Source organism: Simochromis diagramma, unplaced genomic scaffold (genome assembly GCF_900408965.1).
Source record: "Simochromis diagramma unplaced genomic scaffold, fSimDia1.1 OVJJ01000079.1, whole genome shotgun sequence".
NCBI lineage: Eukaryota > Metazoa > Chordata > Actinopteri > Cichliformes > Cichlidae > Simochromis > Simochromis diagramma.
In genome coordinates, this window is record NW_024387075.1 from 2,006,045 (window position 1) to 2,077,182 (window position 71,138).

Consider the following 71,138-nt stretch of genomic DNA (forward strand, 5'->3'; position numbering starts at 1 on the left):
AAATGTGAGGAAAAAGTGGGTTGGAACAGCTTGCTGCCACACACTCATGCATGCTCTTTCTTCCCCCCCTTGCTCTCTCGCTCTCACTCACACAGACACACACATTCTCCAGTCAGTAGGAAGTCCTGAAACTGTCTGCTGCTAGCCCATGAAATAAGCTGCTCCCACACTGTTCCACCATGTGCTTTAATTTTGGGCTTCAGTGGTCAGAACTTCATTCGGTGAGCTGGTTTCTCTCAACTGAACATCAGAGGTGTGGCTTTCCCCTAACTGACTTTCAAGTTAAAAAGAAATCTGTTAGGGTTACTTTGCAATTAATGGTATACTTTTTTGACTGTCTTTTTTTTCTCTGTTTCCTGTTTGCTACACCTCTTACTCTTTAATGAGTATGAACCTTGTATTGTGCCATGGCTGAGCTGCAGCTGAATTGTTTTTTTTCGATGAACTGCATTGTGTCACAAGCTGGCTCATTGCCTGTGACAAAGAGGGGAGACAGATAATGATGAGCATGAGGTGAGTGGAGGTATGGTATCAATAAATGACAACGGCACATAGATGAGTGTAATACATGTTTGATGGTGCTGTAACACACAAGACATGAAATATACCAAAACCCAGAGTTTTCAATCCTAGAATCAAAAGAACTAAAATGATTAGTGAAGGCCTACTTAAGCCCTACACAGGTGTACCCAAATCAGCCTAATAACCCTCTCTGCCTTCTGGGACAATTTATGAGGGAGAGAGAGAAGGCCATAGATGGGTAGATAAAAGCAAAGGAACAAGTGACAGCAAGAAATATGGCTCTAGTCTACTGGCCCATAATCTATAGGTGGTTATGGTCTATATAAAGAATCAGTGGGATCACTCTAGAGCCAACATGTCAAAATAATGAACTAAATTCAGTGCTGCTTTTTTAACAATAGAATAATTCAGTTTGTTTTATTAAACTTCTTCGAAAATTATCTCACAAAGAATAATCTACCCTGTCCTCAATGTCCTTTTAGGGAACAACCCCAGCATGTAGCTCATATTTGGACCACACATAGTCCAGATATACCGCACACCCTGTCAAGCCTGGCCACCTGGTTCCTCGGCAGAAACATTTCTTAAACCAAAAACACATAACTGTGTATAACTGCTGACCTGAAGGGGGGATGAATGTTGAAATCTTAAATGCCCTTTTGGTAAGTGGCAATTGCCAGTGACCAAGATATACATTTTAAATAAATAAAAAATGGCCTGTATTTGTATAGCGCTTTACTAGTCCCTAAGGACCCCAAAGCGCTTTACACATGCAGTCATCCACCCATTCACACACACATTCACACACTGGTGATGGCAAGCTACATTGAAGCCACAGCCACCCTGGGGCGCACTGACAGAGGCGAGGCTGCCGGACACTGGCACCACCGGGCCCTCTGACCACCACCAGTAGGCAACGGGTGAAGTGTCTTACCCAAGGACACAACGACCGAGACTGGTACATTAAACGAAACCTACATGATCAATATTCCATTCTAGAAGAGTACAGAACTTAGCTTTTATGAGAATATTTACCTTGCAGTAATCTGTACTAGATGTCTTTTTAACCAGAAAATAAGGGAGCTCCCAGTTTGAAGGACATGGCTCTGCAATGCTATTGTCAAAGATGTACTTCAGCCTTCAGATGGTTTTTCTTCTCCTCAGACATGTTTCTGCTGTACCAGGACCAGCATCTTCTACATCTATGACACGCTCTAGGATGTATGTTAGAGACATGATTTCTGATAAGTTTAACAATCTCCTTACTTTTAGTCACATCTAAATGTCTTAGTGTGTAAGTGTTTCAGAGTTTTCACCAGGCTCTGTATCAATTCAGACACCCCCCACTGCCCCACACAAAAATAAAAAAATAAGCGAAAGCCTTTACCACTCCCCTACTAATGACAGTACACAGAGGATAAGCAGACAGATACCTGGTTAGTTGACAGATCACAGTCAACGAAAAACAGCATCTTGATTTAGACTGACACAGTCACTAATAAAAAGGCTGTCCTTTTGAACACCTTGTTACACTGCAAAGTCAAGGACTTGTGACAGCACAAGCTGGGAAACTGTCATCAGGGCACTATCCATCAGAGTCTGGGGATTTTGGAAATTCCTCTCTAGAAGGCGCTGATGGCTGCTTTATGATAATAGGATAACTATCCGCCTGCACATGGTTTCCTGTCAAGTCATTTCCCAATAGCATTGGCACTCCCACAGCAGGCAGCCACAATGCCTTCAACAAGACCACAAGTTGGTGTCATTTGGTATTAAGGAACATAGAAGGGGACAGTGCAATGATATGAATAATGACACAGCAATCAGTATCAGCCAAAAAAAATGGATTCCATATTTAAAAGAATCCGTCACCATTTCATGATACTATTGAGAACATTGCTACTTATCAGTTATACAAAGCTATCAAATACAAAAGCAGAATAGTCGCAGTGAGGAGACACCAGGCCAAAACGGGTCTGTAGCTTAGTGTATTCAGGTGATTTCATAGGAACAACCATAACATCCACTTTAGTTGAATCAAATGACTCTTTTTTTCTTTTGATCTTTTGAACACTCTTTCTTCTAATGCAGTTTTCCCTGAGAGTATCAACAAGTGTTGGAATTATCTTTTCATCCGACACACTGTTATCAGATTTTGATACAACTGCCTCACCTGCTGGCCTTATTGGCCTAAGGTAATTGTCATCTCCCCAAAACTCCTTGTTCAACATATATCCTTGACTTTTGTTTATTAATAAATATATACAGAGTCCTTAAACCTCAGATGCAGTCTACATCCATTTTTTTAGTTGTGGCTTCTCCAGCACCAGTTCTAATTTCAATTTCATACACTTTACTATTTGCAAGGATGAATAGGCCTCTTGAGCCTTCCTAGTCAAAAACATTGTAGCAACATAGTCCTGTCAGTATCTGGCTAATCCCCAGCTTTAGCAAAGAGAAAAGAAAGCATCTTTGTCTGACTCACTGAATTTAGGAAGCAAGCAGAGATTTTTTTTCACCAAATCAAACCATTAGTCCTTGTTCTCGACCTGCTGACAATCTTTTGCGAGAGTCCCCTCAAACTACTTTTTCTCTTTAAATCTCTTACCAATATTGCTACACTTCTGGCTTTGCCTGTTCATTTCTGTGCTTTATTTTAGGCTCTACCTTTCATTCATATTAGAGGTACCCTGTATCAAACAACTGTTTTAAATGTACCTCTAGTATTTTTTTTTTTTTTTATTCAAATATGAAATGACCAGTGCTAGGTAATATATTGTCTCTTGCACTGCTGGCAGGCTGCTCACAAAGAACTCCAGCCTCAATAATATTCAGCAGGTTTCAGATGCTGCTCTTTGGTGCACTGCTCCAGTGCTCATCTGGACAAAATGTAAACTAGTAATAGAGCTGCTTTTACATTAAAGTTTTTCTAACTCATACAAATCATCCTTTTGTCCTGCAGAATCAACACAGGACATCAGGTACACAATTCCAAGAGTGGGGAAAAGATTTGTAGTCTGTTACTTTAATGTAATGGTAGCCATCCTGTTCAAGGCATTTTAAAGTGATACGAATGGTGTTAAATGCCACCATTCATATCAATGAATATGCTCAATTTAGAATGTGAAATCTTCAATGAATGTGAGCAGAATAAAAGTTACCTTGGCTTTTTAATATTGTTGACTTTGACTACATGTCCATGTTCTGTTGTCTCTGTTTTTGCTGTCCTTATTCATCTTTCAAACCCTCTCTATGCACCCTACCCTCTCAAATTGTGTGCTGTCACCAAAAGGTAAATGTAACAGTGGAACAGGAATTACAACCCAATAAAAGGCTGATTTATAATCACTTTATAACAATATTCAAACTGAAAAGGCTGCTGTTGGCCACTGACTGGTAGCATCCCTCTGATTTGCTCTCTGGAGCTCTGCTGTACTTTAAATAAACAATGAAGCCCAATTTGACTAGAATGGGAAACTAATCAAGTACATCAGGTCGATTTTTATGCTATTTACAGAAAACCCATAAATAAATAACTGACTCTTTTTAAGTCATATAGTTATGACACTGCAATTTGCGCCTTTCCTTGCTAATGTTTAGGTGCTTTGAAAACACAAAGCAGAATTGTGCCATGAAATGACCTCTTCGTCTTCTTTCTGGAAAATATAACATTAGAGGACAATGTCATTTTTAGGGCGGTGACAGTAAAATTTAGGGGTGCTTGAGCACCCCTGAAAGGGATGACAATGAATTTAGCATAGTGCAGTATCAAATGCATCTCACTTCTAGCACCTATGTCCAGCATATTCAATCCTAATAATTAAATGGCTGGAAACATGATGAGCTGGAAAACAAACCATATCTACATCTACCAGGACAGGGCATTTGCCACTAGTCCCATGACAGGTAGTGGACATATGAGTCAAATCATATACAGGCCAAGTCAAGCATGATGCTAGATTTATTTCCTACCACATGACTGAATCTCAGACAACCCCCACTTGTCACAAGCTGGTTCACAGCAATTTTTTGTCAGTGACTTGTTCCAACATGCTCTGTGCCTCGTCTCCTTGTGTCACAAAGCTTGTTTGCATACTGCATGCTGAATATTGTGATAAAACACCACTTTAAGAATGTGAGGGGGTAATCAAGAGGAGCACCCCAGGCCAGCATGCTAATATCTTGCTTTGATCTCAGAAGCTACTTAACTAACAGCTAACATTTATTGAGTCAATTACAGCACAGGTTGCAAAATAAAAGCAGTAGCCATCACACTTCAGCTCATCAGCAGTCATACAAGCAGCATGAAAAAGGAGTATGCTAACAAATTAAGTTTTAGCAAAACATGAGGCAGAGTACTATATTTTCTTTTCAGATTTTGACTGTACACAACAGTACAACGTATGTCCTTGCATAACTTTTAAAAAAGCAATCCTTCTTTATAGCAGCATTTCCATGAAATGTGTAATTAGAACACCAACATTGCCTTTTATGCCCTTTAAAAAATCTTTTATGAGGCTCTACAAATGACTATTCAACTCTCCATGTGTGCTTCTGATGAAAAATCTCATGCGGTTTGTTATGATCTTGGAGTCTGTTGTAAAATGAAAAAATAAAATGTATCTGTTTTTAACCTTACACCAAAACCCTGAGACAAATCCTTCATTTATCTCAGTCTGTATTCGACTTATGACCACTTCAATCAGACTGGAAAAAGAACAGCTTTGTATACCATATTGTGAATGATGTCAGAAAATTTGCTGTTCACAGCTGTGCTGACGCACAAAATCCAATACAATCTATAACAAAGTGGATTGTGGATCTGTAATGATGTTCAGAGCTGCTGGCTCTGGTTAAAATTAAATTAGTCTTGCAGTCCAGAATCCCCACCCTCTCCGCTTTCAGTCAAGAGCCCATTAGTAAACCAGTGACAGACTCCATTCTGTTCCAGAAATATATGGCCCCTCACTGGCCTTGTTTGATTACATCGCTGCTCACCATTTCTCTTTTGTGTGTCCATGAAAGGACCTCTTAAGTCAAGTTACTTACCCAAGTATCAGTTCTTGGATTGATTTCTGGGTTGCTTTGCTCATCATTAGCGTTGAGCGTAACAGAAAACCAATGAAAATAGATGACTTCTTTGCATTTTTTTATTTCAGCAGACAATAAAGATGAATTTTAGTTCCCCAAGGCGCAGAATAAGCAGAAAACACCTAAAAGGAGTTGATCAATTCTATAACCTCTATGGTGACATTTGAAAGCTGTCTTTGGCCATTTGGGGTTAATTATGTAGCATAATGTGAGAAAGATTAAATGAACATTTTATGCAATCCTCAAGGGAGACTGTGTTGCCATATAAGAATCTAACACACGGAAGCTTATTCATTTGCTTGGCTGTATTTCAAATGATGTCTTTACTTCAGCTCTCTTTTTTAAACTACACATACATACATACATATTTATCTTCTTGTCTGCATCCAACAACTGAGCATCCAGTGACTTCAGTGTGACATGGTGGAGAGACCAGAGGGGTGTGTGCTGACCTCTTCTCTGACACTTTCTGTGTTGGGGATTTGTGGAGAAAAAAAATCAAGATAAAAGATGAGGCTGTGATATCGCTCTCCTTGTTCATTCATCGGTGTCCCATTTCACCTGGCAACAAAAGAGATTCGCGGACATTCACTTGAGCCCACACCCCGGCTCTTTGTGCTCATGGACGATAAGAAAGAGCAGAATAAACTGGTCATTTTATCTGAACCAGGTGGCTGAGTGACATGTTTGATTTTTGTAATGCATAGCTTTGTATTCTCCTTGATGCTGTAAGATGGAGACTCTGTTTACATCAGCGTTAGATAGAACAGTTATAGTGTTGGGATGCCAAATACCCAAACTGCATTTTTATGTGACATATCAAAGCAAGTCTCAGTGTCAACATTTCAACTGTTGTGACTCCAACATAATGATGTGGAAAGCATTATCTAAGCTGTTTGTGTAGATTCCAATCTTTCCTGGAGGTTGTGAGGAGTAAATCCAAATGTTTATATCATATTAAATACAGTCTGTGAGACCTTTATTTTTTTCTCCTTTAGGCCTTCCTTAAAATATAATTTTCAGACTGACAGTCTCAATCTGAAAGTTAATCTTGCCCAGCTAATGAATCAGTGCAAACATTTTCTCTGCTACACAACATAAAAGTGTACCCATACAAATATGCAACTTTCAAAAATGTATGATTTACATGAATACTGACTCTGCTGTTGGCTTATGAATATTTAAAGAGGAAAAAACAGGCTCTCTAATCATACTTACTGAACAGCAAACAAAGATAATTATGGTATATGTTAGCCGCTAAAGCCAATATTCTCCCATCACCCTCATTCTATTATATGAAAACATAAAAATGTTTGACTTTTTTTTATGAACATGAGCAAACTGGGGCAATTTTGACATGGAATAAACACGCACAGACATGGAAACTTTATAAAAAGGACATCCACGTACATTTTTGAACTCCAGAGGTAATGACCTACCAAAGCAAACAGACAGATCCCACTGACAAACAAACACTGCCATGTTTGCCATGCAAGCTGAGCAGCTGTGATAATCCTCATCTCTCTGCTTGTTATCTAAACAGGTAGCAGCGTATGCATACATTACCAGTTTGCATCTCTGAAGTGAAGTGCGGTTGCTCGCAATGTGATAATAGTGGCATGATAGACTATTTATCCTGCTAGTGTAAATGTTCTACTTTTTGTCTAGGCCCAGTGAAGGCAGAGTTCGGCCGCAGGAGGCTGAACGGCCAATATGCAAATGCTTGTTATCCATATACAGTATACGATTTTGTTTTAAAACATTCAGGGCTAAACTTGGATACTTTATATGCTAGCTGAAGTTGGACAGCATGACATTTTGACAGCAAAGACAACTAAAGTAGATGGCTGAGTTTTCAGAATAGCTGTAAATCTATATTTACACTTATATGAGCAATACATGAAGAGCATAGCCTCCCCATTTCAACGAAACCCCAACCTAAGTAAGAGCAATGTCAAGAGAGAATAGTACCAACCAAACACACACACAACAAAAGAAAAGAGTAAGGTTATGCTTACCTTACTGTCAGATGAAATATAACCTTGCTCAGCTTTTACTGTAACACAATATGGTATCATCTAGCAATGCACTTTGTTTGCAATCAGTTGAGTGTATACATCACTGCTAATGGCACATGGGATAGAATGATAGCCCCTGTGATAAATTATTAGAAACCAATGTGCAGGGTATGACAAGTTTTGAAATGTATTAATATATTAATGAAACTGACCTTGCTGGAACATACATCACCATCATTTTGCCAGCGCCTGAAACAGCATGCTCCCACCAAGGTATTCCCTCAAGATTTTGGTAGGAATGCAGGTAAATATATCCTTGTCTTAAATTCACATGCTAATGTTAGCATTTATTTTACCACAGCAGGGAGGTCTGGGTGTAGAGAAAAACACAGCAAGCCATTTATCTTCAATATACCTGATCAAAGAATATAAATGGAACCAGCCCAAATTGCACTTACCAGCAGTCGCAGACACTATTTCTTCCCATAAGAATGTCGACTATCTGTTGACCGAGAGCTGCTTTTTGCCACTTCTTTATCATTTCTAACATTACAATGTTGTGTGGCGCTCATGTTTTTCCATAGAGATCAGGATGACATTTTTATTCTTTAGTTTTTCATTATATGTTGAAAATAGTTTTAAAAAAAGAAACAAAATAGTGCACAAGTGCATCTTAATTTAAGTATGTGAGAATGTGTCGTTTGAGCCAGGATTTCTTTATTATCATAATGCATTGTTGAAATAAATAAATAAATAAATGTTCCACTCATCTGGTAGTGGCTTTCACTTACAACAATCTTCTTCCTGTTCATTATTTGCCAATAAATCATTGCTAAATGAAATTCAGTTAGTACAATTGAATCCAATTTTATTTATACAGTTGCCCCAAGGTGCTTTATATTTTAAGGTAGGCCCTACAATAATACATTCAGAGAAAAACCCAACAATCATATGATCCCCTATCAGCAAGCACTTTGGCGACAGTGGGAAGGAAAAACTACCTTTTAACAGGAAGAAACCTCCAGCAGAACCAGGCTCAGGCAGGGGCGGCCATTTGTCACAACCGGTTGGGGTAAGAATAAAATGATGGTCTTTCTTCAATAGGTACCATATTCTGTAAATGTGTTAAAGTGAAAGTAATTGAACAGCTAGCTAAAACAGACTAGGCGACAATCATTTACAGCTCAGCAGATATATCTGTTAGAAAAATAGTTCCGTGTCAGTGAAACTCTATGAGATATATCCTATTATATACTCTATATTGTGCCAACTGCAGTCTATTGAAAAATGTACCAGTGATGTCTGAGATATCACACTCTATGGTAAAATGAAGGACTGATAATAATATCAGCTTTGCAAGCAGATAAGTTTATTGTACTACTACTTTTATTGTAGAGGGAAATATGTATTTCCCATATTTTCTGATATGTGTGACAGTCATCAGTATGCATTCACACCTTAAACAGTCCCAACTCGTAAATCACACCACTGCCTGTCATATTTATTTCCATCATCCCACTTATAGCTGATGGACTGATGACAGTAAAGAAGATTATGTTTTTTGACTTTCTCATCAATCAAATTTAATGTCTGCTGATACTTTATGAGTTCGAACATTAAAGGGAACACACCTTTGGATAATCCTAATGTGCAGTGCGATTCAGTCATTATCTAAGGTTATTCTTTGATGTTCTTATTTCTGTGATGTACTGCACCAGTTTGTAGAAGTTCATTTTTATCCCATTCCATCTTGTGATGAGCAGGTCTGTTTGATGTCTGTTTATTTTTTTATGAAAAGTCATGTACATTAGACTGTACATATGTTTTACTGTAAAGTGTACAATAAAGATTCAGCTACATGTTTCCTCATTTATTGATTTTGCCTTCTGATCATACAGAAGTTCTTCTTATGTATGTTTATGTCTTTCTAAAATGTGTGCAGTAAAACATATTTCATGCTTGGTGTGTAGAATATAACAGGTTTTATACTCAGAAAAACAACCTCTCTTGGACTACTTACAGATTAATTTACTCAGACACAAATGTGTAGTTTCATGTTCTTTTCCTAGAGTGTAGTGGAGTCACACAGAACATACTCTGACATTGTTATTATGTTTGCATGAGGACTGAAGAATTCACTAAATGTTGACATGCACAGATAAAGGATATAATGGCTTAGCATACTGTATGTGTTTTCTATATTTTTGTTATTTTTACTTAAGCAGATGCATTTTTGACTCTGGTGATGTTACAAACCTGTAGTTTCTATTCTGAAATAACCATTATGTGTGGTGAGGATAACTAAGAGAGGATGGAGGAGACAAAGCCACCTGAGCAATCCTCTGGCAGGAATATTATGAACTTTAAATAATATATTGCAGACTGATGAGGCTGACAGAGTTTTTTACTGAAAAGACGGATATATTTTCACAAGGAATCAGTTAATCACTTTGCCAGGGGGAGTGGAGCACTCAAGGATAAAAATAAGTCATTAATAACCACAGGAAGTTAGCAATGCCAATAAGATTTTTCACATCTACTTTTTTTGTCTGAGTGCATATTAAGAGTGTGTTAACTAAGGTGCCTATTGCATCCCAACAGTATGGCACTCCACTGAAGAGTGGGGAATAAATGAAAAACAGAACACCGAGTAACCTAGTTCTGTTTTACAAAATGGCAATCAAAAGATAGCTTTATCTAAAAAGAAGGAATTAAAAAAAACAACAACACAAGAATACAAAGAGCAAAGGAAGTGTGAGATAAACACCTGCTGCTGATTTACTTCAGTGTTGGGAACCAGCTCAAAACTCAAATGTTCACACATGATTTAGTCAGAAAAAAGATAAATAAAAAAGATAAAGAAGGCCACAGATGTTTAACATACAGTTCAGTACTCATACATTCTTCTAAACTATGATAATATTCCCTAACACATTAGCTCATATAGATAATAATTAAGATATCTCAAATGTTAGATGGATAGCCATAACATCCATCCATTCGCTTCCGCTTATCCTTTTCAGGGTCGCGGGAGCCTATCCCAGCTGTCATAGGGCGAGAGGCGGGTTACACCCTGGACAGGTTCACCAGTCTGTCGCAGGGCTAACACACAGGGACAGACAATCATTTGCATTCACACCTATGGGCAATTTGGATGAACCAATTAACCTATCCCCACTAACTGCATGTCTTTGGACGGTGGGAGGAAGCCAGAGTAACCGGAGGGATATTATTTTTTCTCTAAGAACTCTAAAAACATCATACTCTGAATCTATTTTCATCTAGGGTGGTTTAGCTCTCCAAACCTAACCGGGCCTATGTGAAACAGTAATTGCCCCCTAAAACTAATAATTTGCCGTGCCACCCTTTGCAGCAAGAACTGCAATTAAGCATTTGAGGTAACTGGCAGTGAGTCTTTCACATTGCTGTGGAGGAAATGTGGCCCACTTCCATGCAGAATTGTTTCAAAATGCATTATGTGTTTCATGTTGTTGCCTGTCTAAGGTCATGCTATAGCACAGACTTTCACTAGGCCACTACAAAACTTTTTTTTTTTCTTTTTGCCACTCAGAGGTCCACTTGATGTTGTGTTTCTGATCATTGCCCAGCATAAAAACATATTCAGGACAACTTGTGATTAATCTTCAGGATTTTCTTGAAGACAGTAAAATTCTTGGTTCCATCAATTACAGCAAGTAGTCCTGAAGCAGCATAGCAGCTCCAGATCGTCGTGGTACTACCATCGTGCTTGACTGTTGGTGTGATATTCTTTGTCGCAGCACTCAAAGCTTCCAAAAAGCTCAAGTTTTCTGTCATTAATGTGTCTTGGGCTAATTTTGTTTAGCCAGCCACTCCTTGGAAGATTCACCACTATTTCAGATTTTCGTGGATTTTGTGGAATGACGGCTCTTATCAAGTCCATAAACTTTAGAAATTGCTTTATAAGTCTTTCCAGACTGATCATTGCCAATGACTTTGTTTATCACCTATTTCCGAAGTTAATGACATGATGTTGCTTTTTGAAATATTTTAACCTACTTCATTTTGTCAGGCAGGTTCTATTAGGCCAGTAATTAGGAGTTGGTGCAGCTAGTGAAATTGAACTTCGCTTTCCAAAAACATGTGGCTAATCACACTTAATTTATCATTTAACAAGGGGTGGCAATTACTAGGGCCAGGCATTTCTTCTAGTTTTTTCCCCTTAGTAAATGTAATAGTTTAAAAACTGCATTTTGTATTTACTCTGGTTATCTTCATCTAATATCATTTTTTTTAAATATTCAAAATACAATAAATGCAACAAAGCTAAGGAATTTGGAAAGGGGCAAATATTTTTTCTTGGTACTCTAACTTCTAACATCAGCATGCAGGCAGATTTTCCTGGCTTGGTTACCACTGAGGGTGAGAAGTGTGCACATTAACACACTTATCTTCCTGACAGTTACACAGATGTGCAAATATGTACATAACTGACCAAACAAACATACATAAATAAATGAAAATAAAACAAACAATGCTGGTTCAAAAATTAGTATGCACATGGTATTATTTTGGCTCTGGCTTATTATTCTTTGGCCAAAAATTCCTCTATGTAGGAAAAACCCTGGAAGGTAGTTTCACGGTGGGTAATATAGAAGGCAACACTGTTACTATGTGAGTACATCCTCAAGCAGTTGTTAGTGTGGCTTTTAACTCTTACATTTTGATAAATAGCAAGTAAACAAATCTAAAATTAAAGCCTGTATTAAATTGCTGTTTATGTAAATTCCTCAAAAGTTAATATCAAATATGACATCTGTGTATTTTTTTTATAAATTTAAATGAGCAGTGCAAGAGGTGGCAGTGCATTAATTTTCCACAATTCATGTCAGTTTTCGGAGCAACAAAACAGATATACCATTTAAACAGCCATTACAATTATCCCATTATACCTGTGTTTATTACACAGTTTACCCTGTGTCACCACAAAACTCATTTTCATTGAAGCTTCTAACAAAAGTAGTTCATATTTATAAGCCTATGAACCACAGCACATCAGAGGGAGAAGCCATATGGCTTAGATCAAAACCTCCCCTCAACTGAAACGAAAACTCTGCTAATTAAACGCTTCCCGATTAATTCAGCCACTCTAATTAGATGGGAATTTATTCCACATCAATATTTCACTATGTCAGCAGAAACACCGGCTGGGCCACAAGAGAGTGGAAAATATGGCTTTTTTTAAAAAAACCAGTCTGCCCTACCTCCCTATCGCACCCCACTGCTACACACACAGGCACACACACAGTAATTGTGTGTACACGCATATGCACAGCCGCCCCACTTATTTAATCTTTTTTTTTTTTTTACGCTGATGAGTCATTTTCCTCACTGACTGATTTTGAGGGATGGAAGGATGCAAGAAAATACACTTACAAAGTTGATCAAGTATTTACAGCTTAACGTACTGAATAGCCTCCAATATTAGACGTACCATGATTTCCATCATGGACTTAATTGTGTCTTGATTTAAATCGAGTTCCACCTAAAATCCTCCCAAAATAACAACTGCTGATCAAGTCATTGCATTTTTTTTACACTTGACTTCACTTTATTATCTTATTCTGTTGTTCTTGAACAAAGCCCAATGAACCCAATGTATTTATATCTATATTATTATTATATAGATATAAATACATTATTATTATCTTGAATCTTACAATTTTGACATTTTAAATAACATATGAAAGCATATGACAAAGTGGTAACAGTGTTTATGTGGCTAACAAAATAAAATCTTGATAAGAAAAACTAATAAGTAAAAATGAGTCAAAGATGAGCCAGTCCACTTAAGACCTCTTTTGACTGAATTAAATAAAGCATTTATTTTGTGTGGCACTGCATTTGACCTGTGTTACAGTAGAAATCTTTTCCTTTTACTGTTGGTGCCTAATTTACTTCAGATTTTACTACATACTGCATGTGTAAAGCGTCCTGCTGTGTCCACCGCTGTTTCACTGCCCGCTGTTCTACAGCAGCTGCATTTGTAATATAGAGGGTGGGCCATTTATATGGATACACCGTGATAACATGGGTAATAACATTGGTGATATTAAAGTCCTGTTTGTGGCACATTAGCATATGTGAGGGGGCAAACTCCTCAAGATGGGTGGTGACCATGGTGGGCATTTAGAAGTCGGCCATCTTGGATACAAATTTTGTTTTTTTCAATTCCCATTTTATTACGGTGTATCCATATAAATGGCCCACCCTGTATTTTAGATTTGTGTATTTATTTTTCCTTCTTCCTTTATAGCATACTGAATAAACAATAATAGCTTGTTTGTGTAATAAGAAAGAAAGGTCATAAAAGTGAAGTTTTGTGATGAAAGAAAATGCTGGCAGAAATCCATTTTATTCTATAGATGAGTCATTGTGTTTGTTTCTGTTTGATGCTTGATGCTTTCACTTCACTATGGGGATGTTTTTTGTTGTTTTCTTTGCCACATTTCAAGTTGATTTTTATGGTGTGATGACTTGTCAACTTGTTTAGATTTCTTGCAAGAACTAAAAGCACATTTTGAGTTCAAGATATAGGTTTGTATATTTTTAATGAGAATTGGTAGCTTTATAGTTAAGAAACAAAAAAAAAAACAGAAATATGATGTAATTGATTTATTTATACGACTATTTTTTTCATGCAGTTGCAATAATTCTGCAGTCATCACAAATGGCTTAGTTTCTGCCACCCTGTGTGGTTGGGAATTGATGTGATTAAAGTACTATTGCAAAACAGCCATTCATAAAACTGAAAAAATAATTAAATAAATAAGAATAGAAGATTAACATTATTGCAATAAAAAATAAAGAATGTTGACAAACTAATTAAGCAATGAAAACAAAACAACAGAAAAAATATAGCCAAAGAAAAGAAAGGTTTGATGATGAACAAATCCAACAGAGAGCAAACCGGTGGTTTACTACACAGGAGTCCTTTTATTGATCTAGCACAAATCGCTCATTCTCACCACTAAGAGCACATTTTAGGCTTGTATGAGAATAATTCTAAACAAGCGAGATAAGTAACCAAGCGCTTGGACTGCCATACAAGTGAGTGGAAATCCAAGTCTAAAGTACAAAAACCACTTTAGCTTCATGTAACCTTGACTTGACTAACCTTGTAACTTTGACTGTGCTATACTAATAATTAGCTGAGCCAGAAAGATGTCATGAAAACTGGACATAATTTTATAAAATGCATATAATCTTTGCTTTCTTTGTTATATGACTCCAAATGAACATGTGCCTTACATGTAAGACAATTTGGGCAGTAAAATATATAAATTACCTTTGGCAAATGAGGAGCGTAAAAAGTCAGGAACTGTAAAAAAAAAGTAAAGTAAAGTGTAAAGTGTGCATGTAAGTAAGTCAAAGTAAGTCAAAATAAAGATGACACAGAGGGATTAGCTGGCAGACTGCAGATCAACATGAAAAAAACTGAAAGGGAGTTCAAGTTCAGGTTTGTTTGTATTGCATCATTTCATACATACAAATGCAAGTTAAATGTTTAACAGGTTTATGAAATTTAAAAAAACACACAGAACAGCACTGAACAGAGGAGCATGGCGATAAAAGGTTTAGCTAAAATAAGAAAGTCTGTGTGAATTTTGTTGCTTTCCGCGTGGTTTTGCTTCACTTTTTTCCTCATCCTTGGAAAGGAAAAGTGAAACTGCAAGTTGCCTATAATTACGAGTTGATTTGTTTGTGCTGTCTGAGCTTTTGTTATGTTGTTTGACATGTGGCCTGCCTGAAGGGGGTTAGTGTCACCCAAAGTACACTGGGATATGATTCTCCTATCCTCCACCTGAATGAATAGGAGAAAACAGATGGAGCAGGAGGTGTTTCTGAACAAAATGGCAGCACCATTGTCATCATGCTTCTTCACATTATGTTTTCCAGGAAGGGATGAGTCATCACACTCGCCTTGGTCTCTGACGACAGCAGTTTGGAGCCTGACAGCCTACTGAGAAAACCCAAACATGTCACAGTGATAAATAGGACATATGCATGTATTTCATTTTATCAAGCTGAGAGGACGATGGACAGGTTGCTGTATACTGAATAGTTAAAAGGATCCTTAATAGCTCTATGGTGCTATTTAATTCTGAGAGGATAGCTCATTCATGTTTTATGGTCTTAGCTCTCGAGGTGGATGTCCTCCATTCTGGGCTCTAAAAGTCTTGCAAGGTTGGGATGGTTTATGTGCTTTGATGACCAAAGTAGTGCCCCTCCAAGCAAATGCCTCTCACGTCACTTGTCACATCTGAGACTGGCTTTAGACCCACTCGGCAGACAATGTCCTCACGAAGAACTCCTGGCAAGCTTCAGCAACATAAATTCAAACATTTATCCATCTGTTTTCTTAACCAGCTATCCAATTCTGGATCACAGGAGGGTTGGAAACTAATCCAACTGAAATAAGAGGAAAGGTGGGATGAGTCACCAGTCTATTGCCGGGGCTTATAGATGAGCAAATGGTAAAAGGTGTTTATTGGCATCCATTGGACTGACGGGAAATAACTATTTGACTGCTTAGCGTTAATATTGCGTGTGGAAATGCATCCTACCTGGAGCCAGTATACGGAGGCACAAGCTGTACTTTTTCAGAGTTTACGTATTGTAAATAAAGCAAAAATTCATGAGAGTTTCTGAGAAACTAACTTTGGTCCAAAAGGGAGGATTATATGTGTTTGAAATTAAGCTTCCCTGTGGACTGTACCACACACCTCACTCCCACCAGTCTAGTATCCATTAAGCTTACTTGTGTGAAGATTCATTAGGAAGACAGAAACATTGTCACTTGGTCCGACGTTTCATTTAGCCAGACAGTACGGCTATCCTGTATTACAGAATCTTATGGATATGGTGTCTTTGTTTTTTTAATTATTTATCACTTTTAAAAGAATTCAAAATTGTTGCAGTTCTGAAGTTTTAGATTGTTCTACAGATTGGTGATCTGTTTAAAGGTCTGTTGTTGCTCTTTGCTTTAATAGCACATCAATTGTTTAATTCAGTTATAGCAGAAACACGTATATGCAGTACGTATATTGCCTGTTTTTCCTCAATATTCACATTTTTATCACATTTTTTGGTCATCATGCCTTCATTTTCCCCCCGTGCTATTATACATTGAGCATTTTCCCTTATATGAGCGTTCCAGTGACCTAGAGCAAAATGTAACTGAGGGGCATTTAGATGGTGGGAGTTTATGTCTTTCTTGAGTGGCCATCGTCCATCACAGATGTTTGTTGAATGACACTCTTAACATTTAATGGAAAGAATGAGGGAAAAAACCATCCATAAATTATGACCTTGATGCTTGCATGTAGGAGTCAGGATGTGGTATGACTGATGGTATTTTACTTGCTGCTAAGTAACCATATCCCAGTGGCATTATTCATGTAACCCAGCATAACCTGTAACCCATGCAAGCTAATTTTTGAATCACAACAGACTAAGAGATTTACAGAAAGAGCTTTAAACTTTATACAAGAAAAAGAAGTCTAATATTGTCCTTCTAATTGCAATATACAAAATTAACTCAATATAAATCACGTATATCTTTAAGCTGTTGGATATTGTATAGCCACAGTTTGCTTCCTGTGGTAAAAGGGCCCATCTAAAGGGTATGCACAATGTCATATCTTCGAGATGGCACCTTGTAATACTTGGTATAATACAGACAAGTTCATGGTTCTCTGGAAAAAACTATACTCTCGGGTTCCTCTGTGAATTTTGTGTGAGCTGGAGTATGTAATGGCAGTTTTAAAACTGAGGTATCTAGGAGTTTTGATGACTGGAAAGGTTTGGAATGTTTCTTCAGTTTATTAGACATTGCAACATCTTGATTCTGTTCTGTTGTAGATTTTCTGCTGTGATTCATTGTCCTGTTGCATGACCTAGATACCCTCATATTTGAGTCACTCTGTATGATACCAAAGTATCATACAGAGGTGTTGAACACATATTAAACAAATACATATGTAGAACTGCTTTCTTCCATTTGCACAATTTGTTTTATTTTTGTAATTTGTTATTATCCAGATGTCCTAAAACCTCCATAAAAATCCAAAAGAGCATATTTCTCCTATACTGGCTTCCCTTCATTGGCTCCCTGTTAAATCCAGAATTGAATTCAAAATCCTGCTCCTCACATGCATGGTCTTGTATAATCAGTCCCCATCTTATCTTAATGACCTTGTAGTACCATATCACCCCATTCGAGCACTTGCACTGCAGGCCTACTTGTTGTTCCTAGAGTATTTAAAAGTAGAATGGGAGGCAGAGCCTTCAGTTTTCAGGCCCCTCTTCTGTGGAACCAGCTTCCAGTTTGGATTCGGGAGACAGACACTATCTGCACTCTTAAGATTAGACTTAAAACTTTCCTTTTTGCTAAAGCATATAGTTAGGGCTGGTGACCTTGAATCCTCCCTTAGTTATGCTGCAATAGGTGTAGGCTGCTGGGGGATTCCCATAATGCATTGGATATTTCTTCTTCAGTCACCTTTCTCACTCACTGTGTATTAAGAGAACTCTCTGCGTTGAATAATACTTGTTATTAATCTTTGTCTGTCTTGCGCAACGTGTTTTATCCTGTCTTCCTTCTCTCACCCCAACCAGTTGCAGCAGATGGCCTCCCTGAGCCTGGTTCTGCCGGAGGTTTCTTCCTGTTAAAAGGGAGTTTTTCCTCCCCACTGTCGCCAAAGTACTTTCTCATAGCGGCTCATATGATTGTTGGGTTTTTCTCTGCATGTATTATTGTAGGGTCTACCTTACAATATAAAGCACCTTGAGGCAACTGTTGTTGTGATTTGGCCCTATATAAATAAATGGAAATGGCCTCACCTGACTCCTACTTCCCCTCTTAATCCCTTTGAAAGTAAGTAATGCAGTAATACTTAAATTTTTGCAGGAATTGTGTCGTTCTGGGAAAATGTTCTTTTGCATATGATTTTAGCTGAGCTTAACTGAACATATAACAGTTTGACCATTTTTTTAAATGTCTTTCATTCAGGTCATGAGAAAAACTTTCATAACTTAGCAAGCTGGATCTTAATTTTCTTAAAACTCCTTTATTTCTTTTTTGTGTACCAATCTTTATTTGTATGAAAAATCAGCTCCCGATGGTCCACAAGTGAACTTGATTGGATTATAAATGTTTGCAGACTCTCAGAAATTTCATCTCAGTTAAAATCAAAGTCTTAACTCTGTGTGTTTTATATTATGGTTTCCCTGTATTTTTCCTGTTATTGTCAAGCTGGATAGGATAATTTGTCCTAGGCTGACTAGATTGATTTCTTCTTTAGATCTCTGCACCGGCTAATAAATAGTGGAAATCTCCCCAGCTGGCAGGGCTCTGGGAAGCAAGCTATTTCGTGAATATTAAATCTTCTACAACAAGAAATTTCTCTCCCTCCAAACCCTGAGAAAAAACAAGCACAATGTGAGATCGGACACCCACTGACGGATGTGCTGTAAAGGCTGAATCAGGCTACACAATAACTACCTGTGTGTTCACGGAGGAGGATTTAGTCCGTGGGCATAGCTTAACAACTCAGTGGCTAACAGTCGTGCACCAGCAAAGTGGCTTGCTGTGCACTGTAGCAGAAAATATAACACCAACAAAAAAACACAGTCACTTACAGCAATTTTCCAGCGACTGAGCAAGCTCGCAACTGTAGAACAGGAGAACAATGACAGCAGGAAGACACTGGGTTTGACACAAAGTCTGGTAGTGAAGTATGCTTTAAACTCCCTCAGCATTGTCGTACTAATACTGCAAACCGGGGCTTACGTTAGAAAAACACCTGCACTCGGACAGTGTGCTAGCAGTGAACATGTGGGTGGAGAAAGAAAAATGTGGATGAGGAGGAAGCGCTGCCTAATTAGGCGGTGATGTAAAAGCCCAAAAATGTGATACAGTGCCTTAGAATTGTTACACTGTTACACAACTACTCTATTTAGATCTCTATTTGTAAGTCACTTGTCTGAATCAGCTTGTGACCTTTCAGCGCTTGGTATCTCCGTCATATCCGTCACAGCCTAATCAAACCAAATAAAGCACTGATGCATATAATACAGTTCAACGACTCTCAAGACATCTAAGGAACGGTATTATTGACTCAAGACTAGACTTAACAGACCAGCTGAGCATCCTGTAGTTGAGCGAAGACTGCTGTTATGAGACAGAGAAAGAGAGCATAGTCTGAGAAAAGCATGCTGTGTGAGATATTTACACACCTGTATGACATGCAGATATAACCACTGGTGGTGTTTGGGTTGTTATCCTGTGATTTTTGTTGTAGCCTATTCCTACTGTATGTGAGTTCATTGAAATGATAAAAAATCAGTGAATTATGATAATCGTTACCATCATTTAGCCCAAGGACGTGTGTCCACAAGCTACGTGACAGCACGAGTTTACACTGCTGCTGCTGCCAGCCACTGAACCAATATCCATGATTATTTGCTGCCACCTACTGTTCTCAACGATAAATGCCACGTTGTGTGCATTATATGTGAAAATTAACAGTGGGTTTTAAGAGAAGCTTTAATACTGCCGATTGTAACTACGCTGCTTTCAAGCAGCGGCCTTAGTGATTTCATTTTGGACATTGTGTTAAAACACCTCATTCTTGTTTCTTCTGCTGTTCAATGCTGTTGTCTATTCTTACCTACTTATATACAGTCTATGGTTCAAATATTAATATTCACAGATTTTTCTTGTCCTGTTTAGAGCAAAACAAGATCTAGTATATGTGCCTATCTATACTGATATGGAATGCAGTGAAATATCCTGTAGATTTAAAACGTAAAAGCAACAGAAGTAGTATTTCAAAACTAACACCTGAGCATTTGACTCCTAAAATGGGGCAGAGCGGTGGTTCCACCAACCTTCAGATTGACAGACAGCACACTCTTTCTCCTAAGCCAGAGCTGCCCTTGTTATCCAGGAGTGTGTGCATTTTTAAATTTCACATTTTGACCCAGATGTTTCAGCATGTAGTAGTCTACAATTACTTCACGGTTAAGTGATTTTTGCTTCGAGTATCAAGCTTAAGAGTGCATTATTTGCTTCATTTTGTTGAAGTATTTATGATTCCCATGGTATAAAAAAAAGCCTAAAAATGAAATTTTAGCTTTGTATCACTTTTCTAACACACTCTGCCTTCGCCTCTTCCTTCCCATCAGCCTCAGGGCAGTCTTCATTTTCACATCTCTCTTCACTTCATCACGCTGTATTACATCTTTTTGCTCACTATCTGCTACACTGATCATCAGGCACCCTATAATAATGGTAAATAACGCAATTGCATTTATAATTGTGAAAGTTTTAAGTAAGTGGCCACATGTATTTGTGTGTATGAAACTGTAACACTGTAATTACAGCACCTTGGTTGAATAGGACTAATAGCAGCATATTAAAATGTATTAGATTACAAGTGATTTATGATACTGTATGTGCAATGACATAAAATGTAATAGCCATTTTCTGTTAGTATTTCTTTGATGTTCTGAAATATTATACAGCAGTCTAACGGTCTTGTAGGATATACTGGGTGGTTTTGTAATCCGTGAAAACATTCATGACAGTATACACAGGTATGCTGGTGTGCTGGCTAATGATGTATCCTCAATAGCAAAAGCTAAATAAATGCATCGTTTATTTTTTAAATTGAGAAGCAGTGTTATTGAAGCATTTTAAAATGATATGTCATCAGCCTGAAGTGCACTGGCTTCCTCAAAATGCTTACTTCAAGGCATCCTGGTTGAAGACTTCTGGTCCAAAATTGGCTGAAGTGAAGCCTAACACTACTTAACGTTAGTGTTGCTCAGTTTTCAGATGAAACTGTCATTGGTCTAAATGATTGCTTGGAAAAACCTTTGGTTGCCATTATATGAGCTCACATCTTGCAGCTCATTTGCAGAAGGACCTGCTGCTGCTTCATGCTCTCTGGCTGTTTCTAAAATTAAGGGCCACACGTGTCCAGGAGCATTGGTGTGTCACAGTGTTGTGCTAGGTCATCTAGATATACTGTTACTGATCTGACACTGGCTCAGTGCCTTTTACAGCTGCTCAAAGCTAAATCATTCTTAATCTCTCGTCTTCTGCTTGCTTGCTTACCTTTCTTCAAAAAAACCAAACACTTTCCCTGATTTTGTTTCCTTGGGGAATGACACAGAGTATTCACAGAATAATATAAAGTTGTGTCTTCTGTAATTGCATATTGAGTCAAAATATTAGTCAAAGTAACTCCACTTACTAGATTGGAACAAGTTTTTCATCAGGCTCAATTGTTGTTCTTGTGACATTACCAATAAGTTTGATGTGTCACATGGCCCTCTTCCAATCCGGTTGTTAAGTGATGACGTGACGAATCCTACTTCCGGGCCTAAAGTAGTCTGCTTTTAATATGGCTTTTGTGTTGTTAACATGTTTAATGTTATGTATTTTCTTCTATTTAATCTCAAAAAGCTCCTAAAACAGTCTAAACTGTTGACCTCCCTCGGCTTTTATTACCGCTAATCATTTATTTAAGCTCAGTTTTTAAAACCTTAGGATGTAACTACAGCCCAGCCCATGCAGCAGTATATGAATGACTAACCTCGTATTGTGGATGGATTATCTCAGTTGTTCTCCTGGCTGAAGTTTGGTCCTTTTACAGCATCCTGCCATGCGATTACATTTGTTCCTGACCACCGAGAACACTCACGTTAACTTTTATCGAGTGGAAAAAAAGTTAGCTTGTTTATGTTATGCTAACATAGCTGAGTCACTAGCTGTCACGTAGCACATCATTATATACAAGCTAGCCAAACTTCAGTAACCCTGCAAACGTCACTGCTGTTTAGTTTTCTGTCTTTATTTATGTTGGAAGTGATAACAGAGCTGTACGTTTTAATTTGTTTCCAAAACCCTGCAGTCAGGACATGCTATATTGTATTTAGATAGAAGCTAGCGAACTAACTTCCTGCTAACTTCTAACTCCGTTAAATGTCATAAATTCCGTTTTCATGGATGCCTGGATGTTAAACTCAATTGTTACACCTGGTAGAGCAGAACGCTGATCATTTTATTAAAGATGAAAGACTTTAGACAGTTTTTCAACTCTCAGCAATGCCATAGTGATTGTTTGATATATGGACCTGTAGCGGAGTTTAGGCCCAGACACGGCTAGTGACGTCAGACTTAACGACCGGATTGAAAAAACAAAAGTTGTATCCAAGATGGCCGACTTCTAAATGGCCATCATGGTCACCACCAATGTTCCCTCTAATTTTTCATGTGTCTGAGCGAACACACAAACTCCCTGAGTGATCCCTTGGACCACTGTGAGCGACATCAGACGTGTGCACTGTGGTGATGCCAGCATCGAATCCAGCCAAGGTTTTTTGTATGAAAAGTGCTTTATAAATAAAGATTGAAGTTACATGGTTTATTAAAATCAAATCAAATTACAGGAGTTACATTTATGTTAGACTACCTTTAATTAACTACTTTAGCCCACTTACAATGAAAATGTAAAAAAAATCTAGTCATTGACATGTTAAAACTATTGGAAGTAAAAATAACTTGAACTCCAATTTCGAAAACAAACCTTTCTTTCTTTTTTCTTTTTATAAAGCTCTGACTTGTATTATGAGTATGAGTCTGTGGTCTGGGAGAGAGACCTGGAGCTCTCTGTCTGCAAAATACAGTTGTTAGGTGAGGCTGTGTGCAGGCAGGAATAGGACCCAAGGTGCAGACTCCGGAAACAGATGTGAACTCAAAACAACTTTAATGTTAAACTCAAATATAACATAACTGGAAAAATCAAAATACACTTACACAGGCGGAATGACAGAACACACAGCTAAGAAAACGGTAGATCGCAACACGGACACAGAGAAACACAGGGCTTAAATACACAGAGGGAGCAATCAGGGAATGAGTAACAGGAGGGAAACACAGCTGGGGCAAATCAAGCCTAACGAGACAAGGGGAAGCAAAACCAGACACATTAACATCAGACATGGACTTTCAAAGTAAAACAGGAAACACATAACACAAACTGAACAACGACACAGACTCGCACGCACTGCAACAGAGGGAACAGAGACGTGGGACCAGGGCAGACACAGACACTGACTGGACACGGGGATATAGCCGACAGGGGAGACAGCAACTAAGGATTACACAGAGACATAAACCAAAAGACAGAACTCTAACAAAGAAACCAAAGACTAGAAATTATAAATAATATAATAAACTCAAAAACCCTGGGTCAACGACCCAGGCATCCTAACAAAAACTAAGAATCCAAATAACTTACACTGGCAGACAGAACACACAGCATATATGATGGTAGATCACAACACAGAGACAGAGAAGCTTCAGTTCATCACAGTGTCAGACGTGATGTCCTTCAGCCTGACGTACTGTGGTCTGTTGGTGAGGTAGTTTGAGATCCAAGCGACCAGGCAGGGGTCCACCTGCCCTGTGCAGGTGGAGTGCAGGAGAGAGTGCGACCATGCAGCATTTAAAGCTTGGAAGTACTGACATTACTTTGAGCTTGATTCTGTAAAAAGTGACAAAGACATTAGTGTCCGCTGTACAATCTGCGTGGGAAGAAAACCTCTTTCTACAGTGAAAAATTAAACTTCAAATATGAGCAAACACCTAGCTCGCTGCCACAGCTTTGTGAAATTCACAGAGAAACCCCCCAGATCCCCCCACTGACATGACCACTGTGATACCGAGCAAACCTGGGCTGAAAGGTCTATTGCTTTATTACGTATTCAGGTTGTGTATCATGTTTTTAAATAGTAACTAAGTAATAAAGTCACTAATTACTTTTGAAAATAAGTAATGAGTGAAGTAACAGGATTACTTTCTTGGAGAAGCAATCAGTAATTAGTAACTAATTACTATTTTCAAGTAACTTGACCAACACTAGTACTATCACCTAATGGAAAACCCTAAAAAACCATGTCAAGCCATGCCGAGCTGAGTAGGGAGTAGGGAGAGTAGGTACTAAAGGAAAAAAACTGACCACTGCCCAGTAGATGTACATGCTTGAGAAGGCAGTTCTTTGGCGTTGTCTTTCATTGTTTTTTTGTTTTGCCCCAGTGATCACTGGAGTGCTTTCAGCACTTGATACAATATTGCTCTGTTTGTCCCTAAGGGACCTGATCCTTGGGTGGACCAACGTTTGGTTTAGCATGTTTTGGAGTAACAGAGAAAAACTGTGTCCCTGCTGTTCCTATAATCATTACACATTAAGGATCACCAGTGTTTTTCATTTAGGCAGCGACTGTCCTTCTTCTCTCACCTGGAGAATTCTTCAGGCATCTTCCCGCCTTTGATAAATGCCTATCTGGGATAACCACATTTATTCAGGGTTTCTTTAATATAATGTTCTTCACCTTCTCTGCCTGCTGTCTATGTGTTCACTCTTTGTTGCAGTGACCTGATGCCACCTAATTTGCGCTCCAATGGATGATTAGAGTTAAATGTTTAAGAGTTAACCTTAAAAACATTGGTTTATAGTCAATGTTCCCTCTAAGCTTCGAACGTGCGCAATTGCGCACTGCTGGCATGGTCTCTGCGCACAGAAAATCTGCGTTGTGCACAAAATAAAATCTAACCTGAATTGAAATTAAAATTAATACTTTCTGGTTGGTTGATTCAGAAATACATTTCTGTTTTGCAGTGTTAGTCAGTGACTGGCTGCTCCCGTGTGGGATTAGAACGATGCCACCTTATCCCATAGTCCAGCCAATAATGCGATTCACAGTCGTATATACCCAGCCAGTCAACGTTGTTGACAGGCTATGACAGCGTCCTTATGTGCCGACACCGGTGTTTTAGCTGGCAAAGCGGCGTGGCTGATGTGGAGTGAAGCCACATTAATGACAACGTGTACAACCACTGGAGATGTGAGCAGGACAGACGGAACAATTGAGGGGAAAAGTGTGGACTTTATAACAGCTTTTAAATTGTGTTAATAGGCCACGTAAAACCAGAGGGTCCGAGGGGCCCGTCCAGCCGCCTGTCTCCGCTGGAGGGTCCGAGGAGCCCGTCCAGCCGCCTGTCTCCGCTGGAGGGCCCGAGGAGCCCGTCCAGCCGCCTCTTCCTGCTGGAGGGTCCGAGGGGCCCGTTCAGCCACCTGTCTCCGCTGGAGGGTCCGAGGGGCCCGTTCAGCCACCTGTCTCCGCTGGAGGGTCTGAGGGGCCCGTTCAGCCTCTTGCCTCGTCAGCTGGGGGTCCGGGAGGACCCAGCCAGCACGTCCCAGTGTCTGCTGATGGTTCTGGCGAGGCCGTTCAGCCACCACCGGCTCCACCACCTGGTCCGGCCTCAGCCTCTACAGTTCCGTCTGGTCCGGCCTCTGCAGTTCCGTCTGGTCCGGCCTCTGCAGCTCCGCCTGGTCCGGCCTCAGCCTCTGCAGCTCCGCCTGGTCCGGCCCCCGAGTCTGCAGCTCCGCCTGGTCCGGCCTCAGCCTCTGCAGCTCCGCCTGGTCCAGCCTCCGAGTGTTCAGCTTCGTCTGCTCCTGAGGTCTCCATGCTGTCTGTTCCTGCTCGTCCTGCTCGTCCTGCACGTCCTGTCCGGCCGATGACTGGACGTCGTTGCCGTCATGGACAGCCCTCTGAACTACGCCGCCGTCATGGACGGCCCCCGGAACTACGCCGCCACCAGTGCCTCCCGCCCGGCCGGCCTCCTGATCTGCTCGGTCGCCGTCGGTGCCTCCCGCCCGGCCGGCCTCCTGACCTGTTTTCTGGGCTATTGGACCATCAGCCTCCGAGCCGCCCCCCTGACCTGCCTGGGTTTGGACTGTTGTGCTGTTAGCCTCCGGGCCGGCCCCCCTGAACTTTTTTGAGACTATTGCCTGGGCCTCTGCGCCTTTCGTGAGCTCTTTTGTTTGTTTGCTTTTGGACTATGCCTGGGCTTTGGTGCTGTTGTTTTGGACTTTGTTCCTGTGTTTTGTTCTGTTGCTTTCCAGGCTCCGTTGTTTGTTCTTTTTTTTTTTGTTTCTGGCTCCTTGTTTGGTTTGTTTCGAGCCCTCCGTCCTGTTTCCCCCGCCGCCCACCCTGGTTGGGTTGTTTTTTTTTTTTTTTTGTTTTGATGTTTTGGTTTGGGCTGTCTGGAAGCCAGCCCTTAAGGGGAGGGGGGTACTGTTAGGATGCCTGGGTCGTTGACCCAGGGGTTTTGAGTTTATTATATTATTTATACTTTCTAGTCTTTGGTTTCTTTGAGTTCTGTCTTATAGTTTATGTCTCTATCTTCTCTAGCTGCTCTGTCTCCCCTGTCAGCTGTATCCCCTTGTCTAGTTCGCGTCTCTGTGTGTCCTTAGTGGCTTTATCCCCGTGTCCAGTCAGTGTCTGTGTCTGCCCTGGTCCCACGTCTCTGTTCCCTCTGTTGCAGTGCATGCGAGTCTGTGTCGTTGTTCAGTTTGTGTTATGTGTTTCCTGTTTTACTTTGAAAGTCCATGTCTGATGTTAATGTGTCTGGTTTTGCTTCCCCTTGTCTCGTTAGGCCTGATTTGCCCCAGCTGTGTTTCCCTCCTGTTACTCATTCCCTGATTGCTCCCTCTGTGTATTTAAGCCCTGTGTTTCTCTGTGTCCGTGTTGCGATCTACCGTTTTCTTAGCTGTGTGTTCTGTCATTCCGCTGGTGTAAGTTTATTTTGATTTTTCCAGTTATGTTATATTTGAGTTTAACATTAAAGTTGTTTTGAGTTCACATCTGTTTCCGGAGTCTGCACCTTGGGTCCTATTCCTGCCTGCACACAGCCTCACCTAACAACTGTATTTTGCAGACAGAGAGCTCCAGGTCTCTCTCCCAGACCACAGACTCATACTCATAATACAAGTCAGAGCTTTATAAAAAGAAAGAAAGGTTTGTTTTCGAAATTGGAGTTCAAGTTATTTTTACTTCCAATAGTTTTAACATGTCAATGACTAGATTTTTTTTACATTTTCATTGTAAGTGGGCTAAAGTAGTCTGTGTTCAGTCTGTGTTATGTTTCCTGTTTTACTTTGAAAGTCCGTGTCTCATGTAAATGCGTCTTGTTGTGCTTCCTTTGTCTCGTTAGGCCTGATTTGCCCCAGCTGTGTTTCCCTCCTGTTACTCATTCCCTGATTGCGCCCTCTGTGTATTTAAGCCTTGTGTTTCTCTGTGTCCGTGTCGTGTTGTCCCTCATGCTGTGTGGATCTCCCTGTGTCTCACTGTGAGTGTTGTTTATGAGTTTCCAGTTTAGTTTAGTTTGCTTTTTTTTTTTTTTTTTTTTTTTTTTAATAACTTTCCCCTGCCAGCAAATAAAGCTGAGTTTTTTTGTGTTTAAACCTCATGCCTGAGTGCCACAAAGTGACTCATGACAGTTTTGTTCTGTTTGAGTTCAGCATTAAAGCTGTTTGAGTTCACGTTTGTCTCCGGAGTCTGCACTTTGGGTCCTCTATTTCACCACCCCTGCCTGCACACATCCTTCACACGACAACAAGTGCACCACACTGCTAAGTGTGGTTTGTGTTTAGAGTTTTGGTAAATGGGAGACTGAGATTTGCAAATGGTGTCCTAACCAGATGAATAGTGTTTAAGATTTTGGCAACTGTGGGATTGATTGACTGAAAGAGTTTTCATAGTTGACAGTTTCGTTTTTACAATGGGGTTTAGTGTTTTAACAGTTCAGAAAAACTGTAATACACCTGTGCTTTTCCCAGCAACTGAGGCCTTTACTCTGCACAAAGCTATGATAAAGCACTGACCTTATAAATCCTGTCTACCAGATGGCACAAAATCCATATTTTAGCTGGGAGCTGGACACTCACAGGGGAAAGGCCCCATTCAACAACAATAATAATAAAATATTATTAGTCAGGCAAATATATCATATATCAAACATGCTTCCAAACTAATGAAATTTTTTGCATTCTTCACATCAGGTCAAAATGTACTGTAAAATGTAACTTTTTTTTTTTAAAGTCACTGGCACTGCGGAAATGGATCTACACCACCACTTTAGAAACTTTAGTAGAACTTCTAACAGCTTATTTACAGCTTGAAATACGTGTATGACATTTATTACACACAGATTCAGTGAACCCAATCCAAAGAGGAAGTCTGGAAGTCTGTCATTTTGAATGTAAAATGGCATTTTGGCACAGTTTTAGTGTTTTCCAGGCATTGCTGGTTTACACATTCACCTGCAAAGTGATAGGTCACTGGTTAAATTCCATTTGGTTACTTCAGGAACTTGTTGGGGTTACTTCAGAAAGGGACATCTTGGTCAAAGCCATGTTTGTGGTGGAATTTTGATCATTTACCACTGGCCATAAGATTTTCATCTCTAAAAGTGTACTTTGTCCAGTCTGTCCCAAACTTCACATTTGATGACAGTCTGGCGATGACTACATGCCAATATCTGGTCACACATGGTGCCACAGTTCTCATATAACATTTTAATCAAGACTACCCCACTGTGATCGAAGTATTTCTTGCAAAACAATCATAACCAAACAAAACCTTTCCTGTTCTGTAAATGAACAGTAGGACAAAAAGATTACTAGTCATTGTAGAAAGCACAATGAATGTTTTTGTTTACATCGTTGGAACGAGGAAAAATTCCCCCACCACAAAAACAGAAATACTCATGAAAGCAACCTGTAGTGCAAACACGAGGGCTGAATTTATTACTTCCTGCACTAGAAACCTGCCGATGTTACTGATATGAATAGATCACCAGTCTTCCTGGTCTTTATCTTATTATTTCCTGTTGAGATGTTGCAGCAGAAAATACAGCCTGCCCACAGCACAGAGGCCTCCACGCAGCACACGTGAGAGTCATTTTCAGAAGCATTCAGAAGTTTTTTTCTGAATGCTTAAACCCTAACTGTGATTCTTATAGCACAATTTCTAAAACTATTAATACTTATAGCAAAACCACTCACTGAGTTTGCAAAACTAAAAGCACAAACACTGCTTTGCGCTCAGTTTGCCATTTTGTAACACACACTTTGCAAACCTGTAGCTACAATCCTCTGCACAGCACTCTTTTTGCAGAACTGTAAACACAACTCACTGCTTTACACTCAATTCCCAAATGATCAACGCACTCCTAGCAAAACTATACACATTTATGGCTATTATTTACACTATTTTGCCAACTGTCTGGCACACTGCCACATGTGAAAACTTTTTTAGATAATTAGTTCACTTTGCAATCAGCCAAAGCACTATAATACAGGTAAGCTCTGTGTGTGGAGTACAATGGAGGGAGCAGGAAGAGTGAGAAGTAGAGGAGGCCGAGGAAGAGGACGTGGAGGTGAAGAAGTAGGACGAAGAGGACGACAAGGAGGAGCAAGAGGAGGACGAGGGGGGGAGGAAGGGTAAGAAGAGTAAGAAATAGAATTGCTGATGACATCAGAGCTACAATAGTGGACCATGTAATCAACCGTGGAGTGACCCTGAGGGAAGCTGGCCAACGGGTCCAGCCTAACTCGAGCCGCTACACTGTAGCAAGCATCATAAGGACATTTTGAAATGAGAATCGGTTAGTACAGTCACTTTGCACTAAGATCTGTAGCACTGCCATATTCTAATGAGAAACACTACAGTACCATAGATGTAAAATTCCAGAAGATATTTTCCCCAGTGCCTTTGACTAGAGGACATTGCATGTGATGTAGACAAAATTTTGTGGCCAGATCCAGAGAGACAACTCGATGTAGACTGATTTCTTTTTTTTCCTCAATGAAATTATTATTTCGTTTTGACTTGCAAATAAACACTTGTGTTTGTTTTGATGTGTGTAAATAAACACCAGTACTTGAAGTTTGGATCCGTCTATGTTTATGGACCTAAGTGTGACCTCAAATTGACATCTGTACACAGAGAAAGCAAAAGCCAGATGTGTTTTGTATTCATGCCATCAGTGTGCAGTTGGCGCATTGTGTGCTTAGTAGATGATGGCTTGTGTGTACTGTTTGATACGAAAACACCATTTTTACGAAGGTGTGAAGAGTTAATCTAGCTGTGTTCACTTTTGCAAGAGAACTAGCCAATAGTTACAAAAAATGTGCTTAAGCAATCAGAAAAAACTGTAAAAAAAAAAAAAAAAAAAAAAAAAGAACTGCAGTAAAAAAAAAAAGTTATATGTACATTAAAAAATTATACATTTTTACAGCATATTCAGATAATTTATCCTGTCTCAGCATTACGCCTCTGTGCTGGGTCAGGCCACAGGACTTCATCCACATTACATGCTATGGGCTCCCTTGCAAGGCAACGAGGAAAGAATCCTTTAGCATGCCGAATCCAGCTCTGGCAAGATTCCATTCCTGTCTCACCACAACCCAGTGTTTTTTGTTTTTGGTTCTTTGATTTTATGTATTTCATTATATTCTAGCTTTGCCTTATAGGTCATAGGATTATTCTTAGTTTAGGTTCTCTGTGTGGGTTTTGTTAGAGTTTTTGTGTTCTGGTTTTCTGTCTGTGATCCATAGTTGCTGTCTCCCCTGTCTGCTGTATCCCTGTATCAAGTCTGCATCTCTTTGTTTCCTGTTTTACTTTGAAGGTCCATATCTTATATTAATGTGTCTGGTTTTGCTTCTCCTGTCTCGTTAGGCCTGATTTCCCCCAGCTGTGTTTCCCTCCTGTTTCCCATTCCCTGATTGCTCCTCTGTGTATTTAAGCCCCGTGTTTCTCTTTGTCTGTGTTGTGATCTGCCATTGTATATGCTGTGTGTTCTGTCTGCCTATGTAAGTTATTTGGGTTCTTAGGCTGCATTTGCACTCCAGGCAGAAGCGCATCAAATCTGACTTTTTGATCAAATCTGATTTTTTTGTCTGCTTGTTCACACTACAAATAAAATGTGACAGCGAACGCGCTCTCGTGTGAACCCTCAAAGTGGCCCGCATGCGCAAAAGAAGACGTCACACACAATGCGCTCTGTTTAGACCCAGACCAAACAGTATTGTTTGACTGATGGCCTTAATATAAAGATTTTTGGACTTTGTTTCCCAATTATGCTTTAAGTTTTAAAGTTATTGTGTTATTTACATATGGCCTAATAAATATCCTTATTGCTGTTTTAGAGAAGAGCGGTGCTTCAAAGGATAGTTGCAGATTTCTGACAGAATCTGCAGATTATGAAGTACAAATAAAATGTTCATGTTTCAACATTGTCTTCCCAACAGTTTCACTAACATCTACACTGGATGCCCAGGAAGCGTTCTTGATGTCTTCTCGGGCGCTGATAATTGGCGTCTGTCTTGTGTCAGTGATGTAAAAGACAGCTTTAATGCAACATGATCATTCAAACAACAGTTGCTTTCTAAAACATCAGATTTGTATTGGATTCAGTACCACATACGAAAGTGACTCAGGTCGGATTTGAAAATATCGGATTTGTGCTGTTCACGCTGTCATACCATGATCGGATATGGGTCGCATAGGGTCAAAAATGTCGGATTTGATGGGCTTTTGCCTGCAGTGTGAACGTAGTCTTAGTTTTGTTCTGTTTGAGTTCAGCATTAAAGCTGTTTCAGTTCACGTTTGTCTCCGGAGTCTGCACTTTGGGTGCTCCATTTCACCACTCCTGCCTGCACACTAGTGATGTTGAGATGAAGCCTTGTGATGAACTGAAGCTTTCCATCCAACTGGTCGACTCATGGTTCGAAGCATTGTGATGATTCATTGGCTCTACTGCGCCATCAAGTGGACGATTAAAGTCAAATAGGCTCAATGATTATAATGATGTGATGTGAAAACCTCTAAACTTAATAAATAAATCGTTTTCATGGTTATTTATCCCGAATATTTTCTCAGTATGTCTGATATAAAAGAGAAAGTGGAAACTATCAGGACAGAGTTTTGGTATGATTGTGTAACTGTGTAATCATGCTTATGTACATCTGGATAATGACACAAAATGAGATCTAAATCTTGCCAGACTTGGTGAAAATCTTCTCTTTCTTGCTGGTTCCATCGAAGAAGAAATGCTCAAGTAAGTATGTAACTGGGACGTAATCCAATTCCACAACACAATGTGATGGGGGAATCAGCTGTGTTTGGCTGCCCAATTTATTTAGAATCTGGCGAATTCGAATGTCACTCCATACTTAACCAAAGCAAGCCTCAATAGGCGCTTCACAAAACTACCCCGAGATTACCCGATACACAGGACACTAGCTTTCCCCTCTTCTCTTCACCCTGCACACCCCTGACTTCTGCTACAACTCTGAATCATGCCATATTGGTGTTTGCTCTCTCTGCTGTGTTTTTGGTGGTGTTTTTGAGTAGCTTATCTGCTTAGCAATTTAATTAAAAACTTTTAAATACATTCTTTTTTCATAGCATAATCTTCATGTGTTTCATACGAAGCACACTTTCTGTGTACTCACTACCAAAGTATTCACTCACTGTGTATGTACTATTTCGCTAACTTAGCTTAGCTCGTAGCTAACTCACTATCACCATGGCTACTTCACCTGTCCGTCCTGCACTGTCCTACTTATTGTGTCAGATGTTTAGTTACTCCTCGGCCTCCTTTAGCAGTAATGATACTTGTTCATGTGTCTAACCGTTTTTCCCCACTTGGCGACACACCCGGGTCAAACTCTGGTAATTGGTGATTCTGTTCTCAGACATGTGAAGCTAGAGACACCGGCAACCATAGTCACTGTTTTCATTCAATGTTTAATAATCAAAGTGAGCTGCAGGTGACCCTCGATGCAAAGTGAGTTTGACATCCCTGATCTATAGGCTTGGATTTCACCAACAACTAGTGATGGGCAGATGAAGCTTCATGAAGCACTGAAGCTTTTCATCCAATTGGTTCACCCCAGCGCAAAGCTTCTTGAAGCGTCATTTGCTCTAGTAGGACACCTACTGGACGTAAAAATATTAGTTGGCATAAATTTGAAGAGTGTGGCCTTTTGCACACAGCCTGTAAATGTCAACAACAAAAGGAGTGTGTAAAACATCTATATTGTAGTGATGGCAGTATACTTTGTATATTTATACTGGCAGTATGGAAAATGATCATTTGGAAATGCTTAAAATGGAAATGATCATTTACTGTGAGGTGAGGTGTGGTTGGGGTGTGGACAGTGGTTGTGCTTTTGTAACGTTGAGGTATGGACAGCTCCTGCCTGTTCACATTTTACTCTGTAAAAACTAAATTTTCACTGCTTTTATGACCTTTTTAGTGGGGAGAACATAGCTAGGATTTAATGATTTAACAAATCTTTTAAATCCTTTGTCCTCCACAATGCTAAATGGCTGGGAGTCCTCAATCACCATGCTAACCAGGTCTTCATCTATTGGAGATTGTTCTCCTGAGGAAAGACAATAAAGACAAAGCACAAATATAAATATCACACACGTAACTTATTACAGTTGTATAATATTGTTATATCATTTAGTAACATTACTGCATGCTATATTATCATGACATTCGATGGCTCACCTGGTCTTGCTCCACAATCGGTGTTCCCCTTATTCTCATGCAAAGCTCTGTAGTGTCTAAGCATGAATGAGGTGTTGTTGTTATATCCCAGCTCCCTGGCACATAGCAAACACTTCACCTTGTACAAAAGTAAAGCCGCTTAACATAAATTGTATTGCACCATCAGTATTATGAAAATACATCTTCTGTAGAAATTTACATACCTTGTTGGGAGGAATAAAATCAAAATGTTCCCACACAGGGGAGGACATCCTCCTCTTCTTAGCTGGCTCTATTCTCTCCTGACTTTCTCTCCTCACTCTCATAAACCTCCAAACTGTCTCCAAACTCTCACTAACCGCAACTCTCCATCAAACACCTACATTTTGAATGAAGTCTGAGGGGTTTATATCTGTCATAGCTCGCGGCAAAGTTCGAACCACTTCATGAACCAGTCACGTGGTACAGCCGGGCAGCGAGGCTTCGGACGTCATCATTTTCAGCTCCTCCCATAAATGAAGCAAGCCTCGATACGCGCATCGCGGAAACGCCCCCTCCATTACTCGACACAAGCTTCGAAGCCTCGATACAGAACATCACATCACTACCAACAACCACATGTGGACACATCTTTACTCACTGCCCCTTATGTGATTACTCCTCTGTTTTAATCCTATTAGTTGTGCAGCACAGGTCCACCCTTGTTACTTTTAAAAGTGTTTATAAATGGTAAATGGCCTGTATTTATATAGCGCTTTATAAATAAATTGGCTTCACTTATGAATACTAGGTGATGGTGACTTCATTCATTTGTATTAAGAAATAACATTTTTTTGTCTCTGTGCTTGGACTTCCAGCAAGCCTATAGAGGATATGCTTGGATATATGCACCTCTACCAAGATGATAGTTCAGGTGTTGTTGTACCTTAGACCCTAGTTAATTGGCAAACAACATAGTATGACGTTTTGTTATTTACAGGTTTAATATTTTAATTAAAAAATGAGAAAGCAGGCTACTATGGGGAACATGGCTGCCACTGCTGTGGAAGACCAGCTCCACAGCTGAAGTCAGGTAGTTCACATCCCCCCGGTGTTCAGCCAGAGCCACCTGGAGAGCCTGAGGAGTAGCAGAGCGGCAGATAGACAGTATGTGGGAAAGGAAAGAACAATTAATAGTCATCAGCTAGCAGGCCACAACCAGCCAAAAGTCAGGCTCCACTATCACCTAGCAGGCCACAACCAAGCTCTACCATCAGCTAGCAGGTCCAGCCAGCAGGCCATAACCTGGCTCTACCATCAGCTAGCAGGCCACAACCAGGCTCCACTATCACCTAGCAGGCCACACGGCCAGGCTCTACCATCAGCCAACAGGCCACAACCAGGCTCCACCATCAGCTAGCTGGTCCAGCCAGCAGGCCACAACCAGGCTCTACCATCAGCCCACAGCCAGGCTCCACTATCACCTAGCAGGCCACAACCAGGCTCTACCACAGGTCTACCGGGTCTATCTGTCAGTCAGCATGTTATCCTCAGTAGCCTTTTTTCCTTTATTGCTTTTATTGACAGCTTTTTGTCTACATGAGGTGCAGGAACAGTCTGTGGAGCAAGAGACACTATACTTCTTACTCCTCTCAAAGGGAACAAGGTGGGATTTTACATCTTTTAGAAGCTTCTCAAATGTGATCATCAGCAGAGATCTCATTTCAACTGATTTAACTGATTTATTCATTCCACATCACTGGTTTATTTCCCAATCCTCTCACCCCCCAAAGAGATTGGGCACTAAGAGAAATCATTCTGTAATCCTACAAAAAAAATCTGTGAAAAGAAAATGTTTTATTGTTCTTCTGCTTCTTTTATCTGGAAATGTGCAACCTAATCCCGGTCCAGATTGCAAATGCTTAAGTACTCCTTGTGATTTTAAAACTCAGAAGTCTTCTTCCCAAACTTGATTTTGTGAAAATTTGGATGAAAGAGTTAGATACTGATATTCTTATATTGTCAGAAACCTGGCTTACTAAATCAATGACTGACAAAGACATTGCAATAACGGGCTATAATCTTTTCCGTTGCGACTGCCCCACAAAGGGTGGCGGTGTTGCAATTCATGTAAAAAGCAAATTCCATGTTACTGTCGATTCATCGGTATCTGTTTGTAAACAGTTTGAACTTCTTGCCCTCAAGCTCCAACTTTTCAAGGGCTATTTTATTACCATTGTGGGCTCTTATAGACCCCCCTCAGCTAGTAGTGAAGCTTTAGTTTCACTTAGTGAAAAACTATCTATTTTAGATTTTAATGAAATTGTGCTGGCCAGAGATTTCAACTGGGACTAGTTGTCCTCTGCCTCAGACAGTTTTAAATCCATGTGTGATTCATATAATCTCACACAACTAATCTACAGCACAACTCGTCCAAATCTTAAATGCCCAGAAAAGTCATCACTTATTGATTTATTTTTAACTAATATGCCGTATAAATATTCTCACACTGGGGTTTTCGCAAATGATATCAGTGACCACTGTGTGGTAGCTGTAGTCAGACAATCGAAGCTCCCAAAATCAAGGCCACAAATAGCTTTTAAACGAGATTTTAAGCATTTCTGTGAGCAAGCTTTCTTTCATGGTTTATGGGACTATAACTTCAGTAGAATCTACCTGATAACTGATCTTGAGCTGGCATGGAATTATTTTTATGATACTTTTATCAAAATTATAAATAAACATGCCCCCATCCGCAAATTTAGAGTAAAATGCAGAAACAACCCTTCGTTTTCTCCTCAGCTCTCCAGTCTACTCAAAAAAAGGGATGCTGCCTGGGCTAAGGCCAGAAAAACTAAATCCGAAGCGGATTGGCTGATTTTTAGACAGCTCAGAAACCGTTCTACTTCCTTAATTAAAAAGGCCAAATCAGAATTCTATCTTTCAAATACTACTAAACATTTGAACGATCCTAAAAAATTCTGGAAAATAATAAAATCTTCTTATGGGGACATAACTACAAATGAGATGCCAACTTTTGTTGTAAAAGACTCCTGCACTTTAACAGAGAAATGTGACATTCTAAACTGCTTTAATGAGCATTTTGTTTCTTCAGGATCTCAATTTGAATCTTTATATCCAGATTTAAAACAGCTTAATCAACAAGAGGCTCTCTCTGCAACTGTTCAAACTGAATCTGAATCTGTGGTCCAACCCTTCAATTTTTCTCCACTAAATGTTTTTGAGCTCCACAGGGCTTTAAATCTGTTGGATCTAAATAAATCTGCAGGACCAGATCAACTTGATCCGTATTTTCTTAAGTTGGCTGCAGATTTTATAGCAGAACCAATAACTTACATTTTTAATCTTAGCCTCTCGAACAGTGAGATCCCTGTAATATGGAAATCTGCCTATGTTCTCCCTTTGCTGAAAGGAGGTGATCCTTCAGATGTTAATAACTACAGGCCCATATCTAAATTGTGTGTTCTAGCAAAAGTTCTAGAAAAGTTCATTAGTGAACAACTGAAAGACTTTTTGGACAAAAATTCAGTTCTTTCCCAACATCAGTCAGGATTCAGAAAACAACACAGCACAATAACTGCTGCTATTAAAGTGGTTAATGACATCGTTTATTCAATGGACTGCAAAAAATACTGTGCTGCTCTTTTTCTTGACTTGTCAAAGGCTTTTGATACAGTTGACCATGCTATTTTATTAAAAAGACTAAACAATATTGGTCTATCTGTAAATGCTGTAAGTTGGTTTTCAAATTACTTGTCAGCAAGAAAACAATGTGTCCATGCTGCTGGGTTCTTCTTCCTCTTTTCTCCCAGTATCCAAGGGAGTTCCGCAGGGCTCCATATTAGGGCCATTGCTATTTTCTCTTTACATAAACAACCTTTGTGATAATTTGTCAAATGCAGCATTTCATCTTTATGCAGACGATACAATTATTTATTGTTCATCCCCTTCAGTAGCACAAACCCTGCAATTTCTGCAGTCTGCCTTTGATGTCGTTCAGTCCCATTTAACTCAACTTAAGTTGGTGTTAAATCCAGAGAAATCCAAGTTCATGTTATTCTCAAATGGCAAAGAGTTGCTACGTCTCCTAAGATTAAAACAATTCAAGGAATTGAAATGGTCACATCTTACAAGTATCTAGGGATCATTATAGATCAGAATTTGTCATTTAAAACTCACATTCAAAGGGTTGTGTCGAAGTTAAAACTAAAACTAGGTTACTTTTTAGAAACCAATCCTGTTTCTCCCTCTAAGTGAGAAAGCATTTGATTCGTGCAACCTTTTTACCTTTATTGGATTATGGTGACCTGCTTTTTATGAATGCACCTGCCCACTACCTAAAGAGGTTGGATGCTGTGTACCATTGTGCTTTACGTTTTATTACTGGCTATGGAAATTGTGTACATCATTGTTCTTTGTATGCTGCTGCTAAATGTCCATCTTTGCATATTCGCAGACTCTCCCATTGGTTGATCTTTATCTATAAATATCTCCTTGGGCTGGTTCCATCTTATTTATGTGTTTATATGTGTAAAAACCACAACCAATACAGCCTTCGTTCGCATAATATCATACAATTGATTGTCCCAAAAATCAGAACAGAATTGGGGAAAAAGGCTTTTAAATACACTGCCCCTGCCTCCTGGAATAATCTGCTGAAGGAACTGAAGTTATCAGAATTGGTTACCTTAGGAGAGTTTAAGTCTGTCTTAAAGGAACGAGAGAACAGCTCTTTTACTCAGTGTGATTGTTTTTAATGTACTCTTAATTTGATCTGTTAATGTATATTTTACACATGTTGGTATGGGATATTGTATTTGTTTTAAATGTTAGATACCTATGTGGTATGTGACTTTTGTTGCCATGATGCCAGGTCTCTCTTGGAAATGAGATTTTTAATCTCAATGAGATTTTTTTTACCTGGATAAATAAAGGACTAATACTTTCTGGGAGCGTTCACCCTAAAGTTTAGGCATACAGCTGATCCCATGAAAAACTCCAAGATGAGCATTAGGATGCAGAGTTTGCGGGCATCCGTTGTGCTTTACATATGTTCTTTAATCATAAAACACGAACCACTTCCTGAACCGGATTTCAGGTTTTCAGTGACGTCACTGAGTGGTAAAGAAGCAAGGCACTTCATTTAAAAACGTCCTGGATGTATCGACAGACGTGTCAAAACCTCTGTACAGGTTAATTTCCTAATCCCTACCTGTCCCGAGAATGGCTTTGAGCGGTTCTGAAATGATGGACCGGGACGAATCCAGAGAGACTTTCGTATTTCGAGCAGTGAGAATAGCAGCTGTGGTTACGCTATACTGGTTTATCTCGATAACGATGGTGTTCCTCAATAATCACCTGCTGGACAACAAAGACTTGGACGCGCCGTTGTTCGTCACTTTTTATCAGTGTGTGGTCACTGTTGCACTTTGCTGGCTCATGCAGCTGCTATCAAAAATGTGCCCCGCAAATCATCGACTTCCCCTCGGTCAGGTTTGACGTGAAGCTGTCCCGGGAGGTCCTGCCGCTGTCCATCGTGTTCATCGGCATGATCACCTTCAACAACTTGTGCCTGAAACATCTCGGGGTGGCTTTCTACACGATCGGCCGCTCTCTGAGCACAGTTTTCAATGTGCTGTTATCGTACATTATCTTGAAACAAACCACGTCTTTCAGGGCTCTGGCGTGCTGTGGGATCATATTAGGTGCGTTTACCCTGACATGTTCCTTATAATGATTTGCATGTGATAATACTATTGTAACCCGTTCTTACTCCCGACGCATAAAATACTGACGATTTGTCACGTCCCTTAACTTCTCATGCTGACGCTAAAGGTACCCTTCCACGTTTTTATGCAACGCTGTGGGTTGTCAATTCATTCCAATATGAACCCGCTGGCGGCGATCAGAGGCGCTTCGAGCAGAGGCTCCAGCCATCCATTTACTCCAATAATTACCCCGTCACGGCAAAACATGACGCTGTGAAGCACAATCTAACTGGAGAACCGGGGACCCTCTCTGCGAACGTGTTTTTCTCCCTAATTTAATGCTTTCTTTTAATGACATCGTTAACATTTCTCAACAAAATCACATGAAAGTATCACTGATAATTCAACAATAAAATCGCTTCATGTTGTGGCCATCACACAGTGTTTTCCAAAGTGATTCACAATCTGAAAGTGCGCATTATTTAACGTACATAATCCTTTGTTAGGTTTATTATTTTCATTTCACACGTAAAACACATTTATAGATTCATTCACCACTCCTGTTGGTTTTGGATGCTCTCGGCTCCAACCAATCAGACGCAACCTGTGTAAGCAAAGGATGATGGGAGAACGGAGAGACACATTTATAAGAATAAGAAAATGAGGCGGAACTGATTGATTCTAATGCAGGTATGTAAAAAAATACATATATTTAAAGTAATACCTTGATGTGTGTTTCAAAGTTTGTTTTTCATAAAAGCTTCAAACAAACAGATGTGACTGATCTCAGAAACGTTTTAATGCATTTAAAAATGGCTACAGCTACCGTCAGCATGCTTGCTAGGTAACGACTACACGTGGCTACTGCAGCATTAGCCATTTAATCCAACGGTGATGGATTAAATCTATTACAAACGTTAAAGGACTTGTGTGTTGCAAAATACCCTCACATGGTGCGTAAAGCAGTTTTTGCGCTAAGAGTTCTGCTAGCTCTTTATAAACTGATGATGCTAATGTTAACCGGAGCGCCAAGACTGAAAATCATTTGAATTGCGTTAGTTATGTGTTTATGTCACTGAGTTCTGCAAAAATCTCTTTCCTCTTTAGCTTGAAAATGAGTGATTCAGAGGATCCCGAGCTGGAGGAAGAGGTTCAGGCTGCTGACGAACTCCTTCAAGATATGCAGGTAACATTTTTAGTGGAAACAGTTGTTAAAGAGGGAACACGCTTGTCTAATATTTTGTACGGAGTAAACCTTATATTATTTGAATTTTTTTTTAAATTTTTTATATATGTGTGTATATGTAAGTTTATGTCAAATTAAGTTGGTTAACTTAAGAAGTTTGATAATCTTTGCTTTAATCATGGACTGTATTTTAGGTGTTCCCTTTTTTCCTTGTTACAGTTTCTTCTGAATGCTTAAACCCTAACTGTGATTCCTGTAACACAATCTCTAAAACTATTCAGACTTATAGCAAAACCACTCACTGAGTTTGCAAAACTAAAAGCACAAAAACTGCTTTGCACTCAGTTTGCAATTTTGTAACACACACTTTGCAAAACTGTAGGCACAATTCACTGCACAACACTCAATTACCAAATTTCCAACACACTCCTAGCAAAAGTATACACATGTATGGCTATCATTAACACTAATTTGCCAACTGTCTGGCACACTTTCACATGTGAAAACTTTTTTAGATAATTAGTTCACTTTGCAATCAGCCTAAGCACTATAATACAGGTAAGCTGTGTGTGCGGAGTACAATGGAGGGAGCAGAAAGAGTGAGAAGTAGAGGAGGCCGAGGAAGAGGACGTGGAGGTGAAGAAGTAGGATGAAGAGGACGACAAGGACAAGGAGGAGCAAGAGGAAGACGAGGAGGGGGGAGAGGAAGATGAGGAGGGGGGAGAGGAAGGGTAGGAAGAGTAAGAAATAGAATTGCTGATGACATCAGAGCTACAATAGTGGACCATGTAATCAACTGTGGAATGACCCTGAGGGTAGCTGGCCAACGGGTCCAGCCTAACTCGAGCCGCTACACTGTAGCAAGTACCATAAGGACATCTTGAAATGAGAATCGGTTAGTACAGTCACTTCGCACAAAGATTTGTAGCACTGCCATATGCCAATGAGAAACACACCAATACCATTGATGTGAAAATACTGAAATTGTTACTTTACAGAATTGCTAGATGACCAGATGCTGGGGGCAGAGGAAGCGTGTTCACTGCAGACCAAGTAACCCATATAGTCATTATGGCGATTGCAAATAATCCTATACTTGGAAATAAACACTTGTGTTTGTTTTGATGTGTTTGAATAAACACCAGTACTTGAAGTTTGGATCCCTCTATGCTTATGGATCTATGACAGAAGTATGAGCTCAAACTGACATAGCCTACCTTGTGCACAGAGAAAGCAAAAGCCAGATGTGTTTTGTTTTCATACCATCAGTGTGCAGTTGGCGCATTGTGTACTGTTTGATACGGAAACACCATTTTTACGAAGGTGTGAAGAGTTAATCTAGCTGTGTTTGCTTTTGCAAGAGAACTACAATGTTTTGATTATTGGGTGACAGGTTTTCTTATTTGTGTGAAGAGTTTTGCAAAATTAGCCAATAGTTACAAAAAATGTGCTTAAGCAATCAGAAAAAACTGTAATTGCGTAGAATGATGCACAGAGTGAACCTCAGCCAAGACCAGTGCGCTGGAAAACACGTGACAGACAGGGAGATTTTATTCCTCAAAGACCATCAACCAGTCAAAGTACTAGTTGCATGCCACGTGGTCAGTGTTCACACAACCATTGATTTTATCTCAGAACTTGTTTTCACCAAAGAATTTCAGTAAGTAAATATTCTTCAATCTCTTTTTTCCCCCCCAGTGTCCAGAGATCAGCATCAATGTCCACGTGAAGAACCTAGTTATGTTGCCAGTGTCAACCCAACAAAAGGTACTGTAGCGTCCCTCGACAGAAGACACAGACAATCAGCGTTCCGGTTACCGGTGTTTATTCAGAATAGTAACACGGGCTACTGTGGGCCGTAGCCAACGCCAAAACAACAGGGAAAAAAGTGCGCTCTACAGGAACAGCACAACCCCCGACACTCTCCTCTCTTCCGCCCCACACACACACACACTCTCTCTAACCCCCTCCCCCCGAACACTCTCAGCCAACCACACACCTGCTCTCCTCCAGACTCTCTGTCATTGGTAGCTGATCTGATTGACAGGCCAACCGGCCTCTAGACTACTGCACATTCAAGGACACTCAGTAAATCACCATGCTGCGGGTGTGGTCCAACTATGCCATAAGTAACTGGCAATTCTAAACACAAAACACTGATAACACCACAGTCAACTAACTTGTAACCCAGTCCGTTACATTACCCCGACCCCTCAAAGTCCCTCGCCCACGAGGGCGGATAAAGTCTCTCAGATGGCCTGGTGGTCTATGGTGCCTCCTTGGGCGAAGGCGCTCGGAGGGAGGTGGGGGAGGGGCCACGTCCAAAGTGGCTGTGGGCCCAGGGCTCACAGCGCTCACAGTAAGGGCTGTCACAATGGTGGTGGCAGAGTCTGTATGGGTGGAGTCCAGGTCTGTCTGCGGCCCACCCTGTTGTGCCAGTGAGGTGGCCGCACCCCGATAGGGAGCCACACTGTCCCGGTGCAGGGCGACTCTCTGTCCCCTTGGGGGCAGTTGTACCCTATACACCACTTCCCCCAGACGTTCCAGAACCCTAGAGGGTCCAACCCAGTCACTGTTCAGCTTAGGGCATCTGCCCTTTTTCCTCTGGGGGTTGTACACCCAGACCAGTTCCCCCACCTTGAAATGTCGGCCTCTGGAATGGACGCCGTAGTTCCTCTTCTGCCGCGCCCCCGCACTTACAGTGGGGCAAAAAAGTATTTAGTCAGCCACCGATTGTGCAAGTTCCCCCACCTAAAATGATGACAGAGGTCAGTAATTTGCACCAGAGGTACACTTCAACTGTGAGAGACAGAATGTGAAAAAAAAATCCATGAATCCACATGGTAGGATTTGTAAAGAATTTATTCGTAAATCAGGGTGGAAAATAAGTATTTGGTCAATAACAAAAATACAACTCAATACTTTGTAACATAACCTTTGTTGGCAATAACAGAGGTCAAACGTTTACTATAGGTCTTTACCAGGTTTGCACACACAGTAGCTGGTATTTTGGCCCATTCCTCCGTGCAGATCTTCTCGAGAGCAGTGATGTTTTGGGGCTGTCGCCGAGCAACACGGACTTTCAACTCCCGCCACAGATTTTCTATGGGGTTGAGGTCTGGAGACTGGCTAGGCCACTCCAGGACTTTCAAATGCTTCTTACAGAGCCACTCCTTTGTTGCCCGGGCGGTGTGTTTTGGATCATTGTCATGTTGGAAGACCCAGCCTCGTTTCATCTTCAAAGTTCTCACTGATGGAAGGAGGTTTTGGCTCAAAATCTCACGATACATGGCCCCATTCATTCTGTCCTTAACACGGATCAGTCGTCCTGTCCCCTTGGCAGAAAAACAGCCCCATAGCATGATGTTTCCACCCCCATGCTTCACAGTAGGTATGGTGTTCTTGGGATGCAACTCAGTATTCTTCTTCCTCCAAACACGACGAGTTGAGTTTATACCAAAAAGTTCTACTTTGGTTTCATCTGACCACATGACATTCTCCCAATCCTCTGCTGTATCATCCATGTGCTCTCTGGCAAACTTCAGATGGGCCTGGACATGCACTGGCTTCAGCAGCGGAACACGTCTGGCACTGCGGGATTTGATTCCCTGCCGTTGTAGTGTGTTACTGATGGTGACCTTTGTTACTTTGGTCCCAGCTCTCTGCAGGTCATTCACCAGGTCCCCCCGTGTGGTTCTGGGATCTTTGCTCACCGTTCTCATGATCATTTTGACCCCACGGGATGAGATCTTGCGTGGAGCCCCAGATCGAGGGAGATTATCAGTGGTCTTGTATGTCTTCCATTTTCTGATGATTGCTCCCACAGTTGATTTTTTCACACCAAGCTGCTTGCCTATTGTAGATTCACTCTTCCCAGTCTGGTGCAGGTCTACAATACTTTTCCTGGTGTCCTTCGAAAGCTCTTTGGTCTTGGCCATGGCGGAGTTTGGAGTCTGACTGTTTGAGGCTGTGGACAGGTGTCTTTTATACAGATGATGAGTTCAAACAGGTGCCATTCATACAGGTAACGAGTGGGGGACAGAAAAGCTTCTTACAGAAGACGTTACAGGTCTGTGAGAGCCAGAGATTTTCCTTGTTTGAGGTGACCAAATACTTATTTTCCACCCTAATTTACGTATAAATTCTTTACAAATCCTACCATGTGAATTCATGGATTTTTTTTTCACATTCTGTCTCTCACAGTTGAAGTGTACCTCTGGTGCAAATTACTGACCTCTGTCATCATTTTAAGTGGGGGAACTTGCACAATCGGTGGCTGACTAAATACTTTTTTGCCCCACTGTATTAGTTTCCTCCTAGCAAAGTCATGAGCAGACTCCATGCGATCCTGGAGCTTCCTCGCATAGTCAGGACCTGGTTGGTCCCCATCAGCATCGGGGGGTCGGCCCATCATTATCTCCGCTGGAGTCCTGATCTCCCTGGCCAACATCAAAAGGGCAGGGGAGCACGAAGTGGAGTCTTGGACTGCCGAACGATATGCCATGAGGACCAGGGGAACATGACTGTCCCAGTCACGTTGGTGTTTAGCCGTCACTAGCGCCAGTTGCTCTGCCAGTGTACGGTTAAATCTCTCAACGAGTCCATCACTCTGTGGATGGAGGGGTGTTGTACGGGTCTTATGGGAGCCTAGTTTCTCGCACATGGCCGCGAACACACGGGACTCAAAGTTCCTGCCCTGGTCCGTGTGGATTACTTCAGGCACCCCAAATCTGCTGAACATCCCCTCCACCAGAGCATCCACAATTGTCTCGGCCTCTTGGTCAGGTAAACTGTATGCCTCTGGCCACTTTGTGAAATAGTCCATAGCTGTGAGGATATAGCGGTTTCCCCTTTCTGTGCGGGGAAAAGGACCCAGGATGTCCATCCCCACCCTCTCCATAGGGTACCCTGAAGGAAACTGTTGCAGTTGGGCATGGGATTTGGCTGTGGGTCCCTTCGTGCTGTATAGCTGTCACAGCGGCGGCAAAAGTCCTCTACATCCCGTCTATGTCGGGCCCAATAGAACCCCTGCCGGAGGTGGCGGAGTGTGTTGGTGACACCAAAGTGGCCAGACCCTGGGGCCCCATGCACTGCGTGAAGCACCATCTCCTGCAGGGCCCGCGGGACAACCAACTGCCACCTCGTCTCGCCCGTAGCCGGTTCCTTCCAGCCCCTTTGTAGCACTCCATCGTGCCGCCGCAAGGCATTAAACATGGACCAGAGTCCCTTTGTGGCCCGTGACAACATGGCGATTTCCTCCCATTGGGGTTGTCGCTGTTCCTCAATCCACCCAAGCACTGGCTTGATGTCAGCATCCTCCTCCTGTTGACGTCTCCACTCCGTTGCATCCACAGCAACCAGCCTCTGACTGGATGGCCGTTCCTCCACCCCCGTCACAGCACACTTTACATCGGGCACCAATTGGTCCTCCTCCTGAGCTTCCTTCCTCTCACAGTAGTGGCATCCATCCTGGGCACAGGGTCTGCGGGAAAGCGCATCTGCGTTTCTGTGCTGGGCCCCAGGTCTGTGCACGACCTCAAAATCATAAGCCTGCAGCTCCTCAATCCAGCGTGCTAGCTGCCCCTCTGGCTCCTTAAAAGACATGAGCCACTGCAAGGCAGCATGGTCAGTTCTGACCGTAAAGTGGAGGCCCCCGAGGTAGTACTTAAAGTGGCGTATGGCACATACCACTGCCAGCAGCTCCCGCCATGTGAAGGCCCGACTATGGTATGCCACCACTTTCTCCCCGCCGGGTGTCACCTGGGCTAGCACTGCACCAGATCCGACACTGCTGGCATCTGTGTCAAGGACAAAGGGCAGAGTGGGGTCAGGCGGAGAGAGCACTGGGGCCTCCACTAGGGCTTCCTGCAGTGAGGTGAAAGCTACCTGGCAGCCTGCTTTCCACTGGAAGGTCACACCCTTTTGGAGCAGGTGGAACAGTGGCGCGGCTATGCAGGAGAAACCCCTTACAAACCGTCTGTAGTACGACGCCAAGCCCAGGAAGCTCTTTAACTCCTGCACAGATTTTGGGGTGGGCCAGTCCTTAACAGCTTGGGTCTTATCATCCATGGTGCCGACCCCCCCCGGCCCCCAGTCGGTGGCCCAGGAACGCAACCTCACGTTGCATTAAGCAGCATTTCTTTGGGTTGAGTTTTAGCCCTGCTGCCAATACCCTCTCTAGGACCCGTCTGAGGGCCCTGAGGGCAGCGTGGAAAGAAGCACCATGGACCAAGATGTCATCCAGGTAAACCACGCATTCTCCGCGGGGAATTCCAGAGGGCATTGCAGAGGCCGAAAGGAAGAACTTTAAATTGCCATAAGCCTCCACTGGTAATAAATGCAGTCTTTGGTCTGGCATCTGGTGTGAGGGGTACCTGCCAGTACCCGCTGCGTAGGTCTAGGGAGGAGAACCATGAGGATCCCGCCACAGTGTCAAGGGTCTCATCTATACGTGGTAGAGGATATGAGATGAGATGGCCTTTATTTGTCTGTTGCAGGTCTTTTGCCCACAACTGAGATGACAGACCTTGCCGACCGTACATACAATACAAACATCACATTGGGGAGACAGGTCAGGCCAGGTAGCGAGGAAAAAAAACATTGAAATGTGCAACACAAAAGGATAATACAGGAATGCACAGGTATCAACACACCATAACACAATAAACACAGACAAGCAACATGGGAAAGAGTTCCAGTGTGTACATCTGATCTGGGACCGCTACAATCTTTCGACTGCGCCTCCAGCTGACCCGATGTCCACATCATGGGGGAGGTAAGCGTTGGAGGTGGCGTTGGATCCGGGGTAGGGAGGGTGATGCGTCAGTGAGTGCTTATCAGTATCAGTATATGTATGTGTGTGTGTGTCCATAGTTCAGCTGAGACAGTGTCCTTCGCCCTGCCAGGCTAAGTAAACAGTCTTCCAGCCAACCCAGGTGGCCTTGTAGGGAATGGGAAGGAACAGACTCAACACAGTCGTTATCAGGGAGTTGTTGTTCGGCTCCAGCCTTGAGCTGGCGCCGAAGGGGTAGCCGGGTTATGATGGTAATTGAGAATTTCAAGCTGTTTTTTAACACTCCGACACTGGTCTCTCAGTCTCCCGTTAATAGCTGCGAGCTTCTCCGTGATGTTATTAGCCGTCGATTCTGTGGTCTTGTCACTCTTTTTGCTCACATAGCAGATTCTGAGACCTCACGACCACAGCCAACTGATCCAAGGTGTAATCCAGCTCCGCCCAGAGATGTTGTTCTGAGTTGATTCTTTCCTGATGTAATCCAACATACATACGCTCAAAGGTGTTATTCTGAGCATTCACTGCAGTCGTAAGCGCCTCCAAGCTCTTAACCATGCTGCCTTCAGTGAGCACTTTCTGAGAAGTCGCACCTGTCGTTCCAATCCCAGCGGGCAGCCTTGTGGGGGTTTGAACAGCCGGTTCCGCTCTCTTAATTCTCCGATAAGCCAGGGCCAAGCCAGCTCCGATCAGCAAGAACCCTGTTATCATGGTTCCGAATAGGTAGATATCTTCAGCGTCCTCGATCGACAGTCCCGCCAGGCACACGATCCTCTGCCACCCGTCCATCGTGTATCCGGCAGGGAAAGTCCCTCCAGGGCACTCGGGTTCTCCCGAGCCCAGACTTCTCGTTAAAGGGTGTCAATAGCATTCAGAGACCAGTTGATCAAATCCATAATTCTCTTTTAGGTTTTAGATACAGACTGTGAGAGAGTGTTCCAGGGAAAGTAATACAAAAAAGACACGAGACTAGACAAGGACATAAGAACTAGCAGGAAAGATAAGGGAGAGGAGAAAAGTGCGTCCGCCTCCTCCGAGAGCCAAAGTTGTGCTTATGGGTCTTTCTTTGTCACCTTATTCAAAGGCCGGAAATCTACGCAGAACCGCCAGTCATCCTTCACTTTCTTTGGAACCATAACAACTGGGGAGGCCCAGGGGCTGGTGGATGGTTCAATGAGTCCAGCACGCTGCATCTCTTGCAGAGCCCTCTCCGCTGCAGCCTGTCTGGCCAGGGGGAGGCGTCTAGGCCTCATCTGAATGGGCTGTGCATCTCCAGTATCGATGTCATGTTGAATGAGGTCAGCGTGGCCCATATCATCCTCTGAGAAGGAGAAGCAGTCCTTGAAGTCCAGCAGCAGCTGCCAGAGCAGGCCCTGCTTGCTAGCAGTCACTCCATCGCAATTCTCCTCCCACACCCCCCTCACAGCTGAAACTCTCCCGCCCTTGTCCGGCGGTTCCTTAGGGAGAAGGGGAGGGCATGAAGCGGCATGGGGTGCAGTTGAGGTCAGTGTAATTGGGTCCTTGGGGGCAGCCGGACTACCAGTCAGGTCCAGGGAGGAGTCGGCTGCCAGCTCAGAAAGGGCGTGGGCCGCAGGGTGATCAGGTTGGGGTGGCCGCCTCAACATCCGAACAGCACCACCGTCAGGGAACGAGAGCGTCCCCCCCCCTTGTGTCAATAATGCAGTCCAGTGCCCTGAGTACATCCAGCCCCAGTATACAGTCTTCCAGGTCTGCAACCCATACAGAGCAGCAGACTGACCCCCCCGTGGGCCCTGAGCTGGGTTGTTCCTCTCAGAACAGGAGGTCGGGACAGCCCCAGGGTCCTGCATCGTCCCGGTTATGCAGACCCCATGTCGTTTCCCTGATCCTGGCGGGCGTGGGGACAGTCTCGGGCTAGGTGACCTAGCCGTCCACATCCCCAGCAGACCCTCGGCCCTCTTCTCGGCCTTTGTTCCCCATGTAGTGTGACAGCTCTCACCAATTGGGTCAATCCCTCCGCCCATGCGGGTTCAGCGGCGCCCGGCGCAGTCCCTCCTGTAGTCCCCGTCTGCGGTGGCCTGGTCAGCTCAGTCAGGGGTTTAGCAGCCCCAGCACACAGTAACTCTCTCTCTGTAGCCAGCTCCAGGGCCTCCTGAAGGGATTTAGGGTGAGCTAACAGTGTCTGGATCCTCAGCTCATCTGGAAGCAGGGCCTGGAGGAAGTAGTCACAAGCTAATTCGCCGTGGATGGTGGGGGGCATGTGGGCATAGGTGCAGTGGACCAGCCCTTCAATGTCATTAGCTAGGTCCCTAATGGATTCACCTGGTCGGCGGCGGCGGCTGCACAGTTCGGAGCGCAGCAGGCTCGGAGCAGAGCAAGAACCAAACCGCCTCTTCAGAGCCCCAACCAAATCCGTGGTTGTTTGCCTCACCCGCTCTCTGTGCTCCGCGAACCTCCGGTCCCCGGCGGAGTAGTCGTGTCCGAGAGCTTCCGCTGTAGGTTCTCGCTTGATCTTGGAGTAATCCATCAGAAGCATTCCGCAAAGTCCCGCAAAAATCTCCAGCGTCCACAGCCAATGCCATGAGTCGGGGCGGCGCGAGCACAGATAACTCCAGAGGCGAAAGCTTCGCTTTTACTTCTGACACCAGTGTAGCGTCCCTCGATAGAAGACACAGACGATCAGCGTTCCGGTTACCGGTGTTTATTCAGAATAGTAACACGGGCTACTGTGGGCCGTAGCCAACGCCAAAACAACAGGGAAAAAAGTGCGCTCTACAGCAACAGCACAACCCCCGACACTCTCCTCTCTTCCACCCCACACACACACACACACTCTCTCTAACCCCTGCCCCCAGAACACTCTCAGCCAACCACACACCTGCTCTCCTCCAGACTCTCTGTCATTGGTAGCTGATCTGATTGACAGGCCAACCGGCCTCTAGACTACTGCACATTCAAGGACACTCAGTAAATCACCATGCTGCGGGTGTGGTCCAACTATGCCATAAGTAACTGGCAATTCTAAACACAAAACACTGATAACACCACAGTCAGCTAACTTGTAACCCAGTCCGTTACAGTACTTTACCTTCTTGTATATATTGTGATTTCTGTTTACTTTTATATTTGTTGTTATAGTTGAGTTATGCAGGGCTTTTGTGCAGTCCTAAGAAACATACTGCCTAGAGTGTTTTTCACTTTGTGGAAGAGTTTCTTCCTTTCTTTATTTTTTTTTCTGTTAGTGTATGGAACTGAGGTGCTTCGTCAGGAGCTCCTTCAGTTGTTGGAGGATGGAGAAGAGGACACAGCCATGACTTGTGAGACGTCATCTGAGTCAGCTGCTACTCACTGGGCGATCAGAAATATGGTGTCCTCGCAAAAGTGGAAAGAGGCCAGGCCTTGTCTTATAGACAATATGTTAGCTACTCTGGATCCACAGTCACACTGTGTGTGTCAGTGTGGCAAACAAGTAGTTGTGAGGTGTCTGGACTGCCTGCCTCTTCCATTCCTTTGTGCTGACTGTGATATTGCAGTTCACACACGCTTTGTCCTGCACAACAGAGAGGCAGTAACAGGAGGGTTTTTGCAGCCTTCATCAGAGTTTCACAAGCCAATAGGTACGGTTTTTAAGTCTTATGCATTTCTTGCTATGTACTATGAGTGGGTGCTGTTATTGTATATTTATTGTGTATCAGTTAATTTCCAATTCTTTTTATATATATTGTGTGTTTTAATGTTAGTTTGGCTGTTGCCTGTGCAAAGGCCAGACCATGTGTGTGACTGCCCAGCAGGTAACGTTGAGGTTTCACCCGGCGCAATTGTAACCATAAATGGTAAGTTGCCCTTTTGTCACACACTACATACACAATAGATGTGTTTGGAGGTTTTATTGCAAATTGTGCATTGCTATCTTGGTTTGAATTACTCTCGGCCCGCAGTATATGTGGGCACCTGTCAAAGGTCATTTGGATTTACCAGACCGATTTGAAAACGACATGAAATCTTCACAACATGAAAAAAATGAATGCTTTGAGCCATGACTGAATTTATCCTTATCCTTTCTAAAGGCCGTTATAACCTTGCACTGCCAGTGGTGAGCTGCACCAGCTGTGGCCTAATGTGGTCCCCCTCAGTTAAGGAAATCCTGGGTAGTGGATATTGGCCTGGCACCTTAAATTTCTGTACCCTGTTTTCAATGGATGTCTTGCAGTCTTTCTATGACATTAAGAAGGCTGCAGCAGGGATGTCACTTAAGGCATTTGTCGAAGTGCTGGATGAACGAACAGCCCATTTTGGAAGGGTGAGTTTCTAAATTTGCCAAGTTTAAGGAAATTGTGCAAATCAATGTTTATGATGACTGTCCTTGAATATTCTGTTGTATGTCCTCTATGTAAAAGACTGGCCAGCTGATGCCTTCAGTAAAAGTTGCTTGGAGTGGAGTGCTGTAAAGTTTGAGGTGGACAGGATGTGCAAGGAGCCATGCTTTAGCTGCCCTGCCTGCACTCCAGACATGCTTGCCGTCTCAGTTGATGGAAACCGCAAGCTTTATCGCTTTCAGTCTAATGCAGGGTACGTTATGCATTGTGTACATAAGTCAAATATGGATTTGTAGAAAAATGTATTTTAATGTTTCTTTTCAAACAACTGTCACTGTGTTCGTTCAGCACTTCAGAGCAGGGGAACTTTGAAGGTGTCTTCATTGAAAAAGATGAGGAAGTTGCTGAGTTTGTGAAATACATCCAGAGACACACAAATCATGTAAGATACACATATATATTAGTGCTGTTAGCATTAATCTTGTTAAAATGACGTTAATGCCATAACCATATACACATACGTGTGTGTGTGTGTGTGTGTGTGTGTGTGTGTGTGTGTGTGTGTGTGTATGCATATATGGATGGGTGGATATTTATTTTATTTTTCTCTTGGTGTTGTCGTAATACTATTTACTTTACTTTATCTTAATGTGTACTTAATTTTGTCACCATGTCTATTTAAAAAAAAAAACAACAACATGATTTTAATTTTGTGTTATCAGTGCTGTCCTGGGGAGATATGAGGTCTTGTGTGACTTAAAGCTAATTCAGCTAATTGTTATGCATTTGTTTTAAAAAGTTTGTCCCTGATAGGGCTTAATCATGCCATGTCTTTTATGTTAAAATCTTTGAGTGTATAGGTCCCAGGGAAAGGGTTGTGCGGATCTTCATCTTGGACTGCAGCAAAGGAGTCGTCCAAAAAGTCCACTGGGAAGTTGGATGAAGAGGGCATGGAAATAGCTGTTTGTCGCCACGGAGTCCTCTTAGCTGCATTGAACATGTTTCGAGGGGAGATCTTTGCTTACCCCCTTTTTCTCCAGAGGAAGTTGGCAGCTAACGTCCCAGGACATACTACGTTCCTTTGCTCCGATGTGGCCTGTAAATATTTCCCCTATTTAACCAAGGTGGCTCAGCAGTGCCCTGAGCTGAGGAACCTCTTGTCAATGCGTCCTTTTCTTTCCGTCATGCATGCAAAGGCTCACACTTGGAAATGCGAGGTATACTGCAGCTTGTAGTTTTGGATTAGTTTGAGACATTTTGTTATAAGGTTGAATGAATTCAGCAGTCATGTATTGTGACCTCCTTTCTATAGATCAAATGGGGAGGTGCGTTTCAGGATGGGGCCGGTTCAACAGTTGGAGAAGAGGTGGAACAAGTAAACAGTTTCCTGTCTAGGGCGGCCATCACAACGAAGTACATGTCTAAAGCAGCTATGTGTCCGTGTCTGAGATTCCACTCAGTCTCCTGCTCATTAATTCTTATTTGTATACTAACTGAAATGCAGGGCGAACAGACATGCTGACCCTCCTGGCTTTGGGGTGGAACAAAAGGAAAGTGGAACAACTGGGCCGCACTTTGAGCCAGAGATATCTAAAGGTGATTTTTTTTTTTTTCAAAAACCATTTTAATGTGTGTGGTAATGGGGGAAAAACACAAGTACTCTTTTAATGTCAATATGAATGACATTTATGAATGTATTCTTAGATCATAAGGATCCTTAGAGAACAAGTGGAGAGCCTGAATGCAACCAAAAATGAGCTGGGTGTGGATGACGACACACTGCAGCAATGGGTGGCCGATGTGCAAGCTGGGCTGAAGGTGAGTTTCAATATAATGCACTCATGTATAACAATAGGACCCACCATGGCCTCATTAAAGAACTTAAGGTAGAATTAATATCTTTCTGACAGTGTCAACAAACAATGAAAAATAAGCCTTGTAAAAGCAGAATTTATGGCAGAGTTGTTGCGTTTCATCAAATTGGATAGAACCTGGGTTGAAATGATGTCGTACTAATTGGTTTTATAAACCTGAACACCAACATACTTGTTATCTCATGATAATGCAGCACATGAAGGCTACAGATGTCTTATAATGAATGTCATCAAGTCAGTGATTACAGAGTCCACTGTAGTTTGGTGACTGTTACTCATCCTGTATTCTGATTAATATTCCTCTCATTTAGAAGGTGATCAAACTGATGGCAGCCTTGGAGCGTTGCAGGCACGAATAGAGGAGCTTGTCGTCGTCATCAGAGTGCGAACACAAAGTCTTTACAGACAAAATGGTACGTCCCAGTTTCTTTGAAATGGACCGTTTGATACTTAGTTTGTACAGCTTGTACAGCTACTTTGTAAACAGAATAAAATCAGATCCAGGTTTGTTTAAGCTGGATGTGATTTGTTCTAGCAAACAAATTGATGAGTGTAGATTAAAATGTAACTATATACATTATGTGAAGGTGTGAATTTTTTATGATTATTTACAGATAGCAACAAGAGGCGACACAGAATTCGCAAGGTCATCTTAGTTGAAAAGAAACGCTTGGCGGCTGCTGTTGACGACTACAACAAACTTGCTGAACCAACAAAGCAAATCGTATCCAGTGATGCCCTCATGCAGACCGATATTTGGCCCTGGCAGAGCACAAGTGAACGTAAGCTCTTGATTTATAAATAGCCCTTTTAAACAAACTCCCAGTATCTGAGCAGTAGTTGAATGTTTTGTTCTTGAATCATAATATGCTACTATGTTTTCCCATCTGATGTTGTTAAACTGTAGCTGCTGCTGACCTCCGGACAAAGAGAAAGGTCTTTGAGAAGGTGATGGCTGTGAGGCGCCTGAGAGAGGAGGAGATGATCCTTTGCAGGGAGATGCGGCATCACTGGACAGTGTTGCGAATGCGATCTGTGGTGTTGGGGACAATCTCCTCAGACTGTAAGCACTTTATTTATTTATTAATTTTTTGATGAATCGATTGAAAATAAGAGCAGATGCTAAAGTCTTACTGGATCTTTTACCTATATCTAGATTGCTAGCTAACACTGCCTTCTCCCTTTAAAAAAAATGTTTAATTACAGGATCCTAATTCCTTGTGTTTATGAGGTGAGGTTTTTTTGTCTGTTTGTTTTTTTTTTTACTTTACTCATATTTATTTGTTTTGTTGTTTTTACAGCCTCCTTTGTTGGCATGTCGGAGGATGCACAGAAGGGACTCTGTTGCCTGGTTTTAAAAAAACAAAGTGAACTGAAAGCTGAAATGCTCAAAGTAAAGGACGTGTACAAGAGAATCCTCAGCCACCAACCACTCCTGGAAATGGACTCGGAGGAGGAGGAGGACATTCCAGACGATGCCACTGAGAGTGATTTGAGCACTTCTGATGAAGACTGATTGTGTCATCATTGATGTTATGTTTGGTAAAATAAAAAGTTAATCACGTCTGTTTAATGTGATTTTTCAACAGACATTTTACATTTTGAGAAGAAAAATGGAATTTCCTTGGTGCAGTTGTTTACCCTGAATCATTCTTTCCCATCTAATTTAATGACTAGTGTACATGTTCAGATACAATAACATAATTTAATTTATGGGATGCTTTCTGGGCTGCTCAAATTATCACAAAATTTAAAAGCACCAGGCAGCACACTCACAAGTAAATTTTTTCTTCAGTGATTTGTCGAAGAAATCAACAAGTACAATTGAGATGTTTGCTGTAGTGGTGTGTTTGATAAGAAGCATGCCAGCACACTGGTGAACTGACAGTCCCAGAATGCACCTGAGCCAGTGACTCGCCCCAGAGCAAATGAAATTGCTTATCTAGAAAGACAACCGTCATCAAAGAAGTAAAAGAGTAGGAAACAAATGGTAAGGGAAGGTACTGTGGGGTAGGAAAGAAAGGCCAGAGCTGTGCAAAATGACCTCCAGCAGGCCACAAATGTGCACGTCTGCTCAAACGGTCAGAAACGGACTCCATGAGGGTGGTATGAGGGCCCGACGTCCACAGGTGGGGTTGTGCTTACAGCCCAACACCGTGCCGGATGTTTGGCATTTGCCAGAGAACACAAAGATTAGCAACTTTGCCACTGGCGCCCTGTGCTCCTCACATATGAAAGCAGGTTCACACTGAGCACTTGTGACAGAGTCTGGAGATGCCGTGGAGAACCTTCTGCTGCCTGCAACATCCTCCAGCATGAGTTTGGCAGTGGGTCAGTTTTGGTGTGGGGTGGCATTTCTTTGGGGAGCTGCACAGCCCTCCATGTGTTCGGCAGAGGTAGCCTGACTGCCATTAGGTACTGAGATGAGATCCTCAGACCCCTTGTGAGACCATATGCTGGTGCGGTTGGCCCCGGGTTTCTCCTAATGCAAGTCAATCCTAGACCTCATGTGGCTGGAGTGTGTCAGCAATTCCTGCAAGACGAAGGCATTGATGCTGTGGACTGGCCCGCGCATTCCCCAGACCTGAATCCAATTGAGGACATCTGGGACATCATGTCTCGCTCCATCCACCAACTGCACCACAAAATGTCCATGAGTGGGCAGATGCTTTAGTCCTGGAGTCTGGGAGGAGATCCATCAGGAGAGCATCTGCCCAGGTGTTGTAGGGAGGTCATACAGGCATGTGGAGGCCACACAGACTAGTGAGCCTCATTTTGACATGTTTTAAGGACATTACATAAAACCAGATTAATGATTCTGTATTGCATTGATCAAGGAACCAACCCAATAGGAGCTAAAGGAATCCTCTTGACATTACTTCACTCAGTAAGTTTATGTTATGTTTAATGTGCATTTTCTTCATCAGTTTAGAACATAACATGTTAGCGCTCCCTGGTCCTTTTTGGAGACAGATCCTGAGACAGCAGGCAGCTATGGAGAACTCGTGTCAGCTGTGGTAATTAAGGAATACTTTGATTTAATATTGATTTCATGACAACTATCCTCAGGCACATATTCCTGGATATATATAATGACATAAGTAAACTCCCATTTTAGAATCATTGCCTTCTTTGATCTGACTTATTGCCTCAGACTTTGGCCCTGTGTCCCCAAAAGTATAGAAAATCCATGACACTGAGCAAGAGGCCTTTATCATGTTATAAGTGAGAGAGTTTGGTGTAACAGTGGTTGAACATGCCAAATCAATCCACAACATACTGCCATTCCCCAGCTGTAACCTGCATATGCATCAAACCAAAATCCAGTATCATAGCCACATGATAGACATAAAGATGAGGTTAAAAGGGTTGTATCATTTTGCCAGATAGCTTCATCCCAAAAAAGATAAACATTCTTCAAAAACAAAAGTTCGTGAATATTTGCTGTATTGCCAGGCCTAAACCAACCTGTTAAACTTATCAAATTATTGTCAAAGATACGAACCTGATTGAAACAGAATAATCCATTGAAGCCTCCATCATCATCCAAGATCACTGTTACTGTTCCAATTATTTTATATTGAAATTATGACAGGAAAACCCTTAATCAAATTGTATCTTTGATATCTAATAATAATATTAACAATAATGTTACATATGTAATATGTACACAATAATAATGTACAAACAAACAAGAAAAATAGCAAAAAATGTCAATTTTTTTCTAATATCCTGTACATAAAAACCACATATGACCACAACTCCAAATGTACAATTGTCACTGCATCTAAACATGACATATTACAAAAAGGTAGAAACATATAATATACAATATGTTCTGAAGCTGGTACTGGTGCAGTTAACTTTGCTTTAGGCTCCCATACACAGTAGGTGTTACTTACTATACGTACAGGGCAGTATTACTTTAACTTGTAATATGTTATAATAAGCAAGTCACTTCTATATTTATGAGGATGTAGACAATAATGTTGGCTGATATGTAAAACTATGAGATATCGAGTGCAGGGAAGATATTATTGATCGATCAGATTCATGAATGTGTTAGGTACTTAAGCCACAATTAGAGAGTGAAACAGAGACTGACACTGGTTGAAATGTATAGTAAATATTTTATTTTGAACTTTTATGCTGAACTACAAACTGAACTGTGCGATCTCTGTGACCTGTGGTGCCTGGTTTACTGTGTGTAAAACTGCGCAGGTTCCCATGTGTCATCCCACACTTTGCCACTGTCAGGAGAAAAACATAACAAACAACAACGACAACCACACACAAAATAGGATAATTTAGGTTGTGACATATGACAATTTTTTAGGATGAAATATCTTCTATATTCATGTCATGCTTTATACACCTTCATTGTAATATAAATTAATCAAATCCAGTCAGAGAGTAATAATATATGTAGTAGATGTCAAGCAGGACCACAGCAGCAGCCACGATCCTTCAGAACCTGCTGGATGAGAAAGCACAGAAACTCCAGGGAAGAAGTTTAGTTAGTAACATGCATGAACTGCATTACTGAGACATGTATGTTTACAGATGCAGATGGTGGTGAGGGCAGAGGGGGAGAGTTTTTAGTAAAAGGAGACGTGACTGCATCTTCAACCAATACTGAGCCTGCATAACCCTGAAAGAGACAGACAGAGAGGGAGAGAGGGGGGGGGGGGGACACTAACCCCCAGCAGTCTGGTCCTATTACAGCATAGCTAAGGGCTGACCTGAACCAGCCCTAACTATAAGCTCTATAAATAAGTAAAGTCTTATGCCTACTCTTAAAAGTGTTGACCATGTCCACCTCCAAAACTCATAATGGACTTTGGAGGTGGACAGCTATCAAGCTCCTCACAGAAGAGCAGCTTGACAGCTAAAAGCTCCCAATTTACTTTAGTCCAAATACATGAATTCAAATTGAGGTGATAACTATTTATCAACAATATGAATGTCTGTTCCCGTCCAACAAAGTTGTTACTACATACCATGTTGAGCAGGGCTTCCACTTGACTTTAACTTCTTCTTTTTCCTGAAAAACATGATATAAACAAACAATTAATTCAGAAAGACATGCAAGTTGCATACAAAAAGGAGCTTATAAACATTTGTGTACTATTGAATGGCTCAATATATTATACAATTAGTTTACAAAAACATAAGAACCACTACAATGCTTGTACTGCCAGCATCGAGTGCATGTCAGCAAAGCTTACATTGTGGCTCACAAGCAAAACTAACTGAAGCAGATGTTACTGAATGGGAAGGAGCACCTCCACATCAATCACTCCTTCTGAGCATGATGTCAGGAGGACTTTAAAGAGCGTAAACATCAGGAAGGCAGCACGACCAGGTCGTATCAGGTGGTATGTTCCTATTTAATGTCCTATTTGGAGTGAAATCCTGACTCAGTGGCTGAATTAGTGTAGATTCATCAAATACAAAAGCTTATGGATAGTCAGTCAGGCACAGTTCAAATCCGGGAAGTCCAAAGACGCAAACAAATCTGCACAACAGCAGGCTAAATTACTTACATTTACAACTCTCCTGTCTACTATCTCTTCATATTTGAAAATCTTCTGTGTACAGTGTTTTCGGCATTCTGAAAAATAACAAATGAAATATTTACATGAGGTCTGTAAAACTGGAGAAAATGCAAAAATTAAGAAAAAGAAATTTTAACAAACTTAAACGAACCTGTCATGTGTTTCGTACATTTACAATACCATAACGTCTAACCTTTCCTTGTCCTTTTTTTGTTTGGGACATCCGAGGTGTACACCGTAGAAATTGAGTGAGATGCAGGATGTGGAGATGGAGAGGAGGATGCAGGAGAAAGCAGAGATGGGGAGGAGGATGCAAGAGGAAGCAGAGACGGAGAGGAGGATGCAGGAGGAACCAGAGACAGAGAGGAAGATGCAGGAGGAAGCTCAGACGAAGAGGAGGATGCAGGAGGAAGCACAGACGAAGAGGAGGATGCAGGAGGAAGCAGAGATGAAGAGGAGGATGCAGGAGGAACATTTTGTTTAGCTTTGGTTGCTAAAAACAGCTGTATTTGTCTCCTGTTTGGATCTTTATTTACGGTATGCAGTTGGAGGTTTGAATCAAGCAAAGCTTTACATCAGAACTGCCATACTTTCTAAAAAGTGGACGGAGCATGCTTATATTACTGTTTACAACAAAGCTATAGTTTAAGCCATGTGGCTCAGCAAGCTATGACAGCCTATAAAATCCTTGAACATCTGACTTTATTTTCACTTTATTTGCCTTGACAGTTTTTTCCCCAGTAAAACATTATAGAAAAGCTGCATACTGTAATTAAACAGCCTACACTACAAACAGTATAAGCACCTTTAAAATGAGACATGGTGATTTATATTCACTAATCTACAATTCAAGGTGAAATAACTTTGCATCCATGTATCAAAGAGGTTCAAAAAATAAAATAAAAGCTGAACAAGGTCCAAGCTCCAAAATGCGGTTAGTCGGTTAAAAATAGCGTTCCACAATTGTCCAACACATACAGCACTTTACTGAGGTTATCAGTTGTCAATGTTTCTGCACTCACCGCCAGCCATGCAAGATCCCTAATAGTCTGCTGCATGTACTCATGTCACCACATGTAATTAGCTAAACAACCATGCAAAATCATTAATTCCTGGAAGAGAAGTCAGAAGTCAGTTCCACTTTCTCATGCTGTCTGGTCTCTTTTCATCTATTTGTCTTTTTTTCCCCTTTTAAATGCATTAGCTGCAGCATTCAGTGTAATTTCTGGTACACATTCCTTATTTGTTTAGCAATTACTGGTGAGTGTCACTGCCTAAAAACCTCAGTGTCTGTCTGATGTTGGATTTAATATCAGACATCAAACATCAAATCTGAAGTTGGATTAATCAATCTGATTCTGAATCAGCTTCTTAGTTAATAATTGTCAAATCAAATACTGATAAGAATTACATATGGACTTGAAAGAGCTACTTAAATTAATACCATTTGTTTGCCTTTATCCTATCACTGTGGAGGTCTAATGTGATTGTAAAATTCTCTGCAAGGATTAATAAAATTGAGTCTGTCTAACATGACACTTGACGCTAAGCAAAAACATCTTTGTCAACTATCATTCCAGTTTTAGACTCTCCTCAAGAGCTAAACCATTCACGGTTTTCCCTTGAGTATACATTCTTGACAGTTGCTGCCTGTAAGAAGCAGAGTGCTTTGTGACCACGTTTGATTTCCACACAGAATCAATGTAAAACAAAACGCATGTTGACTGCAAGAAAGCTATAGAGCATGGGTGGCCAAACATTTATAGTTCTGGGCCAAATGCAGAAAAATATGTCGAGTCTTAGGAGAAAAAAAGCCTATGTATTTCACACTTTTGTGCTTTTGTAACTTGAGAGACAATAAACCTTCACTGTAAAGTATTTTATCTCTTTTGACTTAAACGCTGTTCTGTTAGAGGTCTTATTAGCATTATTGTTTTCAGTGTTCTTAGCGTGCCATCATCAGTCACACTACTAGTGACTGATGTTTAAGTAAGTGTGGAGGACTGTGGCGTGGGGGTGGATAACTTAAATTTTTGGTCAAATACTGCCCTCTACCATGGAAGGGAGAACAATGTGCACAGGATCCAACTGTAGCTGATGTATGTCTGCTACCAAGCACCTTTTGGCAACAGTAACAGTCAAATGGGCTCCAGATGGAATTAATGCTTCCACTAAGGATTAAAACATGGTGATAAGCACATGTTCTTCACACTAAAAGCTAAATGATTACACAGAAAGGCATTTCATAGGTACCTCTTTGACTCACTTGGCTCCTAAAGTTTGATGCAGCTTTTGCAATAAATAGTCAAGATAGAGGGAAGTGAATGAAACGATAAAACAAGATTTATTTGTCTCCAGTTAACTTCTGAGATGAATTAAGGCACAAAAGACAATTCTTTGAAAGCCGCAGAGACAAGAAATAATCTTTTTATATTTGGTTTTCTGTTCCTGATACAATTTTGAGCTGTTGAGTTTAACTCTTACTTGGTTTTCTGGACTACAAAGCACTAAATCAGTGCACATGGCAGGAAAGAATTATTGCCAGGACCAGGAAGAAAAATAAGCAGACTTACACTAAAACAAACCCACATTACTGTTCGGCCTTTCATTTCCCTGCCTGGTTGCACTTGTTTCACCTTGTTTCTCTCCTCTATGCGGAAGTGCTGTGCTCAGTCGCCTACTGCCTGAGACTGCGGTCAAGTCGTTCCAGTAGTCATATTAGAATATTATGCCGTTGGCGTAATATACGTTGACAGGGACTGACTATCTGCTTGTTCACACTACAAATAAAATGCGACACCGAGAGAGAGAGAGAGAGAGAGAGAGACTTGGTGGAGTAGGAGGGACTGAAGAGGGAGGCTTGGTGAAGTCTGCCTCTCTTGTGGATAAAGGTAGATCTCATTCATGAATTTGGGAAAACACAGAAACACCGGCTAAGGCAAACCTCGGCGACGCTTATAGAGGTCGAAAAAGAAGAACTAAGAAAAGGACTATTATTGTAAGCATTGTGGATAAAGGTAAGATTTACAGACTTTTGATTTCAAATACAAACACTTGAAGGTAGTGTTTGTACGTTAAACAAAACTTGTCCGTAATGATAGTGTTAACAGATTTGTCCAAATGTAAACTAAAAAAACAAATCAGCTCAGTTGCAGTAAAGACTGCATTTTAGTTTGAATGAACACTTAATATAAAGTTTCAATGTTTATGCTGGATTGAGCAAATATGACAAGTTATACAACAACTACAAAACGCGCCGCGCTCTGCCCCGTGTGTGAGCGCCGCGCTCTGCCCCGTGTGTGAGCGCCGCGCTCTGCCCCGTGTGTGAGCGCCGCGCTCTGCCCCGTGTGTGAGCGCCGCGCTCTGCCCCGTGTGTGTTAAATGTTTTGACACTAAATTGAGTACAATTAACTCTAATTCTGAGTGGTCCGCACATCATCATGTCTAACTTGCGTTATGATTGTGATAGAGAAGCAGCCTAGTTAATCAATATCTGAACGTATGAACAATAGACGGTCAAATCATTGAAAATGCAAGTTAACATTCCAACGAAATTTATTGTTAACACCGAAACACACAGTAGGCCTACATTAGATATAGGGCTGCATTTTAAAATGGATTAGAGAAATAAATAACATGGCTAAATTTTGCAGTTTCTTTCTTTCCCCCTTGTATTCCACTTCCCCACTTTCTGTTGTTCAGTGAGAGAACTGAGCTTTAGTTTGCCCTTCCAGGATTTTAAATCTGGGCTGGAATGGTGTCAGGTCCATTCTCATACACATGTGTAGGTGCTCATTGGTGAGCCTGGAACGATATTTAGTTTTTATTATGTTCATTGTGGAGAAAGCTGCCTCACAGCTGTATGTGGAGCCAAACATGGTCAAGATGTACAGGGCTACTTTTCTCAAATTTGGGAAAGCTGTCTCAGAGACCATTTGGAGCCAGAAAGTGGCAGGTTCAGTTCTTCCAAACTGCTCTTTCAGGGCCACATCTGCTTGGAGATCAACCAGTTGCATTTGAAGAGGCCCAACATTTGCCCACTTGAAGTGCTGTGTGACTTCCTTTGAGAACCCTCAGACATCAGTGATGAGAAATGGGTTCTTTATGAACTGCTGTCCAAAGCTGAAGCTATCAAAACGTTTGCTGAAGTTTTCAATCAGCTTATCAACAAAGTTTACTTCTTTTACTTTGGGAGAAAGGGGAAGAGAAATTTTTTTCTTCAGAGAACCTTAATCTCCTCATTCTCAAATTGTTTCAGAATTAGGAAAAAAACGTTCTGATCACGGGCGGATAGTAAAACTTTGTACCATCTCTGGGAGCTGCCAGGATGTAGAAAAAGCTCCTACTGAGACAAACCCAGTGTGTATGATTACAGCAGTGGAAAATAGAGCAAAAGGGGCAGGTGCTAATTTTTATTTATTTATATTTTAAACATTCAGGGACTGGTGTCTGCGAGTCAATGACATCCGATGAGTCCAAAGCAACTTGTTTCATTCAAAAACGTTTTTTCTGTGTAGGTGCGTTTAGTTGATGCTCACATGTCAGTCGCTGGCTAACCAGCCAATTTGTCTGAGTGAAAAATATGTAAGAACCAGTGAGAGGCAAGACAAGAATATGAAGATGAGTACTCAGAGAGAGGGTAGTCTGTGTTCTGTATTCATTCTTCTTTTACATTCTGGTGGAGATTTATAATGCAGCCAGTTTCACTGCAGTGAACCCTTGAAACAGAAGGATGTTTAATAAAGGGAATTAACTTAAGGATTAAATGTACTGGTTTAACGTTGTTCCTAAGTTTGGTTGACTTTTGCCTGTTAGCTGCTCCAAGTTTCCTTCAGGTTTACTTGTTTAAAAGGTACTACAGTGTTTTCTTTGACGTGTCTGCAGCTATCGCTGACTGTGACTTATGGTTTGTTCTTCCCTCTAACAGACTTGAAGCTGCAATGGACGGACACGGTGAAGATGCCACTCCGCTCTTTGTCGTGTGTGTGTGTGTGTGTGTGTGTGTGTGTGTGTGTTGTGGGTGTGTGGTGTGGTGTGTGTGTGTGTGTGTGTGTGTTCCTGGTTTGGTTTCCATCTCATCTACCACCAGACTGACGGACTGGCTGTGATACTTTATGGTGACAGAGAGAAGCTTGCTGCGATATTCCTGCAGAGGATGGTGACAGAGTTCTTCAGGAACTGGATTCACAGGCCTGAGTGACCAAGACCATCAGTGACCTGTGTTTGCACAGCCTCTGCGGGACTTTCAACACAGTCCTCTGGTGACGCCTGATGGCCAAAAGTATGAAGAGCAGCTTGAATCTACAAAATGAACTGCTTCATTATGACGAGTTCACAATTCTCTCTGATATTGGGCTGCCGTTGCTTTGCTTTTTGGGAGGTGAAAAAAATGTTACGTCTATTTGTTTAATAGATAAATTTGGTTAATAAACTTGCTTATGCACCATGGTGTGGTCTTTCTTTGCTTTTGACTGCTTGATGTTGGTAAATACAATACATGAAAAATACATATATATACATATAATAATGTACAACACATTATGGAGTACGCTTCTGCTGTGAGGTCCTGCCTCCATGAACTCATGCAATTAATCACTGGACAGAAAGACAGCTGTGTGTATAAATAATATGATATTGGGGCAATTTTCTTATACATATGTTTGACCAGGAGGTTGAACTTGTGAACTCAAAAGGGAGAATGCTTACAACTTTGAGGGCTCCTGCTCGGTGGAGCTGCTCTCTTGTCTTGTCTCGTCTTTTTGTTGTCATCTTTTTTTTTGTGGAATTGTTTTTATTAAGTGGGCTAACCTTTTTCTGGTGCGCCTGGTTTTATTGTATTTTATTCTGGATTGTTGCTTGTACCCAGGCCTCGGTGATCGGGCTGGAGCGATCGTCTGCCCGCGTGTCGTGCTGGGAACTTGAAACCGCCTCAGTTGCCGATCTCAGCCTGTGCGGAGCCAGACTGGTTTGTGATCGAGGCCTGAACTATTGCCACCAGCACGAGTTTGATTTGTGGGATGTAAGCCTTCCAGTTTGGTGTGCATGTGTGATTTCCTTTATTAAAGCTATTAAAGATTGAAGTTTTAGTTTTTATGATATGTAGCGAGCCTGGCGCTCAAAGTCCTTTTACTCCTATTGCTCTTTTTTATTTCAGTGAACAGAGGACGTGCCAGTGGCCCTGGGACCTCAGGTGGTGGGTCGTTTTCAGACTTTCCTTTGTACAGCACTGGGTGGGCTGTAGTGATTGTCTTGTGTGTGGTTTTTCTTTTGGGTCCACGGCTGCTGGTAAGTCCAAGTTCCATGATTGTTTTTAACTTCAGGACACTGTCAACAACGACGCTACATTTTGTTTTCTATATTTCATCTATTTTCACTATAAACAAAATTATTGATATTGGAGTCAACCTGCGTCGGTGTGCATCCTTGAATCTGTGCGGCCTCTCTTATTCCTTTAATCTATTTTTCTTAAATAGGAATTTCCTGGGGTGAAATTCCCCTTGGTGGCGTTGTCATTTTATTACCATTTCTTTTATAACCCCGCTGACCACTTGGTCACACTAATGAAGTGGCAGCAGGGCTCTGAGTATGTTGTTCACTCAATAGCAGGAAAATTGAGAGAGACACACACCAAAAATGGGATTTACGAAAAATGATGATTAAAAACACGGAAATGTAAAATAATTAATCATACATGTTTATAAAATTATAACAAATTAACAAGTTGTTGCCGATATTTATTTTTATTCTATATGCATTTAATTGAGAGCTTCTTTCCGTTGCGTCCTTATTTTCTTAAGTGATTTAGGATAAGTTGAACAACGATGAAGTGTTTCATCTACCAGTTGGATTATAGGACTAGGACTTGCTATTTCCTGAGCCAAATTGGAGTCGAGAAGAGGAAGGGCCCTGCCTCCATGCGACAGCGGAGAACGTGAACTTGCGCGCCTGAAGGCCCTGCCTCCATGGGCAGGGCCTCCACTCCGCCCTGGCAGGTATAAAACGCACAGGCACACACAGAAACACTTCACTTCTTACACGGAACAGTGCCCCGCGCGAACAGTGCGCCGCGGAGCAGTGCGCCGCAGCGCTGCGCCGCGCCGCGCTCTGAACAATGCGGAACAGTGCGCCGCGGCGCCGCGGTGCCCCTCGGAGGCGCGGTGCCCCCTCGGAGGCACGGTTCCCCCTCGGACGCACGGTGCCCCTCGGAGGCGCGGTGCCCCCTCGGAAGAGCGGTGCCCCCGCGGAGGCACGGTGCCCTCTCGGAGGCGCCCTCTCGGAGGCGCGGTGCCCCGCGGTGGCGCGGTGCACCCTCGAGGCGCGGTGCCGCCTCGGAGGCGTGGTGCCGCGGTGCCCCTCGGAGGCGCGGAGGCACGGTGCCCCGCGGAGGAACGGTGCCCCTCGAAGGCGCGGAGGCGCGGAGCCCCGCGGAGGCGCGGTGCCGCGGTGCCCCGCGGAGGCGCGGTGCCCCCTCGGAGGCGTAGTGCCCCCTCGGAGGCGTAGTGCCTCCTCGGAGGCGCGGTGCCCCTGGGATGCGCGGTGCCCCCTCGGAGGCGCGGTGCCCCCTCGGTGGCGCGGAGACACGGTGCCCCGCGGAGGCACGGTGCCCCGCGGAGGCGCGGTGCCCCGCGGCGCCGCGGAGGCACGGTGCGCCGCGGAAGCGCGGTGCCCCTTGGAGGCGCGGTGCCCCTCCAAGGCGCGGTGCCTTGGAGGGGCATATGTGTGTGCCGTATAAAACGCACGGGCACCACAGAAACACTTCACTTCTTACACCGGCTCAGGCAAACGCTTATAAGGTAAGATTTACAGACTTTTGATTTCAAATACAAACACTTGAAGTTAGTGTGAGTGCGCCGCGCCGCGCTCTGAACAGTGCGGAACAGTGCCCCGCGGAACAGTGCCCCGCGGAACAGTGCGCCGCGGAGCAGTGCGCCCCAGCGCCGCGCCGCGCCGCGCTCTGAACAGTGCGGAACAGTGCGCCGCGGCGCCGCGGAGGCACAGTGCACCGCGGAGGCAAGGTGCCCCCTCGGAGGCGCGGTGCCCCCTCGGAGGCACGGTGCCCCGCGGAGGCGCGGTGCCCCGCGGTGGCGCGGTGCCCCCTCGAGGCGCGGTGCCCCCTCGGAGGCGCGGAGGCACGGTGCCCCGCGGAGGAACGGTGCCCCTCGAAGGCGCGGTGCCCCCCGGAGGCACGGTGCCCCTCGGAGGCGCGGTGCCGCCTCGGAGGCGTGGTGCCGCGGTGCCCCTCGGAGGCGCGGAGGCAGGTGCCCCGCGGAGGAACGGTGCCTCTCGAAGGCGCGGAGGCGCGGTGCCGCCTCGGAGGCGCCGTGCCGCGGTGCCCCGTGGAGGCGCGGTGCCGCGGTGCCCCGCGGAGGCGTGGTGCCCCCTCGGAGGCGTGGTGCCCCCTCGGAGGCACGGTGCACGCTCGGAGGCACGGTGCCCCCGGAGGCGCGGTGCCGCGGTGCCCCGCGGAGGCGTGGTGCCCCCGCGAGGCGTGGTGCCCCCTCGGAGGCGCGGTGCCCCCTCGGAGGCACGGTGCACGCTCGGAGGCACGGTGCCCCGCGGAGGCGCGGTGCCCCCTCGGTGGCGCGGAGGCACGGTGCCCCGCGGCGCCGCGGGGCGCAGTGCCCGTCGGAGGCGCGGAGGCCCGCGGAGGCACGGTGCGCCGCAGCGCCGCGGATGCACCGGGCCACGGAACAGTGGTTCGAGGCACGGTGCCTCGGACAGTTCGAGGCGAGGTGCCTCGAACGGTGCGTGGAGTCGTGAGGACGAGGTCCTGCCTCCATGGGCAGGGCCTCCACTCCGCCCTGGCAGGTATAAAACGCACAGGCACACACAGAAACACTTCACTTCTTACACCGGCTCAGGCAAACGCTTATAAGGTAAGATTTACAGACTTTTGATTTCAATACAAACATTTGAAGGTAGTGTGAGTGTGCCTCGAACAGTGCGCCGCGGCGCCGCGTGGCTCGAAGTGTTCGAGGTTCGAGGCGGTGCCTCGAAGTGTTCACCGCGCCTCGAACGGTGCGCCGCGGCGCCTCGAACGGTGCGCCGCGGCGCCTCGAACGGTGCGCCGCGGCGCCTCGAACGGTGCGCCGCGGCGCCTCGAACGGTGCGCCGCGGCGCCTCGAACGGTGCGCCGCGGCGCCTCGAACGGTGCGCCGCGGCGCCTCGAACGGTGCGCCGCGGCGCCTCGAACGGTGCGCCGCGGCGCCTCGAACGGTGCGCCGCGGCGCCTCGAACGGTGCGCCGCGGCGCCTCGAACGGTGCGCCGCGGCGCCTCGAAGTGTTCGAGGTGTTCGAGGTTCTCGTTTAGATTTATAATCCAACCTGTTTCACTGCAGTCGATACTTGAAATGAAGGATCAGGACATAATTATCTTCTTCAGTTTACAAAGCTAAGTAACTTAAAGATAAAATGTACCAGTTCTTAATTTTGGTTTATCCATTAGCTGCTCAAGTTTCAGTTTTACTCGTTTAAAAGTACTACAGTGTTTCTTTGGACGCGTCTGCAGTTGTCGTGTTTGTGACTTATGATTTGCTCTTGTTTCTGACAGACTTGAAGCTACAATGGATGGAGACGGTGAACAAGCCGCTCGGGCAGAGCTGTGTGTCCTGCACCTGAGATCCTTTCAGTTGCATCTCATTTACGACCAGGCTGACGGACTGGCTGCGATCCTTTACTATGACAGAGAGAAACTTTGCGAATGTTTTCCCACTGTCTCTATTTTAAATGTGCTTTGATTCCGAGAAGCTGGGATCATCTTCCACATATGTCTTTAACTCTGTATCGTGCAGATGCGGCACAGTGAACTTTGATTTCAAATCAAATCAAATCAAATACTTTTCTATTGTCACATCACATGTGCAGGTACATTGTACAGCACATGTGAGTGAAATTCTTGGTGCGAGCTTCACAAGCAACAAGAGGTGGTCAAAAAAAAATGGTAAAACAAGCAAAAGACAAGAGGCACATCTGAAAACATAAATAGAGTGAGGACACATAGACCAGATGAAGCGCTCATGGGGGAGTAGATAAATCCACGGTGTTGGTGTGTAACCATATTAAAAATGTAAATAGAGTAAACCAATAAATAAAATATAAAATACAGAGTGTAGGACTGGAAGTGTTCTGGAAGTTCCTGTGTGTGTGTTAATGCACGACTGCTGGGGCCAGACGATCACAGGCAGTCAAATACTGTGATCTTGGAGTCTATGCATAACGATTGTTCAAGATTCCCTGATATCTTATGACGAGGGAATCTTCTGAACTGTTACCACATTACAGTAGCACATATTTGAATGGTCAAATTGCATGTAAAGGTTTTGGGACATGGTGAACCTATGCCCAATTTAAATTCTAGGAAAACTCTGTCTTTAAGATTGCCCTTTTATCCCGACTACCAGTATAAAAGTTCAACAGTTCAGACGTTCTGTCCGGATGTTCGCTTCTAGCAGTAGTCATGTACACCTGTGACTTAGACCCCTAATCTACATCATTATGCCGTCACCTTATTTCTTTCTGACACACCAGTTCTTCAGCCTTTCTGGCCCCACCCAACATTTCAAAAACTGTGTGAATCACTTTTGGCACGTAATAATCATCTTAAAGTTAGAATTTTATGTTTCTATCGGAAAGAAAATGGGATCTTGAGTAGGGCCCTTTATTTTCGTTTGTCTTAATCGCCTCCCTTTCACCCCATTGCCCCCCCCTCGTCATACCCCTCATCTCCATGTCCATCAACTGAACGATCATAGCTCCCCCACCTTGTATGCTACCCGATGCTTCTACACAAAAGTCTCCGCAAGCACTAACTGTTCATTTTCACTTCTAATGTAGGCTGCTGATCTAGCTTTCCTGTCAGTCAATACATTTACGAATAGATATATCTGACCATGCGGCTTTTTTCGGCCTCGACCGTAATCCTCACCACTCTCTTATCACGTATCAATCCCTCCCCTCCTCTCCTTTCCAGTCACCTCTCCCACTTCCCCCTTTCACTTACGCCTTCTCCCTTTCGGCTTTCCTCCTTGGGTCCCCTTTTTGTGGTGTCTTTACAATTTCCCCCACTGACTGCAGTCTGGACGCTGCCCCCCCTTCATCTCCCCTTTCACCCTTTCCCGCGCCTTTTCCTCCCCTTTTTACACTCTTTCCTTTTCCCTTTCGTCCCCCCCCCACAGCTCGCCTTTTCAACCAAATACATGTAATCCGCTTGTTTAGAAAAAAAACAGAAATAGGACAGTAGATTTACTGATTAACAATATCATGGTTCACCATTCATACTGACTTTGCGGCAGAAAGGGAAAATTGAGCCTACTCCTTGTCTTTTCTTTATTCCCCTTTTGCTCTTTTTTTTTCCCCCCCCCCTTTCCCCCTCTTCCCTGCCCTTCTTAGGGCTTTTCCCCCTTCTTTCCTTGACCAGGCCCCCGCTTTCCTCCCCCTCTCCCTCGTCTTCCCTTTTCCCCCCTCCTCCCCCCCCCCTCAAAGACGTGGTGGGGAGGGGTACGCCCTCTACCAGTCCCCATTCCTGCCCTCCTGGGGCTCTGAATACCCCCCTCCAGTGTAAAAGAGGGAAAGGAGGGAGTCCCCCGCATCTCCGCTGTCCCACCACCCCCCCCATTGCCTCATCTTACCTTTTTGC

At 42.7% G+C, this 71,138-nt stretch overlaps 3 protein-coding genes across 4 annotated transcripts; all 3 read left to right on the top strand.

Moving 5' to 3' along the window:
- The first annotated feature begins 39,281 nt into the window (after window positions 1–39,281).
- slc35c1 (solute carrier family 35 member C1) lies at window positions 39,282–39,849 on the top strand. Its single transcript, XM_040045598.1, is given in 2 exon segments — window positions 39,282–39,561; window positions 39,563–39,849. Coding segments are annotated over 2 exon segments (510 nt in total). The 5' UTR covers window positions 39,282–39,315; the 3' UTR covers window positions 39,827–39,849.
- A 458-nt stretch (window positions 39,850–40,307) lies between these two features.
- Window positions 40,308–52,203, top strand: LOC120742241. The gene is made up of 9 exons (XM_040045425.1): window positions 40,308–40,490; window positions 40,908–40,986; window positions 42,470–42,587; window positions 42,685–42,753; window positions 50,998–51,372; window positions 51,496–51,588; window positions 51,823–51,848; window positions 51,966–52,055; window positions 52,153–52,203. The coding sequence occupies exons 2-9, from the start codon at window positions 40,915–40,917 to the stop codon at window positions 52,201–52,203; spliced, it is 894 nt and encodes a 297-aa protein (XP_039901359.1). The 5' UTR covers window positions 40,308–40,490; window positions 40,908–40,914.
- LOC120742211 lies at window positions 51,631–55,508 on the top strand. 2 transcript variants are annotated; one of them, XM_040045381.1, is made up of 8 exons: window positions 51,631–52,324; window positions 52,420–52,513; window positions 52,932–53,288; window positions 53,384–53,484; window positions 53,576–53,667; window positions 53,776–53,889; window positions 54,257–54,358; window positions 54,560–54,677. In XM_040045381.1, exons 1-6 carry the CDS (start codon window positions 52,221–52,223, stop codon window positions 53,790–53,792), a joined length of 765 nt encoding a protein of 254 aa, XP_039901315.1. In that variant the 5' UTR covers window positions 51,631–52,220; the 3' UTR covers window positions 53,793–53,889; window positions 54,257–54,358; window positions 54,560–54,677. The 2 variants fall into 2 exon arrangements, 1 of the variants encoding a protein (XP_039901315.1); XR_005697819.1 differs by lacking the exons at window positions 51,631–52,324; window positions 52,932–53,288; window positions 53,384–53,484; ... (2 more) ...; window positions 54,257–54,358; window positions 54,560–54,677 and adding exons at window positions 54,853–55,008; window positions 55,247–55,508 and having other exon boundaries at window positions 52,331–52,513.
- Window positions 55,509–71,138: the final 15,630 nt, after the last annotated feature.

What these genes read in the sequence shown, in the direction of transcription:
- LOC120742241 (XM_040045425.1), top strand. Translation starts at nt 40,915, where the DNA reads ATGAGTGATTCAGAGGATCCCGAGCTGGAGGAAGAGGTTCAGGCTGCT. An exon ending in TACTAGTTGCATGCCACGTG is followed by an intron (nt 42,588 to 42,684) that starts GTCAGTGTTCAC and finishes TTTCCCCCCCAG; the next exon opens with TGTCCAGAGATCAGCATCAA. An exon ending in CAGTGTCAACCCAACAAAAG is followed by an intron (nt 42,754 to 50,997) that starts GTACTGTAGCGT and finishes TTTTTCTGTTAG; the next exon opens with TGTATGGAACTGAGGTGCTT.
- LOC120742211 (XM_040045381.1), top strand. Translation starts at nt 52,221, where the DNA reads ATGTGCAAGGAGCCATGCTTTAGCTGCCCTGCCTGCACTCCAGACATG. An exon ending in CGCTTTCAGTCTAATGCAGG is followed by an intron (nt 52,325 to 52,419) that starts GTACGTTATGCA and finishes GTGTTCGTTCAG; the next exon opens with CACTTCAGAGCAGGGGAACT. An exon ending in AGGGCGGCCATCACAACGAA is followed by an intron (nt 53,485 to 53,575) that starts GTACATGTCTAA and finishes ACTGAAATGCAG; the next exon opens with GGCGAACAGACATGCTGACC.